This window comes from Lytechinus pictus, chromosome 3 (assembly GCF_037042905.1).
Source record: "Lytechinus pictus isolate F3 Inbred chromosome 3, Lp3.0, whole genome shotgun sequence".
In the NCBI taxonomy this organism is placed as follows: Eukaryota; Metazoa; Echinodermata; class Echinoidea; order Temnopleuroida; family Toxopneustidae; genus Lytechinus; species Lytechinus pictus.
Window position 1 is genome coordinate 19,798,026 of NC_087247.1, and position 72,089 is coordinate 19,870,114.

Sequence of the window (72,089 nt, forward strand, 5' to 3'; positions counted from 1 at the left end):
AAGTACATCTCATACAGAAAAGAATATTCATGATGCATAAACAAAGTGATGAAATACTGAAACTTGTGTTTCAGTGGCTTTGCTAGGGTTCCCAGAGTGTTTCGGAGACTTCAATCATGTTAACATATTGCGTTTTCCATCTTATAGCTAACAGCTTATTTCAATTTTAACACTTGTTTATTATTATGTTAAATCCAATTGTAAAAAAATCCAGAATTATATGTTAAGTTCAATGCAGAAAGTTGGTTGACAATTATTTTTTGTATGCCTTTAGGTAACAACAGTGTATGTTTCGGAGACTTCAATGATGTTAATAGTCCAACAGTTTCTGTAACATATACATGCATATTAAAGTAATATCCAATATTTTTACAATGAACATGTCCAGGAAATATTTTCTATATTTAAATTCTGCTTGTTAGGTAGATGTGCATTACCCAAAATACCAAAGTACCAAAGTAAAGTAAGTGCATCAAAGTCACACATTAAAAGGCAGTTTGGATTTGAATTGAATTGACACTAGAAATGTATGATTTTTTTTAAACAAATGCACACCTAGTTAATACCAATAGCATTTCCATTTATTTGAATGCAGGATAAAAGAGCATTGTCAATTAAATGCCTTGTTAACGGGCATAGGTGCCACGGCCGAGGATCAAACTCCAGACTTTACAAGTACATGGATAGCAAGGCACCTTAGACCACTTGGCCGCGGCACCTCGACCATATTGTTGATATGACAATATAAAATTGAATATTTATTCCTTACTGTTTTATCAAATGGAAGTGTTAAGGAACATAGCCATGAGCAAACATGTACATGTATGTGTGATTAGTGAAATTTTCTATGCTAGGGACTTGAATTTATTAATACTGCACTTTCAAATTAGTGCTTAATAGCACTTTACTTTGCATCATTCAACAAGCTTTTTAAAAAAGTACATACAATACATGTAAGTTATGATTATAATTCAAAACAATTGTTGGTATTGGAATCACTTGTAGTGAATGGAGTTAGGGTAATTTTATTTATGGCACAAGTACTGTCTGCATACCAACCTAGAGCTTAAGCTCACAAAATTAATCAAATTATACTTGAAAGGTTTTATATCATGCTTTGCTTTCATCTTGATCTTTTTCATGTTACCATATCTTTGGCACTTGGTTTTCTTCCCACTTTTTTTTCTTAAAAAAGACAATCAAGACATACATTGTAAGCTGTACATTAAGTATTTATAAACAAATCATTTCAAATCATATTCTAAAAACTGAAATGAAAATCCTTCAAGGCAAACTGATACAACTCTCACAGATAGTAATTTTATTTGAGAAAGTTAATGGGATTAACATTGCTTTGATAGGTAATTTGTGACCAGCCATCCCGAATCCAACTACAGTGTATATGTTGCCAAAATGAATTATGAAATCTTTATTGAGTTTAAATTATTTCATCTCAAGCTTTTAAAAGGTATATAACATGTCAAAATTAATCCATTATAACCCACATAAAGTCATTGATTGAATGCAGAAGAAACTTTTTAAATAGGGAAAAACAATGTTCAAAGTTTAGGGTCCATTCAAGCTTAAGATGCAGCGATCTCAGAGAAAAGTCCAAACAGTCCACAAACACTTCTGTCAAGACTATTTTATCTGATTTTCTATCTAAGTTTACTGCTTGAGATTTTGACTGTATATGAAGAAGAAAAATTACTCTTTCCAATTAGTTTTTTTTTCTATTTTTTACAAAAACATAATATTCTGGCTATTTACAGAGAACCTTCCCTAGTGACTTATTGTAGGTTTGGGGTGGCTGGTCACAGTCTAACCAACCTGTATTTCAGAAGAAATCAATGTACAAAATGGATGATCACAATTCACAATCACTGATTGCGAACATGATAAGGCTGTGTCACTCTGCATTGCTCATACATGTACATTACTCAAAAAGTGTAATGCCAATTGTTATGTACTTATTACCAAGAGCTCATTGAAATAAATTGTAGTGACAGACTTTTATATTTTGAAAATACTTGAATTCACAATTCCATCAAAACAAATTGTGCAGAAAATATTGATAAAATAATGATAATGAAAAAAGCAAATGTACTATTATGGACTAAGTGCTTGGAGAATGAGAACCCTGTATTTGGTATTCATGCCTATCTTGAAGATACATATGCTATTAGATGTTGCTTAAAATATTTACATAAACTTCTCCATACCAATACATGTTCATCATGATCTAGTCATTTGTGGTAATAACACTATTACTTCCTCAGAATCTATAAAAGGATGGTCTGTCCACCAATTTATGGTTTTTGGATGACAAACTTAAAACCTTAACTTATAATGGTATGACAAAGAGAATGAAGCCTCTGAAACATAGAACTTACATGTACATGTATTTACATGTACATATATACATACATGTCTCAGATACCTTGAAAATTTGAGAAAATGCAAAGATTTATTTAAATCTTTGTATATTAAAATGTTCCTAAATATTGTATTTGTGCGTATGTGTGTAAGTATGCATGTATCTACACACTGAGTAACCTGAATTTGATTGAGGATAACACACGTTTACAAATGTAAAATTCAATCACAAATACAAGTTCTTTTGTATATCATTAAAAATTTGAAAATCTGATGAAGAAATACTCATTCCTGTAATTTTGTAGATCAAAACCAAACATGCTGTTGAAAAAATGCCTAATTTTTCTTATCCAGGACATTGGAATAACACAAAATATGGTGTTAACTCTTGTTTGAAGCCTCCGAAACAAGTGTTAACATAAGTTTAGGATGCCTGTCAATTTGGGAAAATGCAGAGCTTTATTTTGAGCCACTGTATATTACAATATTAATAAACATTACATGGTTTATATGTGTGACTTTTCTTTCTTTTAGTTGATATCTAATGTTTATATTCTGAGTTAGAAATAGGGAAATGCATGTTTTATGAGTGGAAAATCCCATCTCAAATACTTAGCTCAGGTATAACTTAAGAAATATTATTAATTATAAAATCAAATATGTTTCTGTTCTTAAGTAGATCAAAACCAACAACAAAAAAATAAAATGTGAACACTCTCTTATCTATGAATTTAGAATAACAACAAAAAACATGTGTTAACTTATGTTCGAAGCCTCCTAAACAGAATTTTTATGTTATCAGCGAATTCTGAAAAAAATTGAATTGATATTCATACAATTTCTACATGAGGCCAGTCTATACAACATAACATATGATTATAATACAAATTTAACCTACAAATTTTGGACTGAAGTAACAAAAAAATAAAAACAAGTGATTTGACTGTTTCGGAGGCTTCAAGTGTTTCGGAGGCTTCAATTGTTAACGGAAAGTTAGTATCATCTCTTATTTTCAAACAGCAAGGAATATCTCTGCTATTTATTGACAGGTGAACTAGGTGTCCATATACTACATTGTGATGTATTGATTGGACAAGTTCCTTCGTTCATATTTATATGGGCAGTCTGTAAAGTTTGTTTCGGAGGCTTCAAAACAGTTAACGGAAAATTAACCTTGATCAGTTAGGCTTTGAAAAAATTGTAAAAAGAAGTGTGATCCAAGATATTTTGTTTTTATTTGGAAGTTTATACTTCAAATGTTGCATAAAGGTCCTAGGGAGCAGAATTTTATTTTTTGAAAACCAATGCTCGGAATACAAAGTTTGTTAGCTATTGTTAACGGAAAATGAAGCCTCCGAAACAACAAATTGGACCACCCCGTTCTCAGAAATAAAGAAGCAGTCACACTAAAAACCAATCTGGTATTTTTCATTGAACATCTAACTTCACATTCTGCATAACAAAAGTAATCATCAACATTCCAGAAATAAGAAAGGGCATTCCAAAAAAAGTCTATGTATTTTATGTACACAAAAAAGGTGCAACTTAGGGTACTTATGTGCCTGCCAAAATTAAACGAAGTAATGAGAGAAGATGTCTATGCTACCCGAGGTAGCACTCATTGAGGTTACTCATATGCCAAAGCATCTTTAAATTATGTGGCTTTATGAGACTGCTACAGATAAAAACATTGAAATTTCAGAGTTACACCATATATTGTGAAAATGACCGTATGCATATGAGTAGTCAGTCAAACTGTCGTTTTGGCACTGCATTGACTTTGCATGTGAAAAAGCAATACAATGTTTTGACCGACCGTTTGCATTGAAATCGCGGTCAGCACTGCTGTTATATTGAATCGCTTATTCAAAGTCAGTACTGCTGCTACACACTGTATATTGAATTGCGTAATGCAGGCGAGACTGTCAGAGGCGCTCCTTGCTCCACTTGTTTTTTTTATAATGCCCGGATGACACCTAACTTACATGCATTGTGGTACATGTACCTGCATTGATGTGTGCCAGTGCAGGACATTTTATGGCATGACTTGCCTGTATCTGGGCACGTATTGTTCCGACACATTTACGACATAGTTGCAATATGTTTCCGCATTGCTTGCACATACATTTAATTCATGCACTGTCCGACGTGCTTTCAGCAAATATTCTTGACACCCTAGTCTGTGACTAGCGCAAATTCAAATATTCCAACGTTCTGGTGTTGACGCCCTCTACGTTCGTTGATCAGTACCACTGATCACATGGTCTTCAAATTTGCGCAAATCATTCGCGAACTATGCGTGTAGTATGCTAAGCCTATGCGTTATGAGTGCCCTGTCGTGAACTTGTCATGAACTAGTCATGAAATTAATGCCACTAGCTACCCCAGTGGGTATGCCTACTATTTCTTGTGTCACAAAATTTCTATAGTTTAGACAGCACGCACTGGCATGGCTATGCTGTGCATAGTCTTTGAATGGTTCACAAATTTGTGCCCAAATTTTCAACATGTTTAAAATTCAGGCACACATTTTGCGCAATGCCACGCACCCTCCCACACCTATCCGGAAGCTGGCACGCATACATGTAGTTCACACATTGGCACGAATGAGTGCGTGCGCATGCGCAAACTTTGTGGGAACCACAATGCGTGCAAGTGTCAACTGGGCTTTAGTTGTTAGGCTAAGGTCACAAACCAAAAAATTAGCCTGCTCGGCTGGGCGATTACTTAAAAACAGGCCGGTGGCCAGTGGGTCTCGCCCAGGAATTTAGCGATAAGTTGTTTAACTTCTACAAAAATTGTTGGGCGATGCCTACATTTAAATTCCAGTGGCGCCCAAGTAGGCTACTATTCGTCAATCGCTGCTCTGAGTTGTGACTGATCTGAAGCCTTACCTCAGCTGTACTTAAGATAATTTTATTATGTTTTTTTTTCTTGGGAAAATTTAGTCATTTGAAATGCATCTGCGTGAACTTCTAGCCCAATGCCAACATTTATATTTGCCTCAATATAGGGTTGAGAGTAGGGTACATGTATTTTGATAGGAGTTATTCAGAAGTTCAGGTCATTTTTTTTCTCAGTTGAACAAGGGGTGTATATATCTAAAAACTCCTTTTTTTAAATCGTCTCTCTTTTCTCTCTCTCTCTTTTCCCCTTCTTTTTCTCCCTTTTTCATAACTGTGGAGGGACAAGCTTCCCCTTGCCCCCTCCCCCTTGGCACTGGCCCTGCCTCCTACCATATTCATGTTCTCATCTAAAATTGGTTATTACACTGTTTTCTTCTTCATGCAGGAATGCCATTGACATTGACAACCCAGTATGCGAGGGTAGTGCTATTGATCTACTTAGAGAGATGATCAAACAGGTTCAAGCAAAGATCGAAGAGCTTTCTGATGAAGACATGTTCCCAATCAGACTCAAGCTCAACAACTTTACACATGAATTAAATGTAAGATTTTCTTTTGTCTTAACTGTGCTATTTGAAGTTGGTATATATGTTGCGTGTTGGCATGGCCCCTCCTGATTACTGACTGAAATTTTTGTATTACCTGCATACATGTATATGTACAAGTACACATAGCAGAGGCACCACTTTTCTGATGGCGATGGATGTATCGTCAACATCTTAAAGTTAGTTTTTGACATGTCATCATAATTCATCATAAAATGTATGGACCTAAATATAATTTGGACATACCTAGATCATATTGTGATGTCAATGCCGAAAGAAAAAGAAGGAAATATTGCAATAAACAATTTGCAAATTGGTACACACTCACTATTGCCATGTGTTCTACACCAATATTATCACCAGAGCTGCTACATGGAATCTGATGCATTTAGGATGCATTTTCTCCCAAAACTTTTTTAGTTTTTATGTTTTTCTATTGATTTCATGTATTGTGGACCCCTGAAACATAAGGCCTATGGGAGTGCTACACAATTTGATTCACTGAACTTTACAACTGTGTACTTAAAAGTATGGATTAGTGATTCAAATTCATTGAAATTTTTGAAATAGTTATTACTCTTGTTAAATTGCCCCCAAAATCTCATGATATAGTAATGGTCATCCATAGACTACAGTTACAGACTTACGCATATTACATGTATAAAATGGTACAGTAATAGTGAATGATGTAATGGAATATTACCGGTAAGTTTTGTGATTTTAATGCCAAGTAAAAGCACAGATTTTTTTAAAATTTAACCAAAATTTTTCATTAAATACTCTCTCTCTTTTTATATGTATATATATATAAATGAAATTTTATAATTTATAATATTTTATCTTTTCATAGAAACGTTTTAGTAATAATCCTTTTGGATTTGTCAGACTTATTTGCCATTGCCTAGAGAGTGAAGAGAGACTGGTCCAAAATTCCATGGTAAGTCAAATACATGTAGATATTTATTTTACCCCCGCAACACACTGTATACATACATGTAGGAATCTGTGTGCAGTCAGGCGGAATGGCGGGTCGTTGGTCCTTGTTAATGTTGAGGATCAAAACTACTTCCCCAGTTTTTAACCAATTCTCATGAAATTTGGCACACACATTGGTTTGGGTTTAATAAAGACACGCAAGACCCATTTTCCAAATGTGTTGGGAACTGTATTACTGTACCATGGTACTGGTATGTTGCGGGGTATTACATGTAATCACCTTTATCACTTGATAAAGGAAGTCATTCCAAGTCTCACAGAGTTTTTTTTTTTAATATTTAATGTTCACCTTGCATATTAAAATGAATTAATAATGCATCTCAAAATACACATGTATCTGGCCATGATGTGTTTTAAGGTGGGCCCGCATATAGGTAGTACAGTTACATTTGTGCGACAAGCAAAGAAATGAAAATTGGTATAAAATTTACATACGTGCTATATAGGCATATTTGGTATAATGTTAAAGGGAAACATAGCAATTACTTTAAAGAAAATAAAATACCTGGGATTTCTTTGTTTACCAGTAATTAATAATTAAGTAACCATCTTGGGCAAGTATATATGGCTGGCACAAAGGTTTTCAGAATGCAGTTTTCTCAGTTATAAAAAAAACTATGAGGGAAGGGCACTGGTAAAAAGGTGACTAAAAATGGAGGCAATTGTGCCCAAAGAATGTGTTTTGTATTATGGCATTGACATTCAACCCACTACCAAGAGACCTGTATAGCATGTCCTGCAGAGCTTCCAAGTCTCCCGGATCCTGCGGGAGAATACTGGATTGCGATCCAATCTCCCGTTCTCCCGACCCCATGCCAAAATCTCCCGGATAATCAGGATTTTTAGCTGTTAAATTGTAAAATTCATACAAACGACTGTTTTACGAGTCTAGCGTGTTCAACTCCCTGACACCCACGTGGAACCTCCTTATCACATTTTCATTTTACCCAGTAACTTTTACCAGTTTTTGTATAATCGTACATTGATTTCCAATGTAAATGAAGATAATTTTACTGAACGACTGGTGAAGTAGTCTAACAAGCCATTTTATTTCCGGGTTCTGCATGTGTGTGATGAAAACACTGCAGCGGTACTCCATGCACATGGCCCCCGGCGCGGCTCCAGCCGGCCGCGCTGCACCAAGAAGCTACGAGAAGGGAAAATCACGAGCACTGCGAGTCATTTTTCGTAAGCTTGTGTGCGCTTTATTCGAGCTGAAACTGTGGATCAACGATGGGATTAACAAGTGAATTACTTTTACACCCCGACTTTCAGTTTCAGGAATAATTTTATTGACAATCCTGAAGAACCTGAAGCAAAGTGGAGATTTTTTCGCCTACTTTCACTTGGGTTGATCGGATTCGAACATTTTCTCTTTCGTGAGTGAGCTAGCCTGGCGCTGGCTGGCTGAGCTGTGCGAAGCACGCCCAGTCCCGATTCATCCACACTACAATCGCATCGTCAGTGACCATGGAGATCTTGGAGATGGAGTCATCCAAGTCCAAGACGACAAAATACTTTTCGAAGTATAAAGATAATTTTCAAGCGGAATGGGACAATTTTCACAGGAATCCCTCAGAGACTTTAAACAGTCCACATATAAAGCTCATTTACCATGTTTACCACTACTGCAGCCCCTTCCCCCTAAAGGTATTTTCATGTTTTATGAATTTAAAAAATCTACTGTATTGCCTGAAGTGTATATTTAGTCAATGACAATTCATGAATTCTCTCTAATGTGATTTAATCTATCGGAAATTTTTTTGATGGTTTATACAGCTGTCAGTTACTATCAAATGTTGTTTCTTAATGTGTTTTGCTACCCAAAACTCCCATCCGTGGGACAACGTTCCGCCGCTCCCTCACAAAATCATACCTCCGCGAAATCTACTGGATTCTATCTTTCCAATGTTGGCAGCTCTGTGTCCTGCAGAATGTCGAGCAAGAGGATCTTTTAAACAAGGCACTATAAATAAAACAACCTCATCAGAGTATTTTTGCCAGGTGTAAGATGAATATATTTATTTAGTACATTTAAATTGTTTGTGTACACACTAAAGGTATGCAAAGTGTTCACTGTACATTCATATTTATCCTAGATATAAAGTCTGACTCTCAGTTGTCACCCTTTGGTCCACCGGTCTTTGAGCCAAGAGATAAGAAACCCCACGACATGAGTCAAGTGAAATCATCTTTATTTATTTAACCGTAAATATATATTCATGTAGTTGCAAGTGTTTGCAAGTATATTCATGCAACCAAAGGCAGACTACATAATATATAGGGGGTAAATCATGCATTGTTACATATTTACTAAAAGAAATTGTGACATGAAATTATGTCTGAAAAAATGATTGCACAAAATTATTTTAGGAAGAATATCCCTGACAGGTTATATAGGCTATCATTGGAAAGGTCTGACTTTAAAGAGTTGAAATATGCATATGTAAAGTTTTTCTGATTCTAAGATTTTTGGGGAAGTAACCCTTTTTTACATCTTCCTACATATTTGGACATTTAAATTCTTATGACATTAGGGCAGTTCCAAGGTAATGGAGTGACATTCAGAAACAAATTTTTGCATTCAAACAAAGATATCACCCATATTTGAATAGTTATTTGCAAAGAAATGGTACCTGACAGTAGTTGCTGAAACCCACTTTTCAAAATAATAACATAAATTTGTTATTTTGATCCACTGAATTAATGAGATATGAATATTCATAAAATGATTATTATTATTATTATTATTATTATTATTTATTCGGCATAATCAAATACATAAACAACATATACAAACAATAGGAATAGGAGAGTCACATGGATGCCGGGAAAGGAAAAAGATTAACTAAATAACTATAACCCGAAGGTCTTCCTTTCCAATCCATGTGACTTTACAAAGATAACATACATACATGTACTACAAAATAGTAAAATACAACTATATAGTTGTTGAAGATGACAACAAATTAAATTAGAATCAAATAAAGAATTAAAAAGAAGAAGTGTCAACCTGGGTAGAAGTAGAGCTCACAAGAAAAATAAATTATTTCAAATAATAATTAAATGTGAGCACGTGCCCAGATTGACACAATCTGAATGAAGAGGGCGCTGTGCAATAAATGATTTAGCATGCATGTATACAAAATGATTGGCATATAAATTAAGTTTGATTAGACCCTATACATGTAGGCTGAAAAGCCAACATTATGATTGAGACAAGAGATTACTGTCCCCCCCCCCCTCCGCAATATAGGACCAAAAGCAAGTTTTAGAAATTCATTGATGTAAACTGAGAATAATTATGATCAATGTAAGGAATTTGGAACAATTAATTCAGAAAAAAAAACACACACGTCAGATTCTCATGTACACTGCACAACATAAAGCTTACAAAAATCTGGAAAGCTGTCAGAGCTTAAATTTAAATTAGTTGAAAAATAAAATTAGTTTACATTCAACCGGTTGATAATACATGTTGTTTTAATTTATTAAGCCAGGTGTGAAAGGACAGTAGTACAATATCTACCTTTAAGGTAGAAGGTAGTGAATCCCACACACGAGGAAATGTATGAATAGCAGAACCATGCAATCTTTGGGTGCGAGCTTTTAGATGTTTCAATTGAATCACTTCAAAATATCTGGGATTAACATGGATATTATATTCAACAGCTTCACATTTTATGACGCAAAATGGACATTATATTTGAGGAGAAAACATATTGCTCAACCTCTTACCGTGTTTACACGCCGATGCAGAATCTGCTTTTTTTTTTCGTGTAAACAGAAAGCCGATTCTGCATCGGCAATTGGCGCACATTTCATTTACTTTACCATTATGACGTACTTGTAAGCGCACGGATCCGACATTGTCTTTATTATGACGTATATTGTTGGTGCGTGGATCATTTCAGGTTTTTGCCACACAAGCCGATTCTGCACCGTGAGCTATGACAGCGTGTAAACGCGGTGCAAGATAAACCAAAAGCCGATGCACGTGTAAACACGGTATCTGTGAACTAACTGTGGCTAATTATGTTCCCCTTTTATGAAATTCCATATGGGTTTTGATAGAAAATTTGATCCTGATTTGAAATAGAGCCAATATAAATTTTTGGAAAATGTCCACTTTTGCTTGGAATTGCCCATTACCCTATGCCTTTCCTGATTGCATTTTTTAATTCCTCAGACAGTTTCCTTTTAGAATATATATCTTTTATAGGTATAGAATGTCAAACATAAGAAATATATTCAATTGAGTAAAACAGTGCTATTTTAACAGAAATTCGAGTTGTATGAAATTGGCCCTCCTCAAAATGCATGGCCATATGCACAGCTTTGTCTACAGGAAGTAAAGTTAATCATTTGACATGTGGCAACAACTCTGTCTTTATTGAATATTTTGATATAAAACGGTACTCTTTCCATTGCATGACTGTGTTCAGTCAGGCTTCAGGCTTTAGAATACATTTTTAAACATGGATGCTATTTCATTTTCCAATAATTTCCAGCAAAACACACCTGTAGAAGCTCTGCAAGCACCACCATGCAACAAAGATATTACAGAAAGCATTACCAACATAAGAATGATGACACAGGTGAGTCAATATTTTTAAATTATTATTTATTTTTGTTATCTCTGTAATACTGCCATCATACTATCAATTCAAATGTACTTTTTTTTCTGTACAACATTCATATGAAATTGTTTTGAAATTTCTTTTGGTGTTTTATTGTCTTTGGAGACGATCAAACACCTACCTGTAAAAAGCCTTCCCGTTTAAAAAACCTGGTATATTTACAGCAATAAACAGACAAGGCAAGGGTAAAAGGGAATTTGTGGATTATATCTCTTTGTCAACTTACGTACAATATGGATCTAGAGCCGGATATCGTAATTTGAATAATATGTTTATAGGTGTGTGCATATTTATTATAAATGTGTACTGTACATGTTCAATAGCGCAAACGTTTTTGTACATGTTCTGACTAAAGCCCAGTGCACACTACTTGATCTATTGCAATCTGACTTTCAGAAATATTGTAATAGTACTTGATTCCAACCTTAACAAGCTTGATCAATATTTTGACTAGTTGTTTACTGGGAATTACAGTCTAATTGGAGCCTCCCTGTACGAATAAAAAGCAAAATCAATATCAAATTGTAATCGGCCGCGACTTCATGCCGATTTGGACTTTCCTCCGGCCACAAGGCTTGCAACAAAGCAGGATTTTTATTTTAGTGTTCCTAGCATTGTGCCGATCTTCAAATAAGAATAAATTTACTATCTAGAACTTTTGAAATTTAATGCAATTTGGCCTCGAGCAATTCTATTGTCAAACATGTACTCATGAGTGTACAATCAGCAAACTGCACAGCATTTCAAAAGTTTTACAATAGTTGTCTTATTTCACATAAAATAATTGCTTTTGAAATATACAAATTCTGTGAACCATATCAAGATGGAAGTTCCACAACTTCTATTTTATTATACCACTGCCATATCAAGCTTGAAGGGGCTAAGGAGTCAGCGTATGGTTAAGGGGTCATGCAGTCTTGGTCTGTTGCAAGTGTTGCTAATCAAACTTCCTTAATTTTTGCCAAGTGTTTATTAGACTTGGTACATTGTACACTCTAGGCTGAGAGTGAAGATGTCAAAAACACATTTCTTGAATGTGTTGTTTACTGTGTTACTATGGTAATGACGTATGACAATATACAAGGGGGCATTTCTATTTCTATTTCTATTCCTCACATGAGGCTATCGTGATAGGATGGGGATATCACAGTCAACTTCAGTGATACATGTATTTCTAGTTTGTCCAACAATGAAAACCAGATTCAAATGTTGGCACAGAATGAGGTACATTAAATAGATGATGATCTCATAGCAAGAGTTCCCCTGGGTGTGTTTTATTATGTGCTGTTTTGGACATCAGATGGTCCACACATTAACCAAACTCACCACCCTGCTTCTTTAACATTGTCCTCCTTGTTGCTGTTTTTTGTTGTTGGTGTTGTTTAGAGCATAGTTATAATTTAAGCCAATAATCACCTTTGGGTTTTGGTGGATTCCTTCATCTTTGCTTCAGATAGATGGCTACATGTACATCCAAATTATCTCTTGAGTGATACATGTAGTTTGTCCAATCACTTATACCAACAGTAATTATTTGTTTCATAGCAAACAAATCATTGTATTGATATAAATAAAGGTATTTAGGTAATAAATAACAGGCATTGCCATTCTGTTTTATATGTTTGTATTTGTTGTAACAGAAAACAGAAGAAGATCTGGGCAATCTGAAACAGAAGCAGGAAATGTTTGTCTTTCAGTACCAGGAAAATTTACGCTTTCAGAGTAAGTTGATATACAGTGCGTTACAGAATAAAGGTAATCAAAGTCTAGAGGGCTGATATTCTAATCATATTTCATTTCGTGAAATTATTCTGCATGGATATGAAAGAGAAACTCCTCAACTTCCATTGATACCCTATTTGTACCATTTGTGTCACGCATGACCGAAATAATTGATGTCAAAGACAACAGGTGCAGATACTGCTTTTTCAAAGATTTTGGTGAAGGGGTAAAATGTGCGCTTGATAGAATAAGATGTTTTTTAGTAACTTTTGGAATGATGAGTCAAGGCATTCCTCTGAAGTGATGATTAAAAGGTTAATGTCTTATTCACCCACATTTTTCACATGTCATCCTCTCCTTTGCGCACAATCATTGAATCATTGCGCCAAGAATCCACATCATGTCGAATTTGGCCCTGCAAATCATCAAGATCTTTGGGAGGAGTTGCACCTTGTTTTTTCCAAGTGTCCCGAGAGCAAATAATCACAGGGCATGAGGTCATATTATCTTGATGGCCATTCTATGTCATGGTCAAGGGCAACAACTCGATGTCAAAAGAGTTATCTGAGTCTATCACAAATGATGTTGGAACGATGGGCAGGAGCGCCATCCTAAATCCACCAAAGATGCCTGTACACTCCTCGAACCTGTCTCTCAAAATGTTGGTCAAACTGGTACAATCTCCTCATTAATCATCCGCACTTTGCCCATTTACACTCCCTTGGAAGAAAAAGGGTCCAATCAAAACATTGCTGCCAACTCAGGCATTGATGAAAGTATCAGAATCTGCCCTTTCATCAAGTTTTCAAAAATTTTGAAAAAGTGGTATCTGCATCTGTTGTCTTCAATATCAATTAATTTGGTCATGCGTGACACAATTCGTACAAATAGGGTATCAATAGAAAGCTGAGGGGTTCCTCTCTCATATCCAACCAAAATAATTTTGTAGAATTAAATAGACATTTAATATTGGCTCCCATAGATTTGGATTACCTTTTTTCTGAAATGCACTGTAATAATTGATGTCACTCTTTTCAATTCAAGTTGTTGCTTCCACAATAAATGTAGCTTTTGATGTGCTATGGAATATGGAAATAACATGAAGATCCTATAGAGACTAATGATAAATTATGATGATTGGGGAGACAATCTTATTAGATTTTGGGGCCATGAGGTCAAATGGAGGATCTCCATAGCATTTGTGATCTCGACATTCAAATGCATGAAGAACTTTCACAAAATCGAAAACCAGGAACAAACTTTGCTTAAAAGTAATTGTAATTGTAATTTTTTTATTTTTTTACAAATAGCTCGATTGAATCAGCTTGCCTCGTCGCTACCAGAGAGTGATCCTAGCAGGAGAGCAGAGGAAGTTACCATACGTAAGAGAAAAACTGAATTAGAGCAAATGCTACAGACAGCAGCGCAAGAACTACTCCGATTAAGAATGGTAAGCAATGGTGGAACGTAACTCAGATATATGTTTGTCATATGTGCGTGAAGTTGAATAATTATTTATTTACAAGTTAAGGAGAATAATGAAAGAAAGCACAACAGAAAAAGGACAATACTTACTTTCAATTAAAATTGCAGGGGATTACCGTTAAGATAAATCATAGAGCCTTAGTAATTCTTCCAAGAAAGGATAAAAGTAAGGAAAGCCTTAAAAATGTTGATGCTAATTGTTTCCTCCATGTATAACACTTCAAGCATGCTGTAAAATTTATATGAATCAATGGATTAGGACTTTATGGCTTCTATATTGCAATTAAAAAAGACCCTGTTGCCAAGTGGAGCTTTGTCGCCTGGTTGGCCCTTCACAAATCTTGTGGGATGCACAGAATCCTACAGTTAATGGATAAAATAACAATCTTTCATTGTGCTTTTCTTTCTCTGGTCTAGGATCTGGCTGAGAAGCACAGAACAACATTGTACAGCTTGAAGATTCTGCAGAGCAGAGTTCTTGACGATGAACTGATCCGCTGGAAGAGACAGCAACAGCTGGCTGGTATAGGTGGACCTCCAGAGGGTTCCCTTGATCAACAGCAGTGCTGGTAAGCCAGAAGAACCGCACAGTAATTGTCATATATTGTTCAGTAGAATGTCATGGATTGTGTATGGCATAGATAGTGATCACAGAACTTTTGAGCTCATATAAGGAAACTGAAGAGAGTCTCAAAGGGACTTAACCAGAATCATGAAGCTATATACCCAAACGATCTAATATAGGAATGAAAACCAGCTGCATATAGGTGGTTTGAATTAAAATTAACAAAATGGCTGTTTTGGACTCGCCGTACGGCCGCCGTAGATCAAATATGACCAAGGTATTAATGACATCCCCAATATCCAAATCGATAAGTGATGACAAGATGATTTTTTTTTTTTGGGGGGGGGGTGTTTTTTTCTGTGTTGTAAGTTCTCATTTAGAAGCATGATGGGTCCTTATTTGACAATATCCCGTTTGTTCTCTGTTAAGGTGTGAGGCACTGGCTGAGCTGGTTTGGCATAACAGGCAACAAGTGAAGAAAGTAGAGCTACTCAGACAACAGCTGCCAATTCCCGTACCTCCTGGCCAAGATCTTCTACCAGAGCTTAATGGCTCCTTCATGGCCCAACTATCAACACTTGTTACCAGGTAAAATAAACTCTCATCAAGTGCAACCAGGCACCACAAACCCCCACAAAAATTTGTCAGAAATTGAATTTCAGTATAAAGATCCCATCTGAAAGAGGAGAATCTTTGCTTTGAAGTGACGCATGAATTGCTACCATGGGATTATCCTAACTTGATTCATAAAGAGAAGAATGTTCGCTGTCATGGAATAGTTAGCCAGTCTATTGAAACACACTTAACCTCCCACTTTTGTGCAAAGCTGACAAAAAGAGGAGTAGAAATCAATAAAGTTTTCATAGGAGTCATCAAATTACACCTATAGTTTGCACTCTAAGCACATCCTGTTCATTGTTATGAACAAAAGCCAGCGCAAGAGTTTGCCCAGCTCTTAATTTATGGAAGTTGGGACTGAGGGGTTATATTTTGGATTTAGGTAAGAGTGACAACCTGCAAAGTTATCTCCCAAAAGACAAAGTATAGGTCTAATTTAAACTTCTCAAGTAATAGCAGTAAACATATTAGGGAAGATTGCATATTAAAAGACAAGAAATAATAATGATGATAATGGCAATATCAGTGACTACTCAACTCTTTACGTTTGTAAAATAAAAATCACAGTAAAGATGAAATTCTTATTTGATTGAAAAATATTAGATCTAATAACTAGTATTTGATAAAGCTGAAGAATTTATAAGGAGAATAGAATATGTGATCCTGATTCATGAATACATGTTTAAAAACTTGGTCTTAATATTTTATTTGTTTTTATTGATTTGTGTTCAGTACATTCATCATTGAGAAGCAACCCCCTCAGGTTTTGAAGAAAGAGACAAGATTTTCAGCCTCTGTCAGGTAAGTTTACAATTTTTTTCCTTTTAACCCTCTGCATTTCTTTTCATTTGAAAACTTAATGGTTTTGAAGGGGTATTTGACACCCTATCACTCTTTTTCTACAGGTTTATTTTTAGTTAGGTAGTTTCCAAATGTGTGGTGGCATTTTATTCTGATTGGTTTAGGGGTAATAATCTCATAAGCAATGATCATAAACAGTAGACACTAGTTTGTGATTGGTTTAGGGGTAATAATCTCATAAGCAATGATCATAAACAGTAGACACTAGTTTGTGATTGGTTTAGGGGTAATAATCTCATAAGCAATGATCATAAACAGTAGACACTAGTTTCTGATTGGTTTAGGGGTAATAATCTCATAAGCAATGATCATAAACAGTAGACACTAGTTTGTGATTGGTTTAGGGGTAATAATCTCATAAGCAATGATCATAAACAGTAGACACTAGTTTGTGATTGGTTTAGGGGTAATAATCTCATAAGCAATGATCATAAACAGTAGACACTAGTTTGTGATTGGTTTAGGGGTAATAATCTCATAAGCAATGATCATAAACAGTAGACACTAGTTTCTGATTGGTTTAGGGGTAATAATCTCATAAGCAATGATCATAAACAGTAGACACTAGTTTCTGATTGGTTTAGGGATAATAATCTCATAAGCAATGATCATAAACAGTAGACACTAGTTTGTGATTGGTTTAGGGGTAATAATCTCATAAGCAATGATCATAAACAGTAGACACTAGTTTCTGATTGGTTTAGGGGTAATAATCTCATAAGCAATGATCATAAACAGTAGACACTAGTTTCTGATTGGTTTAGGGGTAATAATCTCATAAGCAATGATCATAAACAGTAGACACTAGTTTCTGATTGGTTTAGGGGTAATAATCTCATAAGCAATGATCATAAACAGTAGACACTAGTTTCTGATTGGTTTAGGGGTAATAATCTCATGAGCATTGATCATAAACAGTAGACACTAGTTTCTGATTGGTTTAGGGGTAATAATCTCATAAGCAATGATCATAAACAGTAGACACTAGTTTCTGATTGGTTTAGGGGTAATAATCTCATGAGCAATGATCATAAACAGTAGACACTAGTTTCTGATTGGTTTAGGGGTAATAATCTCATAAGCAATGATCATAAACAGTAGACACTAGTTTCTGATTGGTTTAGGGGTAATAATCTCATAAGCAATGATCATAAACAGTAGACACTAGTTTCTGATTGGTTTAGGGGTAATAATCTCATACGCAATGATCATAAACAGTAGACACTAGTTTCTGATTGGTTTAGGGGTAATAATCTCATAAGCAATGATCATAAACAGTAGACACTAGTTTCTGATTGGTTTAGGGGTAATAATCTCATAAGCAATGATCATAAACAGTAGACACTAGTTTCTGATTGGTTTAGGGGTAATAATCTCATAAGCAATGATCATAAACAGTAGACACTAGTTTCTGATTGGTTTAGGGGTAATAATCTCATAAGCAATGATCATAAACAGTAGACACTAGTTTCTGATTGGTTTAGGGGTAATAATCTCATAAGCAATGATCATAAACAGTAGACACTAGTTTCTGATTGGTTTAGGGGTAATAATCTCATGAGCATTGATCATAAACAGTAGACACTAGTTTCTGATTGGTTTAGGGGTAATTATCTCATAAGCAATGATCATAAACAGTAGACACTAGTTTCTGATTGGTTTAGGGGTAATAATCTCATGAGCAATGATCATAAACAGTAGACACTAGTTTCTGATTGGTTTAGGGGTAATAATCTCATAAGCAATGATCATAAACAGTAGACACTAGTTTCTGATTGGTTTAGGGATACTAATCTCATAAGCAATGAGCATTAGCATAAACAGTAGACACTAGTTTCTGATTGGTTTAGGGATAATAATCTCATAAGCAATGATCATAAACAGTAGACACTAGTTTCTGATTGGTTTAGGGATAATAATCTCATAAGCAATGATCATAAACAGTAGACACTAGTTTCTGATTGGTTTAGGGGTAATAATCTCATAAGCAATGATCATAAACAGTAGACACTAGTTTCTGATTGGTTTAGGGATAATAATCTCATAAGCAATGATCATAAACAGTAGACACTAGTTTCTGATTGGTTTAGGGATAATAATCTCATAAGCAATGATCATAAACAGTAGACACTAGTTTCTGATTGGTTTAGGGGTAATAATCTCATGAGCAATGATCATAAACAGTAGACACTAGTTTCTGATTGGTTTAGGGATACTAATCTCATAAGCAATGAGCATTAGCATGAACAGTAGACACTAGTTTCTGATTGGTTTAGGGATAATAATCTCATAAGCAATGATCATAAACAGTCGACACTAGTTTCTGATTGGTTTAGGGATACTAATCTCATAAGCAATGAGCATTAGCATAAACAGTAGACACTAGTTTCTGATTGGTTTAGGGATAATAATCTCATAAGCAATGAGCATTAGCATAAACAGTAGACACTAGTTTCTGATTGGTTTAGGGGTAATAATCTCATAAGCAATGATCAGTAGACACTAGTTTGTAAGTAATTGATATATTTGTCATTTTTTCAAACTGAAGTAGCAATATTTTCTTATGTTTTCAGGTTGTTAGTTGGTGGCAAGCTCAATGTTCACATGAATCCTCCTCAAGTTAAAGCAACCATCATCAGGTACCCCTTTTCTTTGCGTCCCGTTTCCTCAAGACTTGTTGTATTAACAAATGCTCAATTTCTGTTATCAAATTCAATATCAGCCATTCAAATTGAATGATTTCAGTAGCTTTTAACTGTTATTGCAAATTTGTTATTATAGCAAGTTTTGTGAAATGGGCCCCTGCTTTTGAGTTTCAGGTCTGAGACTAGTAGACATAATGGTGATTATAGTGCTAATATCTGCCTCTGGTGTTGAGGATGAACATCTGTGAGATGTGTGATACAAGTTCTTTTTTATAAGAAATTCATGCAACACGTACATGTTATCTGTCAAGGGCAAAAATCAAGCCCTTATGATCCGCTAATTTATTAAATTTTGTTATAGAATAGAATAATATCGGAAATGGATTGTTTATAAGAATAAAAATGAAATCCGGCAAGAAAGCCGAATTGCAGATTTTCAAACATTGAAAATCAATGAAAAAAAACCCAAAACAGTATCACAATGAAAAAATCCCAAGTATTATGAAATTTAGTAACTAAGGTATTGAAATCATAATGCTCTAAAACGTGTACAGAGCTTTTTTCTAGATTCAAATAAAAACTTAAAGTATGTATCATTTGTATTACTATCATTCATCTCTACAAATGAATCTGAGCTTAATGACTGATTCTTACGGTATGTAATTTACTTATTGTGTAGTGAAAAACATAAATAATCCTGATTTAACACATAAAGTTATTGCTTATGACACAAGCTGTCATTCCACAGGTATCTCTGAATGCGTTTTGTGTATATATGTACTATTAGTGGAGAGGTTTTATGACTAAGCACATGTCTTGTAGTATTCTTGTATTTCATTATTTCTTTTTTATCTATTTGACAGTGAATCTCAAGCCAAGGCTGTACTGGCCAGTGAGACATCAAATTGGGAGTAAGAATATTATATATACTTACATGGTAACTTGTGCTTTAGATTGAACAGAAGTAGATTGTGGTTTAAATTGACATTGGGTTTTATGACTTTTCTAAGTCTTTTAATACAATTTAAAATATGGAATTTGGAATGATTTTGATGATTGTAACAACAATATTTTGGTAGTTCTCAAATCATGCTTTACACATTTCATAAAGGATTTCATGCAAAGCAATTTATGTAACAAGTGCTTATCTCATTTGCAGAGATGCCAACCCTCCCGATTTCATCGGGAGGCTCCCGAAAATTCATCCCAACTCCCGCCCTTACGATTACCATCCTTATCCTCCCGAAATTACGATTTTTTTTGCATTGATCAAATTGGATCGGAAGTACATGTATCGTCTGCTGACTTTAGCATGTAGTAACTCCATTACGTTTCGCTGTTACTAAATTCTGTGTGAAAGGCAGACAAATAAGGAGCAGCGAAAAGCTGGTGCATGTGATATGCCCAACGGGAATCCACTGTGCACCAGGCTGGTAGGCCTGGCTAGCTTCGCGAGGCGTGTGCGCTCGCGGCCGCTGGATTTGTCGAGTCGTGCGATGGAATATCGGTGTGTGATTTCGGCGTATTGATGGGTTGATATTGACACGAAATGGCGGAAAATCAACAAAAAAAGACCAAGAAATGGTCTCAGAAGTATAAGACTGAATACAGTCTCCAGTACCCGTGTATTCGGAAAGAGGAATCTACCATGCATTTTGCACAATTTGCAGCGTGGACATTAAAGTTGAGCACGGAGGTCGTGATGATATTCGGAAGCACGTAGGGAGCAAACGGCATACGGACATTGCGAAGACGAGATCTTCGAGCTCCACTAGTACCCTGTTGACTTATTTCACCAAGCAAGGGACCAGCGAGGAGGAAGACGTTACCCGCGCTTTAATAATAATAAAGAGGATAATTCCTCATTATTATAGTTGAACAGGTACTTTTCTTCTATTGTCCCCTCATTTTTTTTACATGTAAAAATGCATATTTGATATTTTTATTTTTATGTCAAAAAAGTGGGAACAATGTTTTTTTAAAAACATGTGAAATGCTCCAAAATAAGGGTCAGATTGCACCAGAGAGCATCTAGAAACCCAGAGCTTCCAGGGCCCTAAGGCGGGCCCTCGACCCCGGCCGCAAGGGTCGAGCGCTCCGCGCTCGAGATGTGCGCTACGCGCACATAATTTGGTGTCGGTTGCAAATCCTCCCTAATTCTGATTTCCAAAAGTTGGCATCTCTGCATTTGATCATACATATTAATGATTTCCATAAACCGTCTCTATTAAATTCTTTACACATTTGAAGTGTCACTTTTATATTCCCAGTGTTCGACAATGATAAGACATCTAGCATATTAGGCTATTCTTTATTAACAGTGTATTGAGTGTTTTAATATCTCATATTTCATTCTGAAATAGAGACAGGGGACAGAACTGGAGTAATTTATGCCTTACTCAGATATGATATGACACAGCTCAGCAGCTTTTTCCCTATTGTTTTTGTCATGGTGAGACAAATGCACATTGTATGCTTAACGTCACAAAAAGCACTCCAAAATTGCATGGACAAACTCATAACATGATTATTTCATTATGATGTGGTGCATGTTGACTGATATCATAATGATTTTTTTATTACATCGTGAGTCATGTTTAAAGACAACGGAACTTTGTCCTCGTAACTCAAAAAAGATCATTTTGCACTAACTTTGAAAAGAATTTGATTGCTTGACAGATTTGGTCATGTTGCGACAAAAAGATAAGTCGCTTGCCTCTGCTACATCTTTTTTGATGCCTCATATCCCATCGACTGTTTGCACACAAAACATTGTTGCTGAGCCTTCTCATATCATGTCTACACAAGCAATAAGTCATTTTCATATTTGCACTGTCTGTAGAAAACATGGGGTATAGGTTGCACATTGTTAGAATTATTTATAAAGTGAGATGTTTTGCAATTTGACGTCTATAGGGATACAAGTGGAGACATCTTGAACAACTGTGGTGTAATGGAGTATCACAGAGAAACGGGGGTGCTCAATGTCACTTTCAGAAATATGGTAAGAAACTTCCAATTAAACAATGTGTTAATTATTTAGCATAATTATGATGGTAATTAACCACACCATCACTACTGAAAATATGTTTGTATGACTTAAGATGCATGTTGGTAATTTCAGATAAAAACTGACATAAACTTTGAAATTCTTTGAAATATTCAAGTTTTATTTTGACAATACAGTGCGTCCCACAAAAAACGAAACCGAGATTTAGTGATGATTTATCATAACCTAATTATAAATACAATAGACAAATGGCCTACCAATGTAAAGCTTAGAATCTCCTCTTTCATCTGATATTACTTAGATTATTCCCCCATTCACGTATGAGTGAGCAAAAACAATTTGAAGAAAGGATACCAAAAACTCACTTGGCGGGGGTATCTGACTGAATTTCAAAAAGGAAATCACATGCCTAAAAAGTTTAATATCTGCTCTTTTATTTGATACCTTAGTCACAGAAAATGGTCAAGAAGTAAAAATGTTATGTTCCCTCGAAACAATGCTTGTTTTTCCATAATTTGATTTATTGAACGTGTTTTCACCGGGTTCCACAGAAGCTATCGCATGGTTAACAAAAGACTTAATGCATGGCTGATCGTCAACAAAACGGAGTGTCGAGTGAGTTTGAACGCTCGCCTGTAAAACCTCTTCATTTTATGAAATAATTGAAATTCAAGCCGTATTTCAACTTTGTTATTTCTTGACCATTTTCGGTAATTGAGGTATCAAATTAAAGAGCAGATATTGAACTTTTTGAAAATGTGGTTTTCTTTTTGAAACCCAGATACAGCCTGCCAAGTGACTTTTTGGTATGCCCTCTTCAAATTGTATTTGCTCACTCATGCGTGAATGAGAAATTAATCTAAGTAATTTCAGATGAAAGAGGAGATTCTAAGCTTTAGAATGGTAGGTCATTTGTCTATTGTATTTGTGATTAAGTTATGATTAATCATCGATAAATCTCGGTTTTGTTTTTTGTGGGACGCACTGTATATTGTAAATGTTGCAACATTGAAACAAAGATGATACATTATTTGAAATAGATATTTTATTGCCAATTCCTATGACAGTGGTGTGTGTGTTGGTTTCAGGCTAAAGATGTTCATATTGTATTTAATAGATAAACTTATTGTATGTTTTTTTTTCATTGTCTTTATACTTTTACAGTCATTGAAGAGAATCCGTAGAGCAGATCGAAGGGGGTCTGAGGTGAGACAAGATATTTTAATATTTGCAGTTCGAAAGTTTTTTCAAATTGGGAATGGAAATATGAACTAAACAGGATTGGACTGTGACCATAATTGACCAACATAAACCACTTCCTTTGGAGGAAGATAAACATGATGAGAAACTAAGTTTCTGACTTTTATTGGGTTTGCAGACTCAAGTCCATAATATCGCTACTGAACAGGATATGATGATAGGTTGATAATTCCTTCTGACGGGGAAAAGTATCCAATATCTTTCTTTTTTATTTTCCTGTGAAATATTTTTTTTTTATTTGTTGACAGTATCAGTCATAGATACCCTTTCACTGAACTGTCTAAAACATATGTTACATTTAATCACTCTGGAAAGTCAAGGAAAGCCAGTGAAACTGAAATGTGAACAAACATTAAGAGTAAATTACAAATAATAATGATAATACAGCAACCCCCTCCCCATAACTGGTATCTTGCATGCAAAATATTTGAGGTAACACATTTTTATTTTTTTACTCCAATTTAAATCTTAGTTCGATTTCTCATGGATCATGTTAAATCATCATTATTTGTTTACTTGTGAATCAGTGATAGTTCCTTAATAACCAAATTTATTTGAATTTGCTCATTATATTTAATAAATCAGTAAAAAGTAAGTGCATGACATCATTAGCCCTCTCATGTGGTTACAGACCATGATGGAACTGTTAGATGAAAGTAATCCAAGCATAGAAATGTCTGAACTTTATTATTAAATCTGTGCCCAAACATTTTTCTTTCCAGTTTGTGACAGAGGAGAAGTTCACAATCCTATTTCAGTCCCAGTTCTCTGTGGCCAGTGGTGAACTTGTCTTTCAAGTTAGAGTAAGTTGACCTCTGTGTAACTTTTCTGATCACGATCAATTTCACACAATGTTTTCTTTGATTGCTGGAGACTTCTTTATGGGCATATACCCCTTCTGTGCTGTTGCAGTAATTTGGGCCTCAAATGTAGAAAATACAAATGAAAGTTGACTATTATGGCATAATGGAGTGCATTAAGCATTAGAAGATCAAACTAGTAGCTGGAATATCTTGTATTCAATATTTTCTAAATGCTTTACAGGCCTTCACTTTTAGTATTTTTACGGTAGTGTAATTTTTCCATAGTGCACATTTCTATATTACAGCACAATTTGATATGTTTTTAATAGGCAGGGAGAATCTCTAATGAGAGGGTGGTCAAAGTCTGTCAATAGGGCATCCACAGCAATGGTCTTTGATTGGCCTGGGGTTGTATTAAGCCCTATTTTTATTTGGAAGATCTTTAGTGATGTTGGCTAAAACCAAAATGATTTCTGATGGTTTACAAAGACACAACAAAGTCATCACAGAAACCTCAAATAATAAAAGCTTTCTAAATGGCAATTTGATTTCCTCTGTTTTGGTCGGAGTGAGCAGGAAACTAGCAAACTTACATAACCAATCGTATTGATGTAGGTTGATTGATAAAATACTTAATATTCTTTCACAAATTATTGGTTATTTGATTTATCACGATTATTGCTCAATCTTTGAGAAAATTTCATGTTCTTCATGTACACATACCAAGATATTTGAAACTGATCATGTACATAATTTTTCAGTTAATACCTGCATTTAGTTTTTGACCAAAACCTCTCTTTCAAAGGCAGTTTCTTGTGTTTCAAATTTAATTATCAATGAAACATTTGGGAAACATTTACTTCTTACAATTAGAACATCCCGTCCATCTAAATTGTATAACACAGAAGGGGTTATGTGTTCTTCATATTCCCGGAGTTTTGCCAAACAAGTCACTGGAAACATTGATTTTTTTCACTTGATCAAATAATTTTTCATTTCATTTGCAATGATTCACTTGAAATATATTGATATGTGCTTTATGATTTATGTGTATACTACCTTTACAAATTGTAGATGAAAATTAAACTTTCTTTTATATATTATGAAATGTATTATTCTTTTGAATAGATTATAATCACATTACAATTTATCTTACTAGTTATTGATTAAGTCTGCTGATAATGGCAGTTAATTTTGACATATTTAGAAAATACTTAAGTACTGTGTCAGGGAATAAAACTAACAGTTTACTGACAGAATGTCTAGAATTATCATGTTATTCTAGGATTATCCGTTTCTGTGTTTTTTTAATTCTTTAAAACATCTTTTAAACTAATTTTCTGTTGTGACTCCATGCAATGGCAAATCAATTTCCTGTCTTTTGGTCAGAGATTGTGGGAACAAAGATTGACAATAAATTTATCGTTGGTGTGGGTTGACTGATATAATGTATTTTATTTGGGAAAATTTACTTTGCAGAGCATACTTGTGTACTCAATCTAACGGTATATACTCTAAAGTCTTTTCCTCTAGTGTAGCTCAAATTACCATACATTACTTCTAATTCTCCAAAATAGGCAAGATTTTTCCATTATTTCCCCTTCACTTTTGATACTTGTTCAAAAAACTGAGAAAACTCGAGGGGAATTATTATTTGATTATAAATTCATTTTGGTGACCAGGTTTCTCATTTAAAAAACTTTGGATTGCATATACCGGTACATTTTTTTGTTGGGATAAATGTTCAGGAATTGCATGTCATGTTTCCTCCTCTTGGACTCTGGGTATTTTTTCCTGTATTTTGAGTTTTTATTATTTTAGTTCTTTGTGGTCAGATCCCTCTCTATATGTATATTCAATTTTGAGGGCTAATATTTCCAGTATTGAGAAGGAAATGGTATGGTCAAGCAGGGCTTATATACATGTAGAAGGAAATAAAATAATAAAAGGACCCCCTTCCCCAGAAATAATGATTGAAAAAATAAATCAAAAGAAATCGCTACTAAAAATTATTATTCAATTGCTTGAAAATCACAAAATACTTTGGATTGCAGACTAGATTGGAATAATCACAGAGGCCAATTCATGTCAGAATTATTTGTTTGGACTGTCAGTGGCTGACTCACATGCACATATCACATGAAGGCAATGATAGTTTATGAAACACCTTTGAATTTCAATGTGCAATTTTGGCTTTGATATTTTCTCGGCTAATACTAGTCATTATTCATACTTATTGATCCAGATTCTAAGCACATCTTATAATGAAAATACAATTTTTTTTTTACATTGCACCAGAAATTGCTCAGTTTTTGTAGCCAAACATTTTTCTTTGTTGCACATTGATTTTCTCTACCAATATTTTCTTTTATAGACCTCCTTTATTCAAACAAATTATCTGTCTACATTTCCTACTTGAATGACTTTTATGCTATTTTCTTCTTCATTTTTTGAGAAATTTTCAGTCAGTTTTTTGCCAAGAATTTAGAATTCTATATCTCATTCTCAATGCTTCCTTTTACCCTAAATCAATGGTTTATGTTTTGGTTTTCTCTCTTTCCCTTCTCTTTCCCCTTTATTCCGATTGCATGATTTCCCCGTCATCCATGTGACTGCTATTAATTCATTTCCTTTGTGTAATTACATCATTGTTGATTGGATTGTATTCTGTATTTATCTTACATCTTTCCTGACCTGTTAATATACATCTTGTTTTTTTAATGTACATGCTATACGCTAAACTCATATATATATATTTCATTACTTTTGAATGCATGTTCCCTCAATGGTCTCTTATCCTCATTACTTTTGGTTATATGTGGATATTCTCGTTGTTTACCTATCATATGAATCCTTAACCATACCTTACTTGTATCTCTTCAAATTCTTACTCTCTATCATTATGGCATCAGACCATGTCACTCCCAGTTGTTGTCGTATCCCATGGCAACCAGGAATGTAATGCTCTTGCCACTATTCTCTGGGATAACGCATTTGGTGAATCAGTAAGTGCAGGGGAATGACCATGATTGAACTGTTATCATGTGACCTTGTGAATGTGACCTACATGTAGTATCCCTAGTAATACGTGTTTGTGCAGCATGTTCTCACACATTGCCAGTTACCTCTTATGTTGTCTCATAACTGTCTACCACCGCCTCTAATCCCCCCCCCCCCCCTGCATGGTTCATTTAAGATATTGGAATGCCGTACATGTTCTTGTATTCAATAAAGGAATGCCGCTCACCTAATTCATTCTCTCTCATTTGCAATAAAGTACCAAAGTGTGACATCATCAAGTTTCCCTTTTTTGCATTTCAGCGTTTTTGATACCATATTTGGTAGAACATGATAAAATACCTTCAAAACCCAAATTTGTTTGGAGTTGGTCCATGGGGGCCTTAGATATGACCTCATGAATACATTGATTTCAATGGGGCTAATTATGTATTCATGAGGTCATATCTAGGGCCCCATAGACGATTCCCACCAAATTTGGGTTGTGGAGGTATTTCATCATGCTCTATCAAAATGTGGTATCAAAACTGCTGAAAAGCAAAAAAAAAAATTTTTGTGATGTCATCACTTCGCTACTCTATTGTTCAATCCCCTTTTTTTTAGAAAGGATGTATTTGTCATTTCAAAATATATTTTTTAACCCACTTTCATTTCCTTTTTATTGATATCATATCTTAATGCAATAGAATTATCTACTAAAATATTCTTTTTTTTTAGTTTATGGCATTTCAAAATCCACTGGTATATTTTAACCACATAATTGTGGAAACATTTCATTTTTCATTTCACTTATTTTCATTCACTGTTTTGTATGGATCCATGATACTTTATTTGTCATTCACTTTTCTTTACTTCTTTTTCAAGTATTTACCTTTTTCTTCTTCTTCTTTTGGAAACATATGAGAATGGGTATTAACACGTTTACTAACCCTTTCAGTAAATAATATCAAGACAGCTCCACCCCAATTTAGTTTTGTTGCCATTGCATGGAGTCCTACGTGTATGTTAATCAGCCTAATTTTATAACCATGATGTTATCCATAAAGTGAGTCTTGTGAGACCAACTTTGAATGAATGCAAGCAAATAAGGAACAGACTCTGCCTGCTGTTGCTTGCATGATGTATATTTATTTAACTCTTTGTTGTCACTTCCCATCCCCAAATTCATCCTATGTTCCCTTTCAAACGACTACCACCATCATCCACACTGCTAATTGTGTCGCTATGGCAACCTTCACCCACCGTGCATGATCAGACTATGTCACTGCCTGTGGTTGTCATAGTTCATGGAAACCAGGAGTCAAACGCGCTTGCCACAGTTCTGTGGGACAATGCGTTTGCCAGCTCTGTAAGTATACATACATGCTTCAGCATTTTCCTTTTCTTTTTGATAAAATGTGCAGCAGAGGAATAACACTAAATTTTAGATTTTTGAATAAAGAAGTGAAGTAGTTACGGGATGAAATAATTTTTAAGGCAAAAAAAAAAAGCATTGATTCATATGGCTAACTATTAGGTCCTTGGGAATTAGACCTATCCTTGGTATTCATTATCCAACGTTTAGACATTCTGTTCAAATGTCAATAAGTTGAATCACCAGTAGATTTAGCATCTCTCTCTCTCAATTCCAAATTCATGGCCAATTTCTATACACGAGTATGAATAAACTGTTTTCAAAATATTTATGTTGATAGGTTCAGGGGTGTGAGAGTTAAGATTTTTATCTGATTCTTATTTTTTTTTTCAGCTTAATTTAAGCTTATTTTTGGCCTTCCTCTGTACAAAAAGTATGGGAGCTCTTTCTATTTCAGACTTTTTCAACACTCTTCAGCTTTTTTCAGATCTTTTTATTTGTGACCACTCACATCCCTGATATGGTTATATGGCTGCATGTTTGACACTCAAACTACCAGTACTAACATTTTCTAGGAATGGTAGATACACACTTGATGACATACTGTACATGTACAGTTGTTTCCATGTTTTCTTCACTATGTGAGAAAAGCCAAGGGAATGTAAGAAACATAATTGTACACCAATTTTTGTCTCACCTGCATAGCAGAGTGAGACTATAGGCGCCGCTTTTCCGACGGCGGCGGCGACGGCGGCGTCAACACCAAATCTTAACCTGAGGTTAAGTTTTTGAAATGACAGCATAACTTAGAAAGTATATGGACCTAGTTCATGAAACTTGGCCATAAGGTTAATCAAGTATTACTGAACATCCTTCCTGAGTTTCATGTCACATGACCAAGGTCAAAGGTCATTTAGGGTCAATGAACTTAGACCATGTTGGGGGAATCAACATCAAAATCTTAACCTAAGGTTAAGTTTTTGAAATGTCATCATAACTTAGAAAATATATGGACCTAGTTCATGAAACTTATACATAAGGTTAATCAAGTATCACTGAACATCCTGCATGAGTTTCACGTCACATGACCAAGGTCAAAGGTCATTTAGGGTCAATGAACTTTGGCCGAATGGGGGTATCTGTTGAATTACCATCATAACTTTGAAAGTTTATGGATCTGATTCATGAAACTTGGACATAATAGTAATCAAGTATTACTGAACATCCTGTGCAAGTTTCAGGTCACATGATCAAGGTCAAAGGTCATTTAGGGTCAATGAACTTTGGCCAAATTGGGGTATTTGTTGAATTACAGCCATAAATTTGAAAGTGTGTTGGTCTAGTTCATAAAACTTGGACATAATAGTAATCAAGTATCACTGAACATCCTGTGCGAGTTTCAGGTCACATGATCAAGGTCAAAGGTCATGTAAGGTCAAAGAACTTTGGCCACGTTGGGGGTATTTGTTGAATTGCCATCATATCTCTATAAGTGTATTGGTCTAGTTCATAAAACGTGGAAATAAGAGTAACCAAGTATCACTGAACATCTTGTGCGAGTTATAGTAGTTTTCAAAATCAGCACTGCTGCTATATTGAATCGCGTGATGCAGGTGAGACGGCCAGAGGCATTCCACTTGTTATATTTTTGGCTTCCCAAATGTTAGTACAGGCTTACACCATGGCTTACAATGTAGGTTAAATAAGTTCAGAATATGACCTTAGTACATCTATGTACCAGCATTTTACAGGATGTATTGCTATATTACTGCATTTTGATTGTATTGTGAAAAATGTTTTTAATATTTATTAACTAAGCATGTATTATTTTCTCATAATTGAGAATGAGGAGTTTATGAAAGGGGTAAGTGCATTGTGCATATTTTTGTTCATTCCTTGTTATATAGGTTCATTGGTTGACCTTTTTCTTATAAAATTTGTATAATGTGTCAGCGGTTTCATGAAATATGCCATTTGTGTGCTAGTTTATTAAAAATAGATTGAGAGACAATCACATGTAAACCTTGTTGGAAATAGTGATTGAAGCTCTGTTATTTTGAAGTTGAAGTAAAGCATCCAGAAAGTACACATTATATTCTCTCAGACTGTAGTGTAAGGTTAGTGTCATTGATGATTTCTTACGATAAATGAACAACAAACATTATGTCGTTTGTAAAAACTTTGTGAAATGAAAGTACTTGCATAATCTGCTTAGGAGCACATTTGTTTCGTACAGCAAAAATTAAACACTTCTGCCTTTATTGAGTAATGCATAATCAGAGACTGACGGGGATTTTCCAATTGTGTAAATATCAGAAGATATCATGTATCCTATATATTTCCTTTGAATGAATATCTAAATGTTTCTATAAATTTGTTGTATTATAAACTGTATATTGTAATTCCAACTTGTACATTTTTCTTTTGAATAATTAACCCTAGGGACGAATCCCATTTGTGGTGCCAGATGGTGTTCCTTTCATAGACATGGGACGAGCTCTCAACTCCAAGTTTATGTTGGCTAATGGGCGTAGCCTGAGCCAGGAAAACCTACTCTATCTAGCACAGAAAGCTTTCAGTCGTAAGTGTTTCATAGGATTCCCAGATCTGTGGCCATTTCGTGAAACTTGTTATGAAGCAAATGTGCAATAACAGTTCAAAGCTACTGAAATCATTTGATAATCAATTTGTTATAGATATTGTGCATTTGTTATTCTAACTAGTCATAATGAAATAGGACCCTGAGAATTATTCACCAACATTTGTGTGTCACAATAAAGTCACTATTGTACACCCTTGCAATGAGGAATAAATCTGGTCTTTTAAATCAAGTCTCTTCTGATCACTATTTAAAAAAATAAATGTATTTCTCCCTTTAGTTCTTTCATTAAGTAAAGAGCATGAGTCTTATGTATTTAATTTTCAAAGTATTTCCTGATATAATTTCTTTAAATTACAAATTGTGAAAATTTAAAAATAAGATTAACAAAATTTATTTTTTCTATTTCATGTCCAGTCAGGATAAGTTTTTCATTCAAAACAATCTTAACATCGAAGAAAGCACTTAATAATTTAGAAACAATTCTTAAAAAAAACTGTTATCACTTGACAAGTAAAAAGAAGATGGATAGTGGTTTCTGAATCTTCACAAGTATTGCAGAAAAATATGATTTTTAATTTTTGTTATGCCTAGATTGTCTTTTCTTGGTAGTATTCTATGAATGAATTGAGATTAAAAATTACTTAATCCTGTAATCATTTATAAAATCAAGTTTGAACTTTGAACAATTGAAATCAAGTGGCAAGGTAAAGAAAGCATTACAAAATTATATACAAGACAGGTCTCTTTTCTCCTTTTCTATCGAAGGATAAGTAAATTCTGGCATTCATGACACTGATGTCTTTACAGTCACCTGTTGATATTTCAATAGTGTTGGATTTTGATGCATAGCTATTTACATTTCATGCACTATTACATGATTTATCAATCCAAAACCTCAGGAATGCATTATTTTAGCTACAACAATTTTCAATAGAAAGAGGTGTAAGGCAAGATTTTCTCCTTTTGGCATATTTATTCAAAATTGTCGCATAAGTTTTTGCTATTAAAGAAACTTGGACAAAATAATCAAATAAAATGAATCCCAGTCCCACATCGATTTGATAATTAGCAAATACATGTACATATCATACATTGAGACAAAACGTTATCACTCATCTATCATGGATAAATACATTTTTGACAGGTGGAGACAGTTCTTAGAAAGCAATGATTGAATATTGGACGTATAAAATCAGGGATTTACCTCTTTAAAAAAAAAGTGTTTATTGCACAAGGAGGGATATGTATCATATGAAAAAATTTGTATGAAAAAGCGTTTGACCCACTTCTATGTTAACATGTTTTGTTTGTGGGCTGATTTAAAATATATTGATATGTTTAACCCTATCTTAACTGGGCTATTTCAGACCAACATAAACTGGGGGGGGGGGTCAATTTGACCCCCCTCAGATCTTGGCCGTTGATTGCGCGATTGCCGCGAAAATTTGCATGTGCGTAGAGCAGGATGTAAACTACAAGACTGTATAGAAAAATTTCCCAAAAATCGATTGCTTATATTTTTGTATTAATTAATTATGCAAATAAGCGTATGAAATTTGCCCTATTTTTGGTTTTCTGTGTAAGTTTTTGCCTTTGACTCAATTTATATTGCTAGTAGAATGCTAATTTTTGGTGAACATATAGATTTTTACATTTCTAACAAAAATCTACAAAAAAATTGCTGGAAAATAATGAATTTCTTATGTATCTCATTGTTTTTTATTCTTATGTATTTTTTGTTTTTTCAAACCTTTGTTTTTTATTGTTTTTTTCGATGAACTTTGTTGGGGACCCTTTTGTGATCATAAATAACATTAAATAAATCTATCTAAACCAACAAAAGTAAAAATAATCATACATTTATGATTTTTGGTTGAAAAACACAATTTGCATGATTGACTTTGTACACGTAATCAATTTTTTAAAGCAAATTTGGGACCAACATGCACTTACAAAATATTGCGTAAATTTCGGAACCGCGTTCCCGAATGTCCCAAATTTGGTCTCAAAAGATGCGCAAGGCTTGAAAGTTAAAGTCAGTGAGCAGTGCGGTCAAAAAATTTTGCATGGTGGCGTAGCGGCGAAATTTATCGAGGGGGGTCAAATTAACCCCCCCCCCAGTTTAATAAGGGTTAAGTAACGGAAATTGAAGACAAAATTATTTGGTACAATGATTATAAAAATAAGGTATTACATTGTCTAAACTGAATAAAAAAAACATCATTTAAGTTAAACAAATCTTAACATCTGGTGTATGGAAGAATATTGATTCAATTTGTGCTCATTTTAAAGAAAAATGTTGGTCTTGTGATGTAACTCTGTCACAAACAGTTATTTCAGAAAGAAGTAGTTCTTTCCCCATGAAATGAATACAACATATCTTTAGACCCTGTAGAAAACACATAAGCAAGTTGACCCTTCTTCTACTCTGTAGTTTACTACTACTGCCTTAGTAATTGAAAATTGGATCTGTTTTAAAGAAGGAATATGCTAAGAAATGTTTGACCTTAATGATGAATTTGGCATTTCTGCAAAAAGCAATTGAATCGTTAAGATACCCTAAACCCTAAAAGAGCCGGGTTATTTGGACCCATCTCACAGCCCGACATTATGCATGAAATAAAACATTTGCTCTAATCAACTATGATACGGCCCCAAAAGTGCTAATTTTTTTTTCACAGATTCTTTGTAGGATCCCGATCAAATGTGCTTCCAAAAAAAAATGTATCGCCATTTTTTTATTATGTATCTTATTGTTTTTTAAATTTCTTATGTATTTCTTTGTTTTTCGACTTTTTTGTTTTTTGATGGAAATTGTCGCAGACTTAATTCTGATCATAAACAAGACAAAATTAATTAAGTTTAATCAGTAAAAGTAGAAATAATGATACATTTATGAATTTTGGCTAAGTACACAATTTGCTTTGGATCTGTACATGAATTCATGTTTTGAGCAGTTTTGAGTCTGACATGCACTTACATAATGTTGTGTAATTTCGTAACCGCATACCCGGGCGTCGCAAATTTGGTCTAAAAAGTTGTGCGAGTAAAAAGTCAGCGAGCGACGCGGTTGAAAAATTTTGCGCGGTGGTCTTATCATGAAAAATGTAGAGGGGGGCTATGTCTCAGATAATTTCTATGTTTCTGGTATATTGGATTATATTAATTACTGAATCCTTTTTTTTCTCCTTGTTTTTTGTTGTTGTAACAGACCACAATGTTGGCCAAACAGAGGACTTTTCTAATGTCTTTATCACATGGAGTATCTTCAACAGGGTAAGACTGATCCTAATCTAACTATGCTAAAAAATAGCATATTTACCTTAATGATATAGATATTTAAAAAAGAATTTGATCTTACAGTTTTGTAGATTATGCCACGGGTAATGTGTATGCCAATATTTGTTGATGATCGAGATCATAAAGGGGTGGGGCTGAATAAGCCCCCCCTCCCCGGTCTTCTTAGGCATCAATAGGCCTCAATATTGCTTGGTCTTTTTAGAGGAAGATTGAATGAGTTACCTTGACAATAAAATTTAGAAATGTGTAAACTAATGTATGTAATTATATGATTTAGGGCACAATAGAGAAGAAATAATGAAAAATTGTATGGTAATATCCTTTTTTTTTCTTGTTACTATTAAGGATCCTCTACCAAACCGTACCTTCACTTTCTGGCGCTGGTTCCATGGTGTTCTAGAGCTTACCCGGAAGCACTTGAGAGCAACCTGGAATGATGGGTAAGTTTGAAAATTCTTGTAATTGTTGTCCACCATTGTAAGAGATAAATGCAAAGTATGTAAATTCACATTTACATGTATTCAAGAAAAGTCAGGGCTTCCTGTGGTATCTTGTGAAATTTTTAGGTTGTAAGATGGTTTTCAGGATTTGGTGTATTATTTCCTTACATGCAAAAGTTAGAGAGAATATTATAAGATAATATTTTATCTGTGTAAGTTTTGGTACATTATATCGTAATTTTGCCATCCAGTGGTATTTTCTGTGGAATTCTTGATTCTGATTTTTTTTTAGCTTCTAGCCTAGGTAGGTACCATTGGATATCAAGGTTGATATAATAGTATCTTATATGCAACAGGGCCCTTGATTTTCATCATGAAAATTTGGAAAAGTTGATTTGTCCTTGTGTAATTCTTTGGGGTTTTTTGCCCAGCTTTTGTATTACTGTGCCTTTTTCAATGAAAATCATTAGATATATTTCAACAACCTAAATTAATCATACATTAGGTAAACATATCAGTCAGAATAAAAAAATAGTCATTCTTGAATGCCCTTTTCCATTCCATTTTGTATACAAAATGAACAAAAAAGGTGCAACATTATCTCATTAAATGCCACATAGCATTGTGATGCTATACCAGAATGTCACTAATATGGTCTCTAAAGATGCCCAAAACTTTAATGAAATAAATATGAAATCATTTGGCAGCATTAATGCTTATTTTGGAATATTGGCGCAAAATGTCGAAAGGGGGGCGGGGGGATGGATCATGGCTCCAGCTTTAGGGTTGAATCAACTTCAGTAGATGAATACATACATTTTGTAAGAGCATAATTGATGTGATTTCTTGATTGCTGTGTATTTATTCATTTTTTTTCTTCTTAGATCCATCATGGGCTTTGTGTCGCGTAGCAGGGCTCATGACCTACTCATGTCTCAACAAGTAGGCAGCTTCTTGCTGCGATTCAGTGACTCTGAAATTGGAGGCATTACCATAGCTTGGCTGGCAGAAGATGCCAACACAGGTCAGACATATTCAACTGGATAAACAAAACATTCTTCAAAATTGATTAAATCTTGATTAAAGTCCCAGCCCGGTAGGGAAATCAAACAATTATACAATGAAATGAATCTGTCTTCCCACCAGCACAGCTTCTTTTCAAGTGTGGCCTGCATGTGGAATACACTCTCAATGATGGTGGTGTTGGGCCCCATCCATAGAGCTGTTCAATAGTCACCTCTCTTCTGTCACTTTTTGTTAAGTGACAGATGACGTTCTTACTTTTAATTAGCATAATCATGTAATTAGCATACTTTATATATGTAATATGCTGCTAATCTTCAACCAGAAAGACTTAAAACATAAAGAATACCATTTTTCTAAGGGTTCCTGTGATGAAGAATTAATTCATGACCTTAGTTCTTATTTTTAAGTAAAACAGTCATTGTAATCAGCATAATTTAGGCCTGAGTCATGTCAGAATTTTTTTGTTCCGGAATGAATATATTTGTTAGAAAGGAAAATCATTGCCATAAATGAAGTCCTCGCCATATCAAACCTTTAATAGAATAACTGTATTATTCATGTTTTCAGGTTTTCTGGATAATGACAAAGAAATACATACAATGCAGATTGTATATTAATTGATGAATTATGCTAATTACGTAAATGTCACTTCATAAAAAGGAAAATCATTGTCATAAATGAATTTCTCATCATAGAAAACCATAGAAGAGATGTATTGTTCATGTTTTTAGGCTTTCTAAATATAAAATGACAAAGAAATTCTTGTATAAGTGAATTATACTAATTATGACCAAAAACGATTGCTTAAAATGGGAAACCAATGTCATAAATGAATTCCTTGCCTTATTAAACCTCAAAATAGCTGTATTATTCAGTGTTTTTTTTGGTATAAAATGACAAAGAAATATATATATTGCACATGTATGTTAATTGGTAAATTATGCTAATTACGTTAATGTCATTGCATAAAAAGGAAAATATCCTAAATGAATTCCTTGTCATAGAAAACCATATAAGAGCTGTATTATCTATGTTTTGGTGTTTTCTGTATGTACATTCACAAAAGAGTCTATGTATTACACTTATGCTTATTACGCTGATTACAATGATTGCTTTACTTACAATTAAAAAACTAAGGTCATGAATGAATTCCTCATCACAGGAACCCTTAGATAAATTGTATTCTTTATGTTTTCAGTCTTTCTGGTTTAAGATTAGCATATTACATGATTATGCAAATTATGCTAAATTTGCCAAGGTGGCAACCAAGCTAAATTTACTTCAAAACCCATCTAGAACATAGATCATCCAAAAACCTTGTACTTAAAACTTTTCCAGGTCATCTACATGGCCTATGGGGCTGTCTACGGGACTATTGGACAAAAACCAATCTTTGTCTTGCCTGAACGAAGTTTGGCAGAGACCTAGTGATCACTTTTTCTGTTGGTCTGTTAGTCTGTTACAATAATGTTAACGTTTTTGTTCAACTTGCTTTCATTTTTTTATTTCTTCATCAATTATGATCAAACTTGGTTCAAATATGATCAAACTTGGTTCAAATGATCCTTGGGTAGTACCACGTGTGCTCATGAGGATGATGGGGTCAAAGGTCTTCTAAGGGTCATCAGGTCAAGTTTTGTTCAGCTTGCTCTTATTTCTTTATTGCTGCCTCAATTGTGTGTACACTTGTTACAATTGATCCTTCGGTAATACCACATATGTGTTGTTGAAGATGGGGTCAAAGGTCATCTAGGGTTTCAAAGGTCAAGTTTTTGTTCAACTTGCTCTCATTTCTTTATTTCTTTATCAATTTTGATCGCACTTGGTTCAAATGGTCCTTGGGTATACCACATGTGGATTCATGTGGATGATGTGGGCAAAGGTCATCTATGGGTCAAAAGATCAAATGATATGAAGTCATGTCCAAGCTTTTTTCAAGTTTTTGTTCAACTTGCTCTCATTTCTTTATTTCTGCATTGATTGTGTTTACACTTGGTACAAATGATCCTTGGGTAATACCACATGTGTGTTCATGAGTAAGATAAGGTCAAAGGTAATCTAGGGGTCAAAAGATCATATTGCATATTCTATCAAACGCAAAATCGAGTGATACTTGTGGTTCAGGAACCACCTTGTTTTTGTTGTTGGTGTATGAGGTGATATGATATAAAGAGTGCTGGTGATAACAAAACTGCAAAGCAGCCATTGGTACAAGCTATTAGCTATTGAATTAGCCCCTCAACATCACCACCCCCACTAACATCTTGGAATCAATCTTGATTCATATATGCTATAATTGTAATACATATGGGCAATTCTGTTAAATTATCATCCTTTTTGGCCCCCCCCCCCATGTATGCCCATTGTTATTTTACTTCAACTGCCCCAGTCGAGATCACTTGAGAGTATTTTTCACAAGAAGTACAAAACAGAAATACAATTTTTGGGAAGGTCCGAAATATAGGGGGTGGACATATTTTGTGGAATTTTCAAGTTATCTTGACTGGATAGACATTTGATAAAAGACTGAATCTTTTGGGAAAATACCATGTGTCATCTTTTCAATTGATCTGCATAGGAGAGCGTCAGGTGTACAACCTTCAGCCGTTCACTGGGGATGATTTCAACATTCGTTCTCTGTCTGATCGCATCCATGACTTGAGCCATTTGACACATCTCTACCCAGAGAAACCAAAGGACACAGCTTTTGGACAGTATTACACCAATGAGCGTAAGTTGTTTAACTGTGTTTTTACAAGGTCATCCATATAATAAACAAATGCATGGAATATAATGACAGAATTAAGGTCCAATGCAGCTTTCTTGAAGCTCTACCTTTCTCACTTTATATTCAAAGTGATTAAGTTTTTGTATTTATTTGAATTGTAAAAATATTGTTATTACAATTGAAAGGAAGTAAATAAAGTATGGTAACCTCAATGTATATTTGAACAAGCATGCCAAGCATTAACCTCGGAATAATTGATTTTCTAGCAACTTTCAGCCAGTACTCTAGATTTTTGTGAACTTTTGTACCAGAGGTGTTATAAACTTTATGCCAAGTGATACAAAAAAAAAAGAATTATTGAAAATGGTTTTGGAAAATTTTGAAAGTTCAGTTGAAAATGAGTTTACCTCTTGAAGTAATCAAAAACTGCTTACAAAATACTAATTTAAAATCACTATATCTCATCGTGTGATCTTTTATACAAAAAATATTCTCTTTTTTTGTTTGTTTTAGCAGAGGCACCTTCACAGGGTGATGGTGGCTATGTACCAACATCTCTGGTCAGTCATATCCCTCACATGCCTGGGTAAGGATGTTCATTCATATTGTCATTTGATTTGGTTGTTTGATATTGATCGCCGAGATAGATCAGTGATGATTCATAGGGAAACTACATTTTATCATGTGAATTTTAAACTATCCTGTAGGAAGATTCTTAGTTTGTGGAATATAAACTTCAATATCAAATAAGTTATTTCAAAGTGCAGTATGAATTATGCTATAGAAAAGTACATGTAGTTGCAGTATATTGAATACCATAATAACTTTATAACAATTTCATTATGTAGGTAGTATTCCCTGGACACAGTTGATTACCTCCATAACAAACAAGCTCATCCGACAGAACCCCCAGATTTAGTTCTTGATTAACTTTGTCTTTAGCTTAGTGGTATTTTATATCATACTTATGTATTATTTTTTCTGGTTAAATATCATTGGCTTTGAGAGGGGATCAATAAAAAGGTAAATTGCCAATTTCTCTACTGCCAACTCGTCCACTCACCACATGGTCTAATTTCATTTAGTCTTATGCAATTCTATCCATCAGCATTTCGTCTAACAACCATTTGGTCCAATCATCACTTTGTATAATCACCAGTTCGTCTATGACCATTTCATCTCATAACCAGTTGGTCTAATATCCATTTCATTTTCGTTCATTTCGTACAATTAACACTTAGTCCAATTAGACCAAATGGAAAGGACTAAATGGCTATTGGACCAACTGGTAATTAGACGAAATGATGAGTGGACGAATTGGCATTTAGACCAAGAGGATAGTGGACGAACTGATGGTAGACCAATGATAGTAGACGAGTTGGCAATTGGACGAATTGGCATTATACAAATTGGAAATAAACCAATAAAAATGACCTATTCAATTTTTAGATACAGGGAAGATGCACCGAATGTACCAGCTTCTTTGGTCAGTCACATCCCTCACACACCTGGGTAAGAATGTTGATTTATATAATATAGTAAAGTTTTTCTTCTCCTTCCTTCCTTCCTTCCTTCCTTTTTACCCTTCCCTTCCCCTTCCTTCCTTCCTACTTTCCCTCTTCAAAGAAATTTATAATCCTGTGCGGCATGTATGGATTTTCTTTTCTTTTTTTCTATTTTCTTTAAATCCATCAGTAACATTAAAAACAGATACAAGTGGGGCTACGATCTCAAATGACTTTGAACGTCATCCATTGAAATGACCACCCAAGTGTTTGTATGTATATATAAAAAATATGTGGCAAATGGCTCTGGGAATAAATGTGTAATTGCTGAGAAATGAGCAAAATAAGCATGGAATTCCAAAAAATGTTGAGAATTTTTCCAAGCTATAATAATATGCTGTCCCACGTATGCCTTTTTGTGTTGGTGATCGACAGAATTATTGGTTTTAGCCAAGATTTCATGATATCTTAAAGATAAGTTTATTTCAATATACCAGATTTAGATCTATGGTATTATGGTGGCAATTAAAGGGGAAGTTCACCCTGAAAAAAACTTTGTTGTAAAAATAGCAGAAAAAATAGTAAAAAATATTGGTGAAGGTTTGAGGAAAATCCGTTAAAGAATAAGAAAGTTATTAGAGTTCAAAGTTTTGGATTTGTGACGTCATAAACGAGCAGCTGCCCCATGTGTTATGTAATATAAAATGCATGAATTTCAAATTTTATATGGTTCCTGATGACTTAATTTTGTTTTCTATTCATGATCGGGTGTGAAATGATTTGTCTATTGATATACAAAAGATACAGTAAAAACCATTTCCAATTTTCTGAGAAAATGACATTTCATTGATTTTTTACCATTCGCTATGTAGGAATGCTGCTCGCATATGACGTCACAAATCAAATAATTGAGATTCTAATAACTTTTTAATTATTTGATGAATTTTTCTCAAACCTTCGGCAATATTTTTTATTATTTTTTCTGCTATTTTTACAATAAACTTTTTGTCAGGGTGAACTTCCCCTTTAAACCATGATTCTAAAGACTTTCTCATAAAATATTTTTTTGCTGCAACTACTTTATTTTACCTTCAATATAATTTTTCTATCCATAATGCCTTACATATTTCTTTTTTTGTTCATCACTTTATTCAATATTCAAAATCAAACAAAGGAACATAGGTGTATACATAATAAAAAGGAAATAAGCCCAGATCATGAACTAATAAATTACATGCAGGGCAGCAGAGGTAAATTACAGAGAAAACAAATCACAATATAAACATTTACAAAAAACAATGATAACAAGATATAGAAGATCAAGTTATGAGCAAAAAAAGAAGAAAGAATTGAGGGGTTACGTATTTAAAAGAAATTTACAAACACATCATTAAGGCATGTGTGAGGAAAACGCACAAATTTGACTGACAATATATCTCATGAGTTGAGCATGTCTATAACAATGCATAAGATAACCTTATATTTAACTGCAATTTGTAGTGTGAGTATAAGTACCGGCAAAGTTCAATGAATGTAGAATGGCAAAACATTGCAGCATGAATATAAAAATGAGAAAGACAGAGACAAGAAAAGAGTCATTAAAGGGAACCCAAACAAAAGAAGAAAAGCTGTCCTATCTGAAAGAGCAAAATGAGAGGAACAATCCAGAGCTAGTCCTATCGAAATTGCCGACAAAATAAGCAAGCCATGGACGCCAAAAAAAGTCCACTGCACTCTCCATGGGATCCCCAAACTGGCCAACACGCTCCAGAACCACAGACCCAGCGGACAACTCCCCACCTGCTCCGCACACAACCCTCAAATCCTCCCCACTATCCCTCTAATCTGAAACAAAGGGGAAAATCTGTGCACAAAAAAATGGAGAGCCGCCTACAAAATCAGCTATTCCGTAGCATGTCCGCCAATCAAAATACTCCATATTGCACCAGATTGCACAATTTGACTCTGAAAGATTGGGGGATGGACACCTTATCCCTACCCTCTCTCTGCTCAATTTGACTTGGTCACTTCCCTCCATCACACCATTGGTGATTTCAGGATTTTTTTTGGGGCTAACCACTTGCATCCCTGTAGATAAATTATTTTGTTTGTCGAATTTTTGCCATATGAGTTGCTGTGACCTGTGAGACACTTGTACATTGAACCTTGATGGGTTAAAGGGATCATTTCATTTTGTGAGCAGCTGATTTAAAAGATTCTCAAGCCAAGATAAAACATGTGTTTGAGTGCTTGTATTTGTCCTAGAAACATTGAAACAGACCACAATATAGGATGAAAAACTCTAATTTAGACACAAGTAGCAATTTATTAGCCTGATTTTTAGAACCGTCTCTAAGGCGCTTTCAGCTTATGCCTAGTTTTCTCATAATCAAAACGTCTGTTGGCTGTGTTGACTGCCTTCAGCTGTGTGTATCTCCCATGCATACACTATTATTAGCTGCACTGTACAGTCAGTGTACCTTGTAGCACTGTATGTAGGTCATGCTGGGTTCATCCAGAGTTTATGTATTGTAGTGTACAGATTCGCTGTATACGCGTAGTCTGTGAAACCAACTCCCAATTATTTTCAACTTTGGTTTACATCTCCAAAGTTTTAAAATAGTTCCTGTCTATATATTACTTTGAAACTTTGGGGATGTTATTTTGAAACTAAACGCCTCAGGTTTAGTCCGTTTTCAAGAACCAATACCGGTATGAGAATTTTTTTTTAATCAGAACAAAGTGCAATTATCACTTTAACACTCCAATGGAATAAAAAATCTTGAAGATTTATTTGTATATACCCCTCAAACAATCCTATTCAATGTTCCCAAGTTAGGTTTACTTTGTTTAAAGGTCTTTTCTCTTTCCTTATTGATGCAGTGGATCAGGCAATCCTCGTAGCCACGAGATGGGTAACCGTGAACCATTGTCACCCCCCTCTCAGAACCAATTAGCTGCCACCGCAATGGAGGCAAGACATGAGTAAGTAGGCTCCAGGGATGGTATTCAATTTAAAGTATAAATGGAATAAGTATGTTACTAACATTTTATTTGGCTAAACAAACTGCTTAAACGTATATTCAGATGTTTGTCAATTTAAGCAAAATACTTACTAATAACCATTGTGGTGTCATGAAGTATAAGCCAAATAAATGGGCATTGTATGTATCCAGCTGTGCGCAGGATATGCCTTAGCATACATTATGTATATTGTAAACAGCACTTTAGCCAGACTTAAGCCTGGTAGGGGGCCGACTTAGATTTAAGCAAAATGTTATAGAAAAAATGTCAATTAGATAGCAAAGATTGGTAAGTATTTGACTTGACTTAAGTAGAATATTGAGTGAAATGATTCAAATTCTTGCTTTACCCTGAATAGACTGGGCTATTTCGACGGCAACAAAGAAGACTGGGGGGGCTGAATCAGCCCCCCCCCCCCTCCTTATGATCTCGCCCGTCGATCGTGCAATCGCGAGGAAAAATAAGATCAAATTCTGTATAAAATCTCATCGCTAATTAATTGTACTAATTTATGCATAAAATCAAGTTTGCTGTAATCAACCAAATAATGCCCTTGAGATGTTAATTTTTGGTTCACAGGCTATTTATAGAAATATGATCAAATGTGCTTTAAAAAAATTATAACATCACATTTATTTTCTTATGATTTTTATTGTTTTTTGTTTTTTAATGTTTTTTTAATGGAAATTGTCTGGGACTTTATTTTGACCATAAACAAGATGAAATTAATTTTATTTAATCATTAAAATTAAAAATATTGAAACATTTATGAATTTTTTGCTAAAACACTATTTGTATTTGTACACAAATCCATGTTCTTTAGCAATTTTCGGTCTGCATGCATTTATAAACTGTTGCATAATTTAGAAATCTAAAAAAAGTTGCGCGAGACTTGAAAGTAAAAAGTCAGTGAGTGACGCGGGAAAAAAATTGTGCGACGGATTTATCGAAAAAAATGTTGAGGGGGGGGGGCTAAATCAGCCCCCAGTCTTATTAGGGTTATGCATTGAATTGAATACGGGTCCATGTCTGTAAAATAGGCCTGAGTCATATCGATTATTTTGAAAACCGGTCTTTAACAGCTTTAATTTCATCGAACATCGATGCATCGAATTTGGAAGGAGGGAAAATCAAGTCAATTTTTTTGCTCTGGCTGTCGATGCACACAAGCAGATGACAGAGCAAAGTTCGTTTGTAATTTCCGTGATAACAAAAAAAAAAGGACCAATGCAGAATACTTCCCAAAATATCTTAAACAATGATATTTGCAGATGACAACATTTACGTTCAAATGAAACAATATTAAAGACATGAATCACGCAGAGTCGATCCGAATGATTTTGGGTCAACTAGCAATCGCAGTCCAGACTCGCACACACTACAGCCCTGTACACTCACTCTCCTGAAACGACAGGCGTGCTTGCTGGCCAACAAGTTCTATACCAGCGGAGAACACTGCAGGGTTCCCAGTCCTTGAGGGAAATCAGAGAAAAATTATTTTTTATTTTTCCAGTCAGGGAAAAATTTGGGAATTAGATAAAAAATACCTCAAATCAGGGATTTTTAATCAGCCCAAAAGTCGAAAGCAAGGTAGTCGGTCAGACTCTGTTATATTTTGTTGCATATGAAAACATCATCCATTGAATGACTGGTTATGGTGGTACTAATTACAGGGTTCCCACAGCCCATCAGGGAAGTCAGGGAAAATTATTTTACTTTTTTCTAGTCATGGAAAGTCAGGGAATTTGATAAAAAATACCTCAAATCAGGGGAAAATGCCTAAAATGAGGGAAAAATCAGGGAATTTTGATCGGCTTAAATGTCGAAAGCACGGTAGTCAGTCAGACTCTGTTATATTTTGTTGCATATCAAAACATCATCCATTGATTGACTGGTTATGGTGGTACTAATTACAGGGTTCCCAGCCCATCAGGGTAATCGGGGAAAATTATTTTACTTTTTTCCAGTCAGGGAAAAATCAGGGAAATTGATAAAAAATACCTCAAGTCAGGGAAAAATGCCTGAAATGAGGAAAAAATCAGGGAATTTTGATCGGCCCAAATGTTGAAAGCACGGTAGTCAGTCAGACCCTTGTTATATTTTGTTGCATATCAAAACATCATCCATTGAATGACTGGTTATGGTGGTACTAATTACAGGGTTCCCAGCCCATCAGGGAAAATTATTTTACTTTTTTCTAGTCAGGGAAAATCAGGGAATTTGATAAAAAATACCTCGAATCAGGGAAAAATGCCTCAAATGAGGGAAAAATCAGGGAATTTTGATCAGCTAAAATGTTGAAAGCACGGTAGTCAGTCAGACTCTTGTTATATTTTGTTGCATATCAAAACATCATCCATTGAATGACTGGTTACGGTAGTTATGGGTATGTTTGATGGCTGTATGGGGAGAAGGGAGGCCATTACATGCCTGTATAATAGTACTAATTAGTTTTACATTAGTGTTTTTATAATGAAAATACATGTAATTCACTGCAACAACTTAAAGAACATGGGGAACTGGGAATTGGTTTAAATAATTATCAGGGAATGTTAAAATTTCATCAAGGAAAAATTCGGGAATTTCGTTTTCTTGAAAAGCAGGGAACCCTGTAATTAGTTTTACAACTTGCGAAAACATGCGAAACTGGGAATGGGTTTAAATAATTATCAGGGAATTTTAAAACTTCATCAGGGAATTTTGTTTTCTTGAAAAGCTGGGAATCCTGCACTGTAACTTGCCTGAGATGAAGTTGGATCCAAAATGAGCTACAAATTGATGGGAATAAATATCATACGTAATTTTCTCTGGATGGTCATGTGAATTGGTATTCTATGCTGATATAACGATTGTGAGGATATATTGTGGAATATGAGTTATTACGATGTTCGAGAATTAATCCTGATATAATCCATTTTAAATTTTAGACACAATTGCACAAGTGCAGAGCAAGCGATCAAAATAAATACAAGTATCTCGGATCGAGCTCTAAATTTATATAAATAATTATTGGATGTTAAATAATTATGATTTAATAAGATTGTATGGCTATACTAAAAATATTTACATTGTTAGCATAGTATGTTATGTTCATATGGAAGTATTAATACTGTCATTTTTATTTTATTCCATCTCTGGACGTCTCCGAGAAAAGAAGCACAATGCGCATGTGCGTTGACGTATGACATATTTTTCATTCATGGATTCAGAACCCAAAGTTGGTCACAAACGATCTTCAAAATGATGGGAAAAAATATCACGTAATTTTCTCTGTTTTGTCATGTAAAATGGTATTATATGGTGATATTGCGATGGTGAGAAGAGTTTCTGCATTTTGACAATGTTCGAGAATCAATCCTGACATATTTTTTTTTAGACAAGTGCGCTCACCCACGTCACGTTGATTGCGATGTGATGTCCGTCATTTAAAATTGAAACGAAATACATATGTTTCACTTCAAGCTCTAAATTAATATTAAATGATTATTAATTTATTATATGCAAATTATTGTTAAAATATTATGATTAAATAATGTGCTATGGTCATGATATTAATATTGTTCATGAAAGCAAGGTTTATTTTACGTTGATCACGTCATAATTTTCTGGTTTGAGCAATACTGTGCATGCGCGATCGATGACGATGAGTTCCATTCACGAAATAAACTTCAAATTAATGGTGAATTGGCAGTATAATTACACGGTTTCATTTTGGGGGAATATAAATCAAGTAGTAGTTAAGTTAGACATTACTGTTTATTTTGATGATTGTGTGTACCAAACGAAACGGCCAGCCGTATTTCTTCCCTTCACGCTCATGTTTTTTTTTTTTTTTGATGCACCGATTTTGCAAAATCTGCACTGATGCTCGATGACATCGATCGAACACCGATTTTGATATTGATTCAACTCAGGCTTTATAATGTAAATACACAAAAAAGTTTCCATAGTTAATGGACCTCTGAAATTATATATTATAATATAGTTCTATATGAAATCAAGTCACCAAGACGGAAAATATTCTCAGAACAATATCCCCTACCAGTATGTTCAGTGTTTGTACTGTTCCTGCAAGACTTGATAACAGGACGTATACTTCTAGATGTGAACTTTAATGCCTGATAAGTCACAAATGAAGAAGTCAAATAGTTGCAACCAGCAATAATACTCTTGTGGCTATAGGAAAATGGAAAGATTTTTAAACTGGAAGTTTTGTAAACCAGAGATCAAATGCTCCTTTATGGTCAAACAGGGGTACAATTTGCTCTATAGTTCATTTGGGCTTGGGCCATTCTCAGAAGTCAAAATTCTATAAGAGTGTGTTGTGATTCCATACGAAGACGTGCCAACTGCAAACAGAAGGAGCTGAATGTGTAGCTATTTATCTTCATCATTGGCCCCAATTCCAGGCATGATATTCTCCCAATTAAAATTGGAATTCTGATTTTTTTAATAATTTTATTTAAGTTTCTTTTTTAACATGAAATCCTTTGCCCAAGAACATATTTTAAATATAAAAATACAGGATTTATCACATACATGGCATGTTCGTTAACAATATGTTTTTAGTCAGCATTCCACTCGTTTATCGTAATAAAATGCATTTTAGTGCTTACTCTTGTGAATTTTTTTGTCCCCATTCACATTGTATATAATAGTGTTAGGGCTTTTGGAGGCCATTTTGAATATCAAAATACAGGATTGATCACATACATGACATAACAAATGATATATATCATTAGCAATCATGTTTTTAGACATTAATTCACTCATAGATCATTATTACTTGCATTTTAGTGCTCACTTTTGTGAAAATTAATTTTCCCCATTTATATTGTACAGGGGTCTATGGTGGCCATTTTGAATATCAAGAAAATAAATATTTTTTTTTAAATCATTTTTTGAGAGAGTAATTCTCTCCGGCAGCACAATATCATGTACTTTATAGCCAATGTGTGGACAATTTTATGATTTTCATTGGTAATTTGAATATTTTGGCGGCCATATTGGATTTTGCCAATTTGCACAAAATGCTCAAGGTTACACGTGTGGCATCATTCAGATTCAGAATCAGCACCCTTGAATTGACAAGAAACTATCAAAAACATTGTATATCTAAAAAACAAGGTTCGACCCCTTCTATCCTGGACTATATGTAAGAGCTTGTAACCACTACCGGTGACTTTGCGACCCTTGGCTATTTTTCATATTTTTTTTTCAGAGGGGAATATCATGCCTGCAATTCATAAAGGTGGTTTTGAATCCATGGTTGAAATCATGGTTCATGTCTTGATTACGCTTAATTCAACATGTATATTGAGAAAGTGTTGGAGGCTGTCTTATTATACATGTATCCGCTGCATTGAGCCTAATCAAGGCATGATATCTTGTGACTTCAGGCCATTCTGTCTAATATCATAATTATATGATTTATTATATATTGTATATTTATTATGTAGTATAATTTTTTTCATATTGAGTCATGTGAGGGTAATTCAAGAGGGGCAGTTTTAGGTTGTTTAGTTCCTGGTTGATTAAGTTTTTACGCATATTACATTAGATTATCAATGAATTACTGTATCTTGTTGGTACATTACCTCATATTTTTTGTAATGTTAACTGTTTATATCTGAAGTTTTTTGTTTGTCTGCAGTGCTATCAGTAAGCGCTGACCTTTGACCTAGAGGGTGGCCTGTGATCTCTAGCTAGAGGTCACTTACCAATCATCAACATAAGGGCAAGAGTTTTTTTTCATATCAAGAACTGTTGGGATGATGGAGTGTGCACCAATGCACATTTCATAGTGATCATCATCTACCCCAAAACAACCAGGATGAGATTTTTTTGTCAGGTTGTTCTTTTGTAAAGTGTCATCTGAACTGTTTGTATGACCTACCAAAGAGCAGCCACCCAGTCTTGATCGAAGGGCTATGGAGAAAAGCTTTAAGATGAATCAACTGGAATGGACTGCCCTTTTGAAGATTGTGTTTGGTTCTAGCTAGAGATTTATGGTGACCAATCAAGCCTGGTGAAGGTCAGTGATTACTGCCCAGCTCACTGAAGCATTTTATTTTGGTGAGTTTGGGAGAAGGGCATGTAGGGAGTCTGAGTCTGATGCTAATGCTGCTCAAGGGACTTGTGTGCGGAAGAAGGGCACAACACACACACTCTGGAAGAAGCCTTTCCGCAAGAAGGCCTATTTGGGAAGGAGACTATTTTCCCAGCTGCCCTTAGTCTGTTGTGTCCTTTTTCCTTGAATACAATGCTTCAAATTTGATGAATTGATGAAATTTGATAAATATTTTTTTGGATTTTGTGCTTTGCTTTGCTTTGCTAAATATTGTGGTTTTTTTTTACCATGCCAGTCAATTAATTCTTCCATATAGTGTTGTGATTTTCATAGAGTTATATTGAATCCAGCTCAGTACTAAGCTAATAATGATTTTTTTTCTTTATTAATGTTTCCCAATATCTTTCTGTTTCTTAACATTCAATTTAAAATGTTATGATTTTTTTCAAGAGGTCTTGCAATGCAGTAACCCAGGGAGCTCCGGCCCGCTGCCGGAGCCCAGGAGCTTGATTTATGGTCTAAATATTTCTCCAAATGAATTGTGAAAACAGAAATTATGCGCTTACCACGATTATATGGATGAAGGTCTAACGAGTGGCAGTTTCCTGACATCTGGGCACAGACTGGAACCTCAAAAAAAACCCGTCTCGATTGGCCATTTTTGTTATGAATTGTAACAAATGGCCGATCGAGACTGGGGTAGAAGGAGAGAACTTTTCGTTTTTTTGAGGTTCCAGTTTGTGCCCAGATGTAAGGAAACTGCCACTCGTTAGACCTTCATCCATATAATCGTGGTAAGTGCATAATTTCTGTTTTCACAATTCATGTGGAGAAATATTTAGACCATAAATCACCCTAGTCCCGTGAGTATGGTAAAATACACGGTAAGCCCCTGGGCTCCCGCCCGCTGTGCGGGCGGGAGCTCCCTGGGTTAGCAATGCAGCAGTCATTTCCATAAACATATATAATATCCACTATCCAGTGATGACTCTATTTGTGATAACTCTGTCCTTACATACTTGTAGGATATATGTCATCACCAGTTCATGGAGCGTGCCTTCTGACCTACATATAAATTGTACAAATTTTCGATCTTGAGATCCACTCTGATTCAAAATTTCTATAGTGCTAACTTTAACTTAACCAATTTGGCTCATGGATGAGATCACTGGGATGTTGAAATCTGAGCCGTACCAGGTGTTTTTTTTGGGTTTTTTTGGGGGGGGTTTTCTCAAAGAGTATGACTTTGTGCAGGCTTTAAATTTATAGCTATGTTCTATTATTTAATGTACTCTCTAAATTAGTGTATAAACGGATTACTTGCAGCGTGCCCATATTGTGCCACGTGGTCTGATAAGGCATACTTCGTGAAAATAGGAAAACCTATGTGCTGAAATGTTGAATGACAATCGCAGGCACTGTCAAAATATAATGCATATTGCTACTGCAGAAGAAAAAATGTTTTCATTAAATTTTGCCTTTCTTTACTGCATTTTCGCACATATATAACATTAAAAAGTAAAATCATCAAGCCATGACATGTATTATTTAAACTGATGGAAATGACATAATCTAGACTTTTAAATTAAAACCAACCTGCAAATTACTGTTCTGAAAAGAGATGGTGTTTAGATGGTGATTATCTATGAATCTAGTTCATAAACCTTGTGTGCAAAAGGCATTTTTTTGGTGAAAACGGTGACAATGGATATATGACATGTATTTACATACATATTTATATAAATCGGTCTTCATTTCTTGCAACTGCATGTAAAAAAAAGTTGGATTATTGATGAATAAAGAAATGGTTGACAATAATATATCCAACATCCTGACTAAGATTGAAAATTGTAATGATTAAAACGATAAAACATGAAATTTAAAAAGTGTTGGTAAGATGCCCTGGGGCTTGCTATGCATGCAAATACGTATCGTCATTGGAGACAAATTTTCAAAGATGAAAAATAACGAAATACAGATAAGAGCAACCAGTTAATTCTCATTGATTTTGAAAGTTACTAAATAAGGAATTGTTTTATGCAGAAAAAAGTATTTCAACAAATATTGTTTTGTAACATATTTGTAGCTATCAAGTTGTGCAATCACAAATTATATCTGATTTCTCTGTTTTGTTTTCTTCTCTTTATTTCTTGTTGCTATTGTTGTGAAGTCCCCAGGATGATTTGCAAATCCTCGAAGACTACGACGACGGCCCCCAAGCCGATCTCATGGAGGATATTTTTCGGTGGAGCGCAGAAACGTTCAGGCCTGGAGAGTGAAGGTGGAACTGGAATAGATTGAGAGAAGGAGATCCAAGGACCAGAGATTAAATCACAGACTTTTGAGACTTTGAATTTATTTCAAGTATATTTAAATTCAAATAAATTGTAAAATTGTACTTCAGCTCGTGATCATAATAATTTCCAAGACCAGTGAAATTCCAATGTAATTTAATTACTTGGGTACATGTTTCATTAATCATTGAAATAAGTTTTGTTTTAGCAAAACCGGCTGGCTGTTGTTATATCTAAACAAGGAAATCGCCCCTTCGTTCCCTCCTAACACACTTAGTCAGGGAAGGGGGAAAACCTGAAAAGTTCACTGAGGGGCCCTGTTTAATGTTCAAACATGAAAACAATCCTAGAGGATTACCAAATCCCTTCAGAGCATGCACATCCACTATCAAACGCATGTAAACCATATTTTATTTCTGATTGAAAATCTTTAGCGTTATTAGTTGACAATAATGAATTGGAACTCTATAGAGTGTCATTAATTCATTTTCGCGATATATATTTACATGCCTCAATAAACTATTAAATGTTTGTTACATTCTGTCATAATTATCTAATAACGATGTGAATGAAATTTAAAAATCATCTTGTATGATCATCAATCACTATATAATAATATTCAAATCAATACTTACCAACGCATGTGAGTTTTCTCCAACTAAAATAAATGGATTATCATGCAAACTTATGTCATGTTCGACATCTGAAGATTAGCAAACACCGGCTAAAAGAAACATCACAGCTTTCCTTGCTGGTGAAATATATTGACAGAATATTTCTTTATCAAATCTGGAAACATTATGTCCGCTTCCCTATACCAGCCTGCTCAAAGCCATGCCCAACCTAATGCTTCGGGCGTGGTGGGTCATGATCTTTACCTCTTAATCCTTTTTAAACCCCTGAACACTATTACTTTCGATTATCGTGAAATCACTATCAATTGTAAACATTAGTATTTTAAAGCTAAAACATGTTCAAACCAATGTCATTTACATACGTTGCCACGGTAAGGCAGTCACAAATAAATTACTAACAGCAAATGTGTATGTCTACCCTGGTATTCACCTATCAGACATGCGATACACCTGGTTTAACTATCCAGCAAATCATTGATTTGGTAAATCAGTAATAAAATTTGTCATAATTTACAAGCTCCCCATAATAAGTTAAAACAATAAAGGTAAATAGTTAATTTTGAATAACCTCCTGTGACACACGTCATAGACAGGAGCATCATGAATCCCATCCACAGAGAGAAGAGGCGAAACGAGATGATGATGACAACGACAGAGAGAGTGTTATACCTGGTGCTGGTGGTGATAACGTAGTGGTGCTAGGACAGATACATGACACATTGTGACACAATGCTCCTCAACAAACTTGAGAACAAAAAAGGCATTGCTTACTCAAGCAGAGGATTAACTTTGGAGATTTCAATGAGATGCCATTTACATCCAAATCTTGATGACATTTTCATTCACTGGCCAATGTTGGTTCTTGTTCAATTGTAAATAGATATGCTTATTCTACTATTGTGTGGTAAAATGCATGCATGAATTAAAATTTTGTACATATATGAAAAATGTTAATGCTTATGATGGATGAACTCACTACAATGGTCATTGTAAGGGCTTGTTCAAGATGGTGTTACAAAAAGTGCTATGTGGATCTGTTGATATTTTGCGATTTAGCAAAATTCAACTCTTGCAGATGTGGGTATATTTTAGTACTACTATAAGAAGATTGAAACAGTATCTCTGTTTGGTGGAAAATTAAAATTAAGGGTGAATTTGCAGAGCAGGGGTATTTTTTTTGATAGAAATTTCTTCTAAGGTAATATGTGAACATGATCCCATTTCATTTTGTGTACTGACCAATGTGTGGTAATAGAGTGGAATTTGGACAAGACAAAGGTAGAAAAAGTTGTTTGTTTGAAAAGGCAGTATGTATTGAACTTGATAGGTTAGTGGAGAAAGAGTTTCAAATACTGATTTAAGTTTTTGAGTCATAGCTTTACGATTAATCTGCCCATCTTTCTCACTTTTGAATTCAACCCTTCCAAACCGCCAAAATTATTGTCAGGACTTAAAATGTGGGGATCTGTAAATTCCTGGTATGACTTTCTGATCTGTTTACATTAAGTTTGCTTATTTCAAATTGATAGATGTATATTGTCTTGTAAAGCACACAAATTATATGTCTGAATCACAGTGGAATTAATTGATATCATGCTGTAAACTTAATGGCATTTCTTGACCTGTTCTTACCTTGTTAAGGAATTTCAAGCAATGTATATTAAATGATAATCTGACAATATTCATTCTATGTAACGCAAGCTAATACCATCATGAAAGTTCATCTGTGTTGGTTGAAGATAACAAAAAATCAGCTTTTTATAACATCGCGGAGGAAGGCTGCAGTCAAGAGTTCGAAAATTTTGAGTTAGCTCTCCGAGATTTTATTCTTGTGTTAAGATCAAAAACATAACTTTATGTTATAGACTAATACCATTGTGCTCTATGGTAAGGAGCATGAGAGGAAATTCCCCAAATCAACATTTTCACTCTTTTTATTTTGACCTATCATAATATTTGATTTTCCACAACATAGTTTAGATCTTGACTGAAGTTGCTTAATATTGTACTGCATGTGGGGATAATGGAGTCCTAGATTTTTTTATTCATTGTAAAGGAAATTATTAGTTCCTTTAAAAAACATAAAGTATTATGCTTACAGATTCCTTGATTTGCTTTGATTTCAGTGATTCATTAATTTATATAATGACCCAATTTTGATATCTGGAGCCAGTTATAAACTTGTAAGTATTATATTGGAAAATATACTATAACAAAACTTTGGGCTTCTTCCACTCAGCATCTTTTCTTTAATTATTCTGATGGGGGATTAAGAAAGCTGATGTTGTGTCCTTCATGAGGCAAAGTTTACAAATTTTCTACTAGCACTAAATCAGTATTCATACATGTAACTTGGAGCTTTTGTTGAAGGAGATTCAGTCTTTAACTATGTATAAAGTCAGCTGACAAATGTTTTCATTCATCCAGTTCTCCTTGTTTCAAAGTATTACAGGGTAATTTTGATAGTTGCTTGAAATCGATGCAAATTAGAAAATAGAATTAGATGACATGGAGGGATACTATCAAGAAAATAATGCTGAAATGAATAGTAGAATGACAAGTTCTTAGGTGGAATTTTAGGAGGAAAATAGCTTTTGATTCATTTTGAGGAATAATACAACATTGAAATGTTTGATTGGGAGGGATATTAAGAAGAAATAGAAAAGATTTCTACATAATTAACAGTGATAAAAATGATATGAAAATCTACATTGAAGTCTTCCCAGTGTTGATATTTGAAAAAAAAAAAAAAAAAAAAACCATGAAATCATGTAAATGTGAAGTTAAGAACCCTCCAATGCTGCAGTTCATTGATATCATACATGAATAAAGGTTTTTGCAGGTATTGAATTTTTGTCAAAACGGTCAGCATTTCAAAGAAACAATAGTGTTGTAGACATGTAAGAGCTAAGTGATACCTGAGCTAACTTAGCAAAATATAGGAGCATTGCTATATACTGTGAAGACAAAAAGATAATGTCTAAAATGCTGAAAATGGCAATTAAAATAGTCTGCATAAGACAACTTACCATAATTCTAATAATTGTCAATTAAAGTCAAATAATTTTAGACCAAAATATGCACAAGTACATATATGTTAATTACATCTTTATGAAATTTTGCTGAAATAAGATTTCTGTTGCCCCCATAACCAGAAAATAGGTTCATGCAGATTGCTCTGCGTCTGTAATGGGGGTGAAAATAACATGCTTACAGCTTAGGACATATTATATACCTTGCAAATAACTACATGATATCTAGGAGGGTTTATGTTAAACCTAATTGTTGGGGGTTGGCTAAGCCGGGTAATAATAGTATGCAGCGCTAAGCAACATTTGTATTAAGTGCTATATAAATGTTGCATGTTATTATTATTATCATTATTATTATATAATGACCCCCTTGACATGTTTCGAAAAATATTAGTACTGTCAAAGTTCGAATTCATAGTGATATCATTATTTTTTTTCTTATACTGATTAAAATAAATTAATTTCATATTATTTGTGATTGGTACTGTAGACAATGTTCTGTTATAGAATTTCCATTCTTTAGTTTCCATATATTACATAAGAAAACATTTTTATGCCATTGTTTAAATGTGAAGTTGATCAGTAGTTCGAGGGCTGTAACCCCCCCCCCCCCCCCTCTTTGCCTGGACTGTCAATGTTACAAATACCCTTGGACTATTGGAGTTAAACTACAATTTCTTTTTAAAAATGAACATATTTACCTGAAAACTGTTGATTTAGCACCTGTTTGAGCTACCATGACACAAATAGCAATTTGCAATATGTAGTCATATAATAACATGGTAAAAAAAATATTCAGAACGTGTTAAAGAAATTATTCATTTAAACTCACTCTTGCATGTCACCTGATCACCTGTTCTGTAATAAATGTACAGCAACTCTGTTCATACATTCTGGAAGAAAGCATATAAATTCAAATTTGATCTGAAATGCATGCAGAATTGTCCCAATTTATATTGTCATGTGGTCATAAGACTGCTGATGTAGCTGCCATATTCCCCCCCAACTTGAATTTAAAATTTCCAGTGTAAGATATTCATCTTTGGGCATTTAATTGACAGGAAATGTACTTTATATGGATACCTCATATTAAATTATGTCAGGAATAGTTTTGCATGTTTCCTAAAAGTTATCTTTAAGGAAGAGCCTCAGTTATGAAATTCCAAAAAGGATTGGTCGAATGACATCCATGAATTTACTGGAGTGTAAGTTGTTCATGAATTATTTGTTAGATTGCCAGCTTGCTGAATATATGTTAAAACTTTAAAGAGGCCTCACAATACGATTATTAAAGTTGAAATAGTTGTTTAGAAACATGAGAGGGGGTCATGATATTAATAGAGCACTATTGAGTAAATGAAGTATATTGACACTTCAGAATGAAAAGGAGGGAATGTCTCATGCACTGGCTTTACTGTACAGCAGGGAAAATGATGGCTATCTGTCACACGTGATGCATGGAAATGAAAATAGTGGCTTGTTTATTGCTCATGCAAAATGGAGATGAAAACACTTGATGTTTGCCAGAAGTTTGCAATCATATGACTGTGTTGTTAGGGATGTCTAGAAAATAGCAGAACATGCTGGAAAATGTGATGAATTTTGTTTTCACTTCTGCATTGATTGTATGCTATGTTGCAGTAGCGTGTTTCACTAATTGAATGTAGTTGTCATTACACATGTGGTATATGTTTGAACTTGAAGAATCTTAGGTTATTGTTTTCTTTCTTCGTGCCATGCAGAGGTCATCCACTCCCCCTGCCTTTAGCCATAATGATTTTTTTAAACCCAGGATTAGAAAAGGAAAGTTTGTATTGCCAATTTTCCCCTCTATTTTGCGAGAATATGACTATATAAATGAGAGGAAAGTCATCATTAAAATTGCTTGTGAAGCACATTAACCTAAAGTGAATAGTTGTAGCACTCTGTATATATTTTTCTAATGGAACTGAGAAAAAAAAACATGTATCGTGTGATGGAATTGTACTAAATCAAATATTTTGAACAATCAATGATATATCCTAGTAATGGTCAAATTGTATGAATTGTTACTGTAGTGTAGTGTGTCACTAAATGAAATGTATCATGCTATTTTCTATGATCAAATTGAGAGTATTACTTGGGGGGCATATGGACCCCAGGCAGAGACTGTGCTGCTTATATGGCTTCTTACATATGTGTATCAATGCTAAAATATTGTATGTCTTTAGCATAATAAAACATAATGGAAAACATGCAGCCTAGACGTAATGAATGTTATTTTTAATTGTGTCCTTGGTTTTTCTAACTACCAAACCATCCCGTATCACAAACGGACACATGCATGTAGCGTGCTGATCAAAATGTTCAGTCGATTGTAAGGTATCACTAGTGAATGTTTATTTTGTATTTTCAGATACTGACCAGATGGTGAACAATTTCAACACCAATTTGCTAAATGCTTGTGCCACATTCTGAATGCAAGTTGTCTTGTCAGTTTGTGAAAAGGGCATTTTGACATTGCACGCTTGATATATATATTTTTTTTTCCAGGCAGTGATAGATCTTATCATTGGGTATGTAAAACATGAGACATGATGATACACATCATAATAGACAGTGCCTGAAAATGGTCATATCACAGTCACAGATTATTTTTCTTTTGCACAAAGTGACAGATTTACTGTGCATATAAACTAAGGGACAGCAGAAATCTGTCACTTTGTGAAAAGAAAAATTCCTTTTCCTGGGATCACCATAGCAACTACATGTACTCACATATTACCTTGACTGGGGCTGCAGCTTTTGTCCTTGCCTTTACAAGTCTGAAGCTGTTTTGTGAATCATTTGCAATATATCTAATGCCTAAGACTACACACAGTGACTGCGAAGTATCCACTGCCTATACACTATGGTCTGGCTAGTTGTCAACCAGGATTTATTGCAGGTTTTTGTCTCACCTGCATAGCAGAGTGAGACTATAGGCGCCGCTTTTCTGACGGCGACGGCGTCAACACCAAATCTTAACCGAAAGTTAAGTTTTTGAAATGACAGCATAACTAAGAAAGTATATGGACCTAGTTCATGAAACTTGGACGTAAGGTTAGTCAAGTATTACTAAATATCCTGCCTGAGTTTCAGGTCACATGACCAAGGTCAAAGCTCATTTAGGGTCAATGAACTTAGACCATGTTGGGGGAGTCAAATGTCAAAATCTTATCCGAAGGTTAAGTTTTTTTAAATGTCATCATAACTTAAAAAATATATGGACCTAGCTCATGAAATTTGGACATAAGGTTAATCAAGTATTACTGAACATCCTGCCCGAGTTTCAAGTCACATGACCAAGGTCAAAGGTCATTTAGGGTATCTGTTGAATTACCATAACTTTGGAAGTTTATGGATCTGATTCATGAAACTTGGACATAAGAGCAATCAAGTACCACTGCACATCCTGTGCGAGTTTTAGGTCACATGACCAACGTCAAAGGTCATTTAATGTCAATGAACTTTGGCCATTTGGGGGTATTTTTAATTACCATCATAACTCTGTAAGTGTATTGGTCTAGTTCATAATCTTGCACATAAGAGTAATCAAGTATCACTGAACATCCTGGGCTATAGTTTCAGGTCACATGACCTGAAACTGGTGGGTATTTGTTGAAAAACCATCATAACTCTGAAAGTGTACATGTATGGATCTATTTTATAAAACTTGGACATAAGAGTAATCAAGTATCACTGAACATCTCATGCGAGTTTCAGGTCACATAACCAAAGTCAAAGGTCATTTAAGATCATTGAACTTTGGTCATTTTTGAGGTAATTTTAATTACCATCATAACTCTGTAAGTGTATTGGTCTAGTTCATAATCTTGCACACAAGAGTAATCAAGTATCACTGAACATCCTGTGCTATAGTTTCAGGTCACATGACCTGAAACTGGTGGGTATTTGTTGAAAAACCATCATAACTCTGAAAGTGTACATGTATGGATCTATTTTATAAAACTTGGACATAAGAGTAATCAAGTATCACTGAACATCTCATGCGAGTTTCAGGTCACATGACCAAAGTCAAAGGTCATTTAAGATCATTGAACTTTGGTCATTTTTGAGGTAATTATTAGATTGCTGTCATAACTTTCAAAGTTTATAGATAAAGTTTATTAAATATGGATATAGGGGTAATCAAGTATCACTGACAAGTCTTAGGTCGCATGATCAATGTCAATGTCATTTACGGTCAGTGAACGTAGTACTAGTATTGTATCGTTATATGAATGGTGTCTTGTGAATAGTTATTTTATAGTAGTTTTCAAAGTCAGCACTGCTGCTATATTGAATCGCGTGATGCAGGTGAGACTGCCAGAGGTGCTCCACTTGTTTAATAACAAAAAACTGTCAGCGGTTATTGTTGATACAAAGAAAAAAGTAAAACAAGATCGGAAATATATATAGGCTGTGGCTACTTCGCTGCACCCACTGTGCGTAATTTTACGCATCAGGTAATGTTTTGTAAAACAGTATCGACTCGTAAAGGCAAAGACAAAAGCTGCAGCTTTCACCTACATGACATGGAATATGCTAGATAGATGGTGCATAATAAATGCTGCATGTTTATTATTATAAGACGGTTTTATGGTTTGGAACTTTTTTAGGTTGACGATTTTAGTCCAAGATGTCCAAAAATGGATAAGAATCTAAATTGAAAAAAAATGTCCCTGTATCTATAGTATCAGTCTGTGAAATAGCTAATGACGCCCTGTTGATGTTGAATGTGCCGATGTCTTCTGTGCGTGGTGGAATGTGCTTGTGCAATGATGGTAATTTTGTTGACCAATGTTGTTAGGGATGTCTAGAAAATATTGACCCTACAATACAGTGGAGAATATGTTTATCTTATGGTGTGTGATAAGATATGTCAAAGACTCAAGATTCTGCCCACAAGAGGTGAATACTCTCTAAGGTAGAGCTGAAAGAATGGGAAACCAGAGAAATAGAGAGAAGGCGATCAAATCAACTTGTTATTTGGCCTTAGATTTGTTTTAAGATTATCCCAATCAAGCCTCCATCCCTTTGCACCTCCACCATATATCTGTAGAACATAACATTCAATTTGTTCTTTCTGTACTTGCCTATATTATACAATGTGGTGGTTGTTTTAATAAAAAAATAAGTATTTTTCAATGCGATACAGTACTGCTGAGGGTCCATGTTCAAATCCTGAATCCAAGCTAATATAATTACATCTAAACAAATTAAGCAAATTGTTGAAAAGGTTACCAAAGTCTAATTACAAATAATGTAATCATGGAATGTTTTCAGATAGTGAAAGTGCATACACATGACTAAAAGCCAACTCCACTCTGTAGATTGTGATGAATATATAGGCACAGAAAGAGTCAAGGAGCGAATGGAAAGGTTTGAAGAACATTTTTTAAGGATTCAACGGAGATAAAAGTTTATTCCACAGTATGCGGCACGCATGATTGAGCAATTAAAGGATCTTAACCCCCCCCCCAAGTTTTTGAAACTTTTGGAAGCACAAACAAACCAAATATGACCATCGAAGAGCGAAGAAACCTAATTGGTAATAATTTATAAAAGTAAGATGGTATTGGTGTGCTTATCAATTAAAGTTTAGCAACATTTTATGCACACTGTTGGGGGAATATTGATGAAACCATCAGTGTTTTGTTTGTCTGTTTTACTTTATCTTTTTAAATCAGCCTGTATATAGGCCTGTTGATTGATTGAGGTTTCCGACACTCCCAATGCAGTGGATGAATATAATTGGATTTGTTTTCTTCATGTATCTCCAACCTGCAATGCAGGCACGGATCCAGGGACTCCCACGCCCCTGTGGCGCCAATCGAGCCCCTTTTTTTGTTTGTTAAAAAAAAAAATCCCGATGGGGGGGTTGCTTAGTCCCGGGGGGGGGGGGTGGGGAGTCAAATATATTGCTGTACACACGCATGACCCAAAAACGTGTTTAAAGGGGTGTTTTTTCAGTTTTGGATGCGTGCTGTGCATGCACTCGTTAAGGGTATCAAAAACACAGATTTTCAAAAAAGGGGTAGTGTCAATGGTCAATCGCAGTCAAACGTATTTAGGGAAAGACTATAGCCAAACGTTTAGGGTATGTTTTTCCCCCAAGCTCTTCCTCCGGGATCATATTCTGGGAACTTGTTTAGGGCCTAGGGGCCAAAATGTGTAAATAACGCCCACGAAAAACTTGTTTAGGGTGTTATGCACACAGAGAAAAACTAATTGTTAAGGGGGTGTTTGGAAATAATTTGGCCACGCGTGTGTACAGCAATACATGTGGAGGCGCGATAGCTCAGTCGGGAGAGCGGGGGTTTCGGATTCCGGTGACCCGGGTTCGATTCCCAAGTGGTGCGCTAGTGCCCTTTGGTAAGGCATTTATCCTCATTACCAGGTCCCTCGTAGAGGACCTTAAGCTGTCGGTCCCTTGGTTGCTTGCTCACAGGCATTCGTGCTTTCTTAGCTGTCAGGTAAAAAACCTCGATATATAACAATACATTTGACTGCCCCCCCCCCCCGGGATAAAGGTATGATGTGCCGCGTCGGAAACCCCCATTTTCAGCCTCCTTTCTAGAGCATCACCAAGTTATTTTGCCCCGTTCCATGGGGTTTCTCGCGCACTTTTACACGGCCGCTACGGGAGACCCCCATTTTTTATGTGGTTCCACTTAATCCACTATATAGGTCCATGGTTTCACCATGGTTTCACGTACAGCCCCGGCGTACAGCATATTTCATAGCAATCATTAATTGATACAAGAGCCGTTCCGAGACTCCCATTCTAAGACCCCGTCTAAGACCAAGATTCAGTTCCAGAACCCCGGCCCTATTTTCAACTTTAGTGTGACACATATGTATCATGTTATAATTCGAGTACCCCCCCCCCCCGGCTCCCGATCAGTCTTTTTGATGCATATGGAATGCACCTGCACCGATCCTTCCCCACCGGCACCCTGCACCACCAATATACCAAAAACCCCAAAGTATTTTTACGACGATTTCACGTGTCGGAGTATTACGTCATACACGTGTTGTAAAAACGAAAAGCTGCATGTAAGTTCTTGGTGCAAAGGCTAGTGTAGTGACTCGTGCTTTATGAATTATGTTGCCTTTTTTTTTGGTCACAAACTCACTCACACTGCCTTCTTTACGGTCAAAATTTAGCGAAGACTTCTTTAAGATTATTTTCATTTGTTTCCAGACCAGTTTCAAACGGTAGCTGTGTTGAAAAGTCGGGATTCGGTGAAGATGACGACCGCGAGCGGAACAGGAGATGGCTTCACCGGAGCGGGGAACGGCGGCGCCGCTCGACTCTCGGTCGTTGACTATGTTGTGTTCGTGATGGTGCTTGTGATTTCTGCTGCCATTGGCATTTACCATGCGTGTACCGGTGGAAAGCAAAGGACCACTCAGGAATTCTTTGTGGCGGATAGGAAGATGCAATTTGTCCCGGTTGGATTTTCACTCCTTGCCAGCTGGATGTCTGCTATTGCTCTTCTTGGAACCCCTTCTGAGGTTTATGTTTATGGTACCATGTTTTGGTACATTGGAGGGAGTTACATCTTCATGTCCATCATTACTGCAAATGTATTCATCCCAACCTTTTATAATCTTCGTCTCACTAGTGTTTATGAGGTATTTTTTTATTTTCAAGTTTCATTCAGTAGAATGTGTTTAGATTGCTCAACATATCTGTTGTTCATTGTATTTATTTTCTGATAAAAAAAAAAGATGTGCCAAAACTTAACATGCTTAAAGTTGAAAAGACAAACGGATGCAGATTGAATTCATATATCAAATGTTACTGTTAGTATACTAATAATAACGTTGCAATACGTGTGAGTGGATTGAATTAGGAAACTTTCATTCCTCACTGGGGTAGAGGACTAATGTTAGGCAAAGAGGATCTAAATATATGCGCCCGCGCCCGGTTAAAGGCATATCTTGACATCCTTATCACTCAGTTCTAATCTTAGCCTTTTAATTGTGATATGGACATGATGATATATTTATTGCTTACCGCGCTATACCGGTAGTATGATATATATTTCAAATGTGATGTAAACTCTGTACTTTAAACTAGTTTGTGCATCTCTTTTATGTAGTGACCAGTCCATTATTTTCCATTTCTTGATTTTTGAGTAAAGTGTTAAATCAAAATGTTTGCTCTAAATGAATGAAAAATAGTCCTGCATATCCTTGGCTGTACATGCTAATGTCGTAATTCTAATGATGGACCTGATGCATGGTGTCACACAGTATTTCTTTGTATTTTCTTTTACATCAAATGTCAGTATGCGATTATGATGATAATTACAACCGGGGGGGGGGGCAGTCAAATATATTGCTGTACACATGCATGACCCCAAAAAACGCGTTTGAATTTTTTCAGTTTTGGATGTGGGCCGCGCATGCACTTGTATAAAAAACACTGATTTTTTTTTTTAAAGAAAAGGGTGGTTTTGAAAGACTAGTCAATGGTCAATTGCGGGGTGAAAGGTATATAGGTTTTTTTTTTCAAAAGCTTTTTTTTTAAGACTAGTCACTAGCCAAACGTGTTTAGGGTATGTTTTTTCTCCAAACTTTTTCCCGGGGCTTTTTTCTCCTTGTTTCTGAAAAGTGCAGGTTCTTCCCGATTGTGGTACTTTAACCATAACTGCACTGGGGGGCATGCAATACCCATAATTTTGTCTATTGAGCTTATTGTTAGCAAGTAGACAAAACTTGTTTAGGGGTCATATTCTGGCAACAACTTGTTTAGGGGCCAAAATGTGTAAATGAAGCCCACGAAAAACTTGTTAACATGTAGGTGGACATTTTGCGCACAGAGAAAAACTTGTTTAGGGGGGGTTTGGAAATAAATCGGTTATGCATGAGTACAGCCATACATTTGACCGCCCCACCCCCCGGGAATTACAATTACTGATGATAATCATTGAATGATGTAATGTTCACTTATCCTCTATCCACCTTAAGAAAAATGATTCAAATTGTAAATTAAAAAGTTCAAAGTGTGGCATAGATGGTCACATTGTATAAAAAAAAGTAAAAGTACTTCCAGCAGTCTCTCTATCAAAGAATATTTTCCCAGTACAATAATCTCTGAAACAATGTAAGGGAGACTACACGTACAGTCCATTTTAAAGATCTCATTGAAAATTCAAAAATTAATAAAGGCATACTTCCAATGTGATTACTGATGAATACATCAACATATGGAAATAAAATCTATGAGAAAGACTGAATGAAAAAAAAACGAAACAACAGATAGAACAAGAGAAATGGGATAGAAATGGATGGAGACTATAAACAGAAAAACAACAACCAGAAATTGCAAATATAAAGCGAGAGGCAGGACATTTAAGCTCCAGGGAAAGATGGCTTGGACGAAATCCAATTTCTCATACTCTGTACATGTACGTCACACAGTTATTGATCTTGCAAGCAGGTGACACTATACACTGGGCTTTCTTAGATCAATAACCTTTTCTCTTGTTCATGTACATACAAAGGGACTCTTAAGCATTCCTAAGGCAAATTATGTCTTGAATTCACTCTCATTTCCAATGGACAAAACACAATTTTATCCATTCTATTGCAGTGATTTATCTAATTTCAGAAAGAAGGTGAAGTCCGGGGGGGGGGGGGGCAGTCAAATGTATTGCTGTACACATGCGTGACCAAATTATTCCCAAACACCCCCTAAACGAGTTTTTCTCTGTGCGCAATATAACCCCCTAAACGAGTTTTTTTGGCTTCATTTACACATTTTGGCCCATAAACAAGTTGTCGCCAGAATATGACCCCTAAACAAGTTTTGTCTATACTTGCTAACAATAAGCTTAATCGACAAAATTATATTCATGGGTATTGCTTGCCCCCCGTTGTAGTTAGGGTTAAAAAGATTTCACAAAGGAATACAATGTTAATAATCTAAATAAGTGTCATCCAAAATGATAATATTATAAAGCCCTGGCGAAAAAGCTTGGGGAAAAACATACCCTAAACACGTTTGGCTAGTCTTAAAAAAAAAAGAAGCTTTCTAAGGAAAAAAACATACCCTCATATGTTTGATCCTGCAATTGACTATTGACCTGTCTTTCAAAACCACCTTTTTTTTTTTAAAATCAGTGTTTTTGATACCCTTAATGAGTGCATGTGCGACCCATGGCCAAAGCTGAAAAACACCCCTTTAAACAAATATTTTTGGTCATGTGTGTGTACAACAATATATTTGACTGCCCCCCCCCCATCCCCCGGGGGTGAAGTCCATCCGAACAAAAGCTGACTAAATATGATTCAAACAAATGAAATGAAAATAATAATAACATTTCAAGAAAGTGGCATTTTCATTTATTTTCACAAAATGCTATATGCATTTGAAAGACTTGATGATATTTCACATTTCAGATATAAAACACACAGTAACTTTATTTCAATTTACCCCTAAATGCAAAACCTGGTGTGATTCCTAATAAAAGTCTAAATGGAACATATACAGTTATTGTTTTCATGCAAGTTCTATTATTGTCCAAGCATTATGCTTCCTTTGACCCCTCAATACAACAACAGTACATGTAGTTCAATTAATACCATGATATTGATAATGGTGGAAATAAAGTTGAATCATGATCCATGTGTGTGCATGTGGAGGGGATGGGGTATTATGAATCATTAAACTTTTTTTTTAATTATCATCAATGAACTTCATTATATACTGTATTCGTGATGAATGATTTTAGTTGTTTTGTTTCTAGCATTCGATCTCTCCCATCTGTCAGTTCTAAGCAATGATCATTGAAGACGTCTTTTAGTAGTATTTTGTGATTTTTGCTTTTTTACATTGAAATTTAGTGTCTCTTTCAATCTCAGGCAGTGATTGAATTTTTCTTTCATTCCAGTATCTCCAGTTGCGATTTTCTGTTGCAGCCCATCTTGTGGGGACTACAGGGTTTCTAATATACATGGTGAGTGTTCCATAAACAACGTGAATAGGTTTCGTATATCTATCAGTTGTATTTGCATATATGATCTTGACTTGTTTATGATGCTCATGAGATTTACCTTAGATATAATTGCCAATTTACAAAAGAAAACAAGATTATATATCTCCGGAGTGTAGGCAGAGTTTTTAATGATCTTTCTCTTGCCTTCTCTTTCCTTCTCTCCTTTTCCTGCCCTTCTTTTTCCTGCCATTGAAAATTTTAGGGGGTTTGACTGACCGCCCTCCCCTGACTTGGATCCCCTGGCTATGGGCTTGTCCATACTCTACTATGTTTCTAATCATGATCAGGTTTATCCAGTTGATAAATTATTATGACACATTTTTAAGGAAATATGCTCCATAACATTGAATCAATCAAAGGGATAGTCCAGGCTGAAAATATTTATATCTTTTTAAATAGAGTAAAATTCACAGAGAAAAAAGCTGAAAATTTCATCAAAATCGGATAACAAATAAAGTTATTGAATTGTAAAGTTTATCAATATTTTGTGAAAACAGTTATATGCACATCGTCATGAATATTCATTACATGTAGGTGGGCTGATGATGTCACATCCCCACTTTCCTTTTCTTATGTTATTACATGAAATCATAAATGTTTCATTTTTTCATACATGTGTAAATGATGTGTCTCTATTATGATGAAATAAGTTGCGGCAGTAAATAACTAATGCACTTATGCACTTAATCAGTTGTCAATCCAATTGTTTTAGTAGAAAACAAATTGAATAAACCTAATATCATATAATAAAATACAAAAGAACAAGTGGGTATATGACATCAGCCCACCTAATGAATATTCATAAAGACATGCCTAGAACTGTTTCACAGGAATAATGCAAATCTTTAAAATTCAATAACTTCGTTATTTGTTGTCTGATTTTGATCAAATTTTCAGCATTTTGCTTTGTGAATTTTACTCTTATTTATTGAGATATAAATATCGCCAGCCTGGACCATCCCTTTAAAGTCGTAAACTGCTCAAATACATGTAGTTCCAGAATCTTCACCCAGGATGCAGCATTTTATCATACCCCCCAAAAATGAAAACATTTTTGTATCATTATGTACTTGTCAATTTAATCACTTTCCAACACTCACACTGCAAACACTTGCATCGCCAGTATGTTATTTTTGATAGGGTAGTAGTGCTGAGGTGAAGTGTGTGCTTCATCATCCCCCCTTCCTTCATGCAGATGGTACAATGCTTCATCAAATTCAAAACAAATGAAGACGTCTGTACTGAATCCCATTCAATTGTCTTTTGTCAATTTTAGTTCAATAATAGAGAGGAGTCCTGAATGATCTATTTTTTATTTGACACTTTATTGAACATGCAGATATCAGAATGATTTGAAGAAACAGAAGAAAAACTATAAAGTATGACACCTAATAAAAGACTTATGACAAATCTTTATTCTTTAATTTTCTTTGTGATTATAATCACAGGTGATGTACATGTCCATTGTCCTGTATGCCCCTGCTCTTGCAGTTAATGCAGGTATTTGATCTCATTTATGTTTTCTCATATTGATTTTTTTCTTGTGGATTGTTAGAATTTTACTCCATCTCAAAAATTATATCCACCACCTGGGGGAAAATGCAACCAAATAAGTTCCAGAGCCATTGTTTCATTGAATTGATTCCCACTCACTTTGTGTAAATGACCAAATTGTATTGCTCTGCTGAGATGCTCTGTTGGTGGTGATGTGGTGATTATGATGATTAGAATGATTGATTGATGATAATGATACTGATGAAAATGAAATTGTAAAATGAGAATGAGAAAATATTAAGAAAATGAGGGATAATGATAGTGATAACATTCATTTGGTGATGGTGAAGTCACTTTCATCCATGTAAATTTTCACACACGTATAGTCATTCTTAATTGACAATAATTTTTTTTTAGCAACATGTTGGTGCTTATGGTTTTGGTTGAATCAATGTTTCAAAAGTGGACATGATCATTTGGCTCATTTTACAATTGATATACCTGAATATGCTAAGATGTATGTATTGACTGGAGCTCCTGTCTTTATTTTGCAGTGACCGGGTTTACACTCTGGGGATCTGTTCTCACTGTGGGTCTGGTGTGTGCATTCTATACATCATTGGTAAGGGATTTATTAATGCATTAGTGAAGCATACATAATTTTCTTTTTCTCCCTTAACATGTAAAAATACAGGTACATGTACTTTATGTATTAAACCAAACTATACCTTATGCCCAGCACAAATATGAAATACAATTTATTTTAGCAATTACTATTATGGCTCTATGTAGTATGAGACTTTGATTATTTAACATTGATTTCTATAGATTTCTTTTTTTGTGTGAGAGAGTGTAATAATTTCCTAGTGGTTGATGTTCCCATACATGTTCTAGCTATTGATCCTTCTGTAAAATACAGGTGTTTTTTTAATACAGACCATGTATATGGTATACATGTAGGCCTATACAATTCTAAGAGAAATTCACTTGAAGGTCCAGTGCTTCTCATAGCAGGGAATGATGCAATAGTCACGTTTTATGATACATGTACTGTCGATATTGCTTATTACTCTTGACACTACATGTATTTTAGATAAGAAATATTTGTGTACATTTTTAGATGAAAGTATATGTACTGGTCTAGCAATCATATATTTTTTTTTTTTTTTTTTTAGGGTGGGATGAAAGCAGTAATCTGGACAGATGTTTTTCAGACCCTTGTTATGGTATCATGTCTCATAGCCGTTATAATCCATGGTTCAGTTAAAATGAATGGCTTTGGTAATGTCTGGCGTATCAACAATGAGGGCGGTAGAGTGGTCTTTGATGAGTAAGAACTCTTTCTTTACAGTGTTTCCTTTGCATTTAATTGTAAAAAGTGAATTAAAAGTGTACAATATTAAGTACTGTTACAATTGTGTTCTTGTTCATAATACCGATAACATGTTTGTGAACTAAGAAATATTTTCTTCAATGAATTAAACTTAGATCCAGAGATACTAGGTTTTCCAACACCTACATGTACATGCTAAAACTACATTCTTTCTTTGAAAGAAACTATTTTATACTTTGCTTTTTTTTTACTAAAATGCCAAATACCATGTCTTTTACAAGGCGTTATTAAATTTTTACTTTAATTATTGAATGATTGTCTTTTTTCTTCTTTTATTTTGACAGTATACGGGTAGACCCAACTATACGTCACACTGTATGGTCTCTTGTATTTGGTGCCACATTCAACTGGCTTGCTATCTTTGGTTGTAACCAAGCTTCTGTCCAGCGTTACCTGAGCTGCCCCACCCTCAGAGCAGCTAAATGGTATATAGATGCTAAATAACAATATCAAGCATAACGTGTATTGTCCTACAATGTATGAATCAATGCACACCACCATCATCAGGTTGCAATAAAATTCACTGCATAACTACATGTTTCATAAATCTTGTGATTGTGATAACAAAAGAAAAGTATGTTTTGTTGTTGATGGTATGATGTCAGAACCAGCGTCAATCAGTATATGATCATATTGATGATAAAATCAAAAGCCTACAAGTACTACTTTGAATTCAAATGATGCATGTGTTTGTAATGCAGTCAGAATCTCTTTTCTCTTTCTTGAAATAATAATGAAATTACTGATTTGTATAGCGCAGAAACCATGTGCATACATTCTGCACTGTAATTAAGAAATCTTAATGATCGTTTGATTCTGTACTATTTTCTAAAGTTCTAAGGTGTTGTAGTTGTAATGCACATGTGTACAATACATTACAGTATATTGGATTCATGCATTGGACTTATGGAATTGACCTTGCTCTAATACTCGATTGAATCCCTACAATATTTCTTTTGAAAGTCATACATGCACTGTACATGCACTGTGAGCATTGGATTACAGTTCAGATATGTCTGTAAGCAAAGAGTGGAATGTGTATGATTGTCAATTATTTAGTATATTCAAATCATTAATGTTTGAATTATGTTTAAGTAACAGCACAAACAAATATGGACTTGAAGCTCTAACTCCCTTATTTTAGGTTGCTAATTGGGACCAAACTTATGCATATAAATCTCATTGAAGCGCGATTCAGTGTTTTGATTTATAATCAATTTATGTTAAGATTTAAATAATGTAATTGCTTGTACAATTTATACCAATAAAAATGTATTTTTCAAGGAAACCTATAATACTAAAATACATTTCAATATTATTTAAAAAACATTTCATAGTTATTGTTAACATGTAAGTGTAAAATTGCTGGTGATGTTGTATTTTGTATTTGTTTGCAAAGTCAACATAATTAGTGTCTAGATGATTTTCATTCAGTAGATTAATTTTGTTGTGTATGCCCCTAATGACTGGTGGACTTTATATGCACTGTATAAATGTATCTTCAGTTTCTACTTAAACCTCGATGCGTAAGAGATTCGCCACAAGTCCAACTATAATTTGTGTTGAGAGGTTTGAATTTCATGAGAATTATTACATTAATTCCTACAATTCTCTGTCACTTCCAGGTCCATCTACTTGAACTGTCCGATGCTGTTTATATTTGTCTCTCTTTGTCTCATGTGTGGTCTGGTGATGTTTGCTGTGTTTGCTGATTGTGATCCCATCAAAGCTGAATTCATCACAAGGGGTGATCAGGTATTGGTTTATACTTTCTTAGTCTACAAGTGGTAGTCTACTTCTCAGAAAGTCTTATGCCACAAACACTTATGGTCTACTATCAATATAGCCGTTTGTCCTGCACTGATCTGCATTTAATTTTATTGCGATTATTTTATACATTGTAGTCTGATGTGTGTATGGTCTAATTTTCTTTATTTTGCAAATGAAAATTTGGTTTGTAAACAGTTCGTACATTTACTTGTATAATCATATGAGTGGTGTTAGATCAAGCTTATACTTGATGGAATGGTTTTAGTTTCACTTAAACTTAGCCAAATTGTAAATGGGTGAAATGGCTGAAGTCAATAAACTGTTGTCAATGAACTACGATTAGACCAAACCAAAAGTAGAGAAATGGTTGCACAGTATCAGACCTGCGAACCAGTACGTTTTAGCCGTATTTAGTACGTTTTTGCAACCAAAATACGGCAGTACGTTTTTTTTTTTTTTTTTTTTTTTTACTAAATCGTAATTTATTGAGAAAAATAATCTCTATATATCTCTATTTCATTAAACGTACACAAATATGGTTATTAGATCAATGTATTTTAAGGTAACTTGTTTTTTTTTCCATCTGCAAGAGCAGTGCGCATTTTAGCTTGCATGCCGCTTGAGTGCCGCGATGAGTGAGTGCCGCGATGAGCGAGTGCGCCAAGCATTTTATTATGAAATACACTTTTTTGGGAAAAATACAGTTTTTCATTCCCAGAGGTTGGCAGGTCTGCATATTTATCTCACACGGTAAAAATACAGATTTTTTTGTCAAAATACTGATTTTGGGGGATAAGAATACTGAAAATGCAAAATACAATTTGGCAGCTTTGCAGTATGCCAAGTGGCAGAATAACAATATCATCATGGAGATCTTTACTTCTTTTTCTTGCAATGGTTTTCAATTTTTTTTGTCCTACCTCGAGACTACTTTGATAG

General features: G+C 34.8%; 2 protein-coding genes across 2 annotated transcripts in view; both read left to right on the forward strand.

Moving 5' to 3' along the window:
• The first annotated feature begins 5,666 nt into the window (after window positions 1-5,666).
• LOC129255806 (signal transducer and activator of transcription 5B-like) lies at window positions 5,667-55,325 on the forward strand. Its single transcript, XM_064096593.1, has 23 exons — window positions 5,667-5,824; window positions 6,678-6,764; window positions 11,335-11,421; window positions 13,104-13,185; window positions 14,496-14,635; window positions 15,088-15,239; window positions 15,665-15,823; window positions 16,586-16,654; window positions 19,288-19,353; window positions 20,223-20,270; window positions 22,276-22,363; window positions 23,534-23,575; window positions 24,352-24,432; window positions 27,345-27,437; window positions 31,247-31,385; window positions 34,618-34,682; window positions 35,052-35,146; window positions 36,031-36,170; window positions 38,751-38,903; window positions 39,414-39,486; window positions 40,350-40,412; window positions 43,289-43,390; window positions 51,670-55,325. The coding sequence occupies exons 1-23, from the start codon at window positions 5,729-5,731 to the stop codon at window positions 51,776-51,778; spliced, it is 2,229 nt and encodes a 742-aa protein (XP_063952663.1). The 5' UTR covers window positions 5,667-5,728; the 3' UTR covers window positions 51,779-55,325.
• A 7,176-nt stretch (window positions 55,326-62,501) lies between these two features.
• LOC129257674 (sodium-dependent multivitamin transporter-like) overlaps window positions 62,502-72,089 on the forward strand; it is a 20,148-nt gene continuing 10,560 nt past the window's right edge. Inside the window, exons 1-7 of the mRNA XM_054896047.2 lie at window positions 62,502-63,122; window positions 66,389-66,454; window positions 67,942-67,993; window positions 68,542-68,609; window positions 69,163-69,317; window positions 69,665-69,805; window positions 71,006-71,135. Of these exons, the coding sequence (XP_054752022.2) occupies window positions 62,736-63,122; window positions 66,389-66,454; window positions 67,942-67,993; window positions 68,542-68,609; window positions 69,163-69,317; window positions 69,665-69,805; window positions 71,006-71,135 (999 nt within the window). The 5' untranslated portion in view covers window positions 62,502-62,735. The remainder of the gene's footprint in view (window positions 63,123-66,388; window positions 66,455-67,941; window positions 67,994-68,541; window positions 68,610-69,162; window positions 69,318-69,664; window positions 69,806-71,005; window positions 71,136-72,089) is intronic.

Coding starts and splice junctions, on each gene's coding strand:
- LOC129255806 (XM_064096593.1), top strand. CDS start 5,729: ATGATCAAACAGGTTCAAGCAAAGATCGAAGAGCTTTCTGATGAAGAC. Junction 22,364..23,533: donor ATGTCACTTTCAGAAATATG/GTAAGAAACTTC, acceptor ATACTTTTACAG/TCATTGAAGAGAATCCGTAG. Junction 39,487..40,349: donor CATATCCCTCACATGCCTGG/GTAAGGATGTTC, acceptor TTCAATTTTTAG/ATACAGGGAAGATGCACCGA.